This window comes from Triplophysa dalaica, chromosome 9, assembly GCF_015846415.1.
Source record: "Triplophysa dalaica isolate WHDGS20190420 chromosome 9, ASM1584641v1, whole genome shotgun sequence".
Classification (NCBI taxonomy): Eukaryota; Metazoa; Chordata; class Actinopteri; order Cypriniformes; family Nemacheilidae; genus Triplophysa; species Triplophysa dalaica.
This window is the reverse complement of record NC_079550.1, coordinates 8,896,491-8,968,579: the sequence shown is the minus strand read 5'-3', so window position 1 is coordinate 8,968,579 and position 72,089 is coordinate 8,896,491.

Here is a 72,089-nt window from a genome sequence, read left to right as displayed (position 1 = left end):
CTATCTATCTATCGTCTGTCTGTCTGTCTGTGTGTCTGTCTGTCTATCCGTGTTATTCTCTGAATTTGGGAGATGATTAAACCTCCGTCATTACTGTTTGTTTGCACTGTGTACTATTAGTATGCACGATGGTGTTGGAGAGGGAGGCTTTTGGTTTGACAATCTTAGTAGCTCCTTGTTATTTCTGTCTCGTTGCCATGCGCCTCACATGAAGTGTCAATTATAGCAAACAGGGCTAATTATTCACATTAGCACTGTGTGAACTCAGTCAAGGAGACCTTCATTTAAAGATGCACACAGACATCAATTGGGTCAGAGGTCAACACGCCGCTGCCATACTTCACTATCACCTCAATAAATAAAGTTAAAATGCTTGCTGTTTTTAGAAATCAATGACATGGAAGGAAGGTAGTGTGTGGTGTAAAAAATAGAAAGCAACATATAAAAAATGTAAATTGAAATTTGAAAGTAGTTTTCGATGGAATGTATGCCTGTATGAGGTTTAAAAATAAACATTATTGGATATGGAATAACACAGATGTAACGATGAGAATTATGATGTGAAAGAAATCGACACTAGTCAAATTTTAGCATCTTCTGTTAGTGTAGTTACCATTTGCAAGGACTGGCTGGATATATATTCTCTACATATCGTCAGTGTCCTTCCAAAACCTCAGATCTCTAAATGCGCCTTTTTTTTGTAAATCTTAAAACACAGTACTTGTTAAATTATTACATACTGTGCTGTCAAAGTCGACTAGCACTTTGTAATACTTTTTATTTGTTAAATATTTGCAAAAGCTAGTGACAAAAAATAAAAACCTCAAAATATGGAGAAACACGGTTTCAGAATGACATCAGCAATATTGCTGCTTGTAAAAAAAATAAAAGCAACTGCTGAATAGCACATGAAGGTAGTAGGTTCCACAACTACCAGCAGGGTTAACTTGAGCCAAAATAATTAGCCAAACTGCTTCTGTTCTGTCCAGTCCTAACTATTACTTGTACATGAGCCAAATGACCTTGAATGTTTTTAACATGGAATGAGGCTTGAATGAGTATAGCAATTTACACAGGCACTGTTACACCAAGGTATAACCAGTGATGAAGAGGTAAATAAATCAAGGCAAAGCTTTTCTTAGAGTTGTCAGGTTTGATGTACCATACCAGTTTTTCTCAGTCGCTTTGGTGCATTTCTCACATCACTATTTACATTTACACAACAGTTAATGCATTTCTTAAAACAATTAGTACAAACTGCAAAACCTAGTTGATAACATCCAAAAGCTTGTCACTTGCTCAAAATGGATAACTCATTCCTCAAAAGCAAGTATTCATGTCAATGAAAGTGTCAGTGTCATCAAGATGAAAAGTCCTGACACCACTGACTAAACAAGATAGTCAGATGGCTTTGTCATGTTTTCACTATGACAGTTTACTCTGTAAAGGTTTTCCAATGCAAAAAAGTCAGATTTTGGTGACACTTCCTGAAAATGCTCAAGACAGCACTATATACTATTTGCACAGCCATTTGAAAACTACATTAAGGTTAGACATACTGTATTTAGTGAGGTATCTGAGTACAAGACGCTGAATATGTATGTTTCACATTTTTACTGCATATGCTCTTTGCAATTCTAATTTGTTCACAGCATTGTGCAAAAGAATAAATACACCGTTATTTACAACAAACATAAACTCCCTTTGGGTAGAGCTGTGCACAAATGTAAACAATATTGCAGTACATATTGGAACTGAACATACAACATACATAGTATTGTAAATCATTCATGCACATCCAGACGTTCCTCTCTGTCTGGCCACATAGTTTCATCTTTATCACAGCGTATATCATCTCTTGCAAGCGAGGAAAGTATCTCCTCGAGTGGCGAATCCACCCTCTGCAGGACTCTGCTGTGATGTCATCACATGCTGCCATTTGGGTATGTGGATGCCGGTCGTATACCTTACACCTCCAGGAAGAGAAAAATTCCTCGATTGGATTTAGGAATGGTGAGTAGGGAGGGAGATATTCCATTAGCATCCTATCATGAGCTGCAAACCACTGTCTGACAACATCTGAGTGGTGAAAACGCACATTATCACAAACAACAACAAGCTTATTCAGATGGTCTCTATTTAGACCCCTCTCATTCTCAGGGATTATGTAGATTTTGACTACTAGTTCATCATTTTTGTATGTAATGACTCAAGCAATGAAATGAGGACTATTAGTTTTATATGGAATGACTATTCAGCATTCACAAGTTTAGTTAGATTCTTTTACTGACATGACATAAGCAAATGATAATGTTATAAAACAGCAGAGAGTTGTATGAAAGCAATTGTTGCATGTCCAAAAGCATTTGCAATTGGTTGGAAGGAATGAGAAACTTCTACTATGATGTGCACAAATGACTAAATGTTGTTGAGGTTGAACTAAATGTTGTGCAAATGTTAATAGTGATGTGAGAAATGCGCCAAAGCGTCTGAGAAAAACTGTAACATTCACCAAAGAATCAATCAATAATCAACTAATGGTATCAAATGCTTACAGTTTTTCTCGTTTCTTAAACACATTTTTAAAATGTTGGCTCCTTTTACAAATAACTCTTGGTGATTCAAGAATAGAGTAATTTGACAGTGCAGATAGAGTAAAATGCAAGAATGAGTTACAGTTTTTTCCAACTACTTACACACGTTTTCAAAACTATGTCACCTTTTCTCAAAACTCTACACACAATTCCCAAAACTGCACACACAAAATGCAAAATGCCTCATATCTCCTTCAAAATTTAACATTGCATTCAAAATTCCATAAACACATGTCAGGATGAAGCATTTGCAACAAATGGCAAATACTTCTTTCATAAAAGTGAATGTTTCGATATACCAAGTAAACACTGTTGTTCTAAATTTAAAGCTCTTTTGTCTTTCGTGTGCTCATATCTACATGTTCTACAGTGAAAGTTATCTGCTGAGGGGAAACAAGTACACTGTAAACACAAATGCAATCTAGATACAGAACATATATATTAGGCCAAACATTACTGTTTATTACAGTAGCATTCAACAAAATCAAAGACATATATAAACCAAAAGTATGTTCTTCAGAATTGTGTGTGTGGGGTCCCGGGGGACAGTCCAGAAATTGGTGGAGGTGCAGCCATCATTGTTGAGCTACGCTTCATCGCTTCTTTGGGCTGGGGCTGGCCACAATACTTTGTCCACATCACTAGAAACATTTTCTCTTGCCAAACATCGAGGGAAGTATCTCTTAGCATGGCGTATCCAACCTTGGACAGAGGCAAACTCTGTGTCCCCACATGCGTCCTCCATTGCCTGGAGAAGCGGCATGCGGGCATAGGGTTGGCGATCATAGACTTTCCAGCGCCTGGCTGAGAAGAATTCCTCTATGGGATTTAGAAAAGGTGAATTTGGGGGTACGTACAAAACTACAAATTGCTGATGGGTGGTAAACCAGTTTTGGACCAGAACAGCACGGTGAAAACTAACATTGTCCCATGTAACCACAAATCTAGCATGCTCCTGATCTGGATCAGGGACAAGCATTGTGTACAAACTGTAGTACAGCATGATAACCAACCTCATTCATTCAAGGCAGTGCAATAAATGGATGGTTTAGAGTTACAAATGTTTTTGCAATACTATGAAGTCATAGGTATTTACTGTACATTACTGTATAGCTAAAATAGTCATTAGATAGTTTCATACCTGTTCTCATTTCTGAAGGATTGAATTATTGATGCCACTGTAAATCGACTCAAATTGGGCTGGAGTCTCATTCCAGCCTATCTCATGCTCAAACCGTGGTTGATCACAAGATCAACAAGTGTTCCCCTAATCTTATCAGAGATGGCTCTCCTTCCTTCTCTTCTTTGCCCTCGTCCTCTTCTTCCTCTTCCTCCTCTTCCTCCTACTCCTCTTGCTCTCTGTCCATTGTTGGCATGCATTGTTCAAAACAGGTAATCTGACCTTTGATCTATTTATAGGCCAATACTACAGTAAAGCAGTGATTGGATAGTGATCAGTTAAGCAATTAGTGTTTCCACATGTGAGGAGAGTGTGTGTGACCTGGTGAATAAGTGTAGCATTTTGACTGGTTGTGTTTGGAAAAGGAAAGCAAGTCACTTCCTGTTAGATTTTTGTGTTTTAGGTAAATAATTGTGTGTAATGTTTTGAAAAAAGTGTTTTATGCAATGAACGCTGAGTCAAAGGCTGAGAAATAGCTTGTGGTTTTGGAGATTTTGTGTTTAGTTTTGCACTTTGGGTGAGAGGTTTCAAAAAGCATGTGACATGAAAAGATTTTGTGTGTAAGCAGTTGGAAAAAACTGTAAACTACTGTAAAGTAGATGAAGATGATCTTACAAGACAAGAAATGTAAAAAACAAAGAGCAGTATGAAATGGTCATGCAACACAATACAGTTTACAACTCCGCAAATGTGACTCTGGACGACAAATTGAGTCTGATGGGTCAAATTTTCAAACTGAGATTTTTACATCATCCGAAAGTTGGATAAACAAGCTTTCTAGTGATGTATGGGTTGTTAGGATAGGACAATAACAGGCAGAGATACAAATATTTTGAACTCAGGGATTTTAGGGTGCCAAAAAATCTAAATATTAAGAAAATTGCCTTTGAAGTTATTAATCAGAGGGACTGTAGCAGGCCATCCACTCCCAAAAATAACGTTTTATATATTTACAGTAAAAAAATTACAAAATATTTTCATGAAACATGATCCTTACTAACAGTTTTTTCGATTGCTTAAACACAGTTCTGGAAATTATGCCTCGTATTCAAAAGACAGTAACACAAATCCATAACATCTCACCCAATTCCCCAAACAGCCTTTCTCCAGGTCAAAATTGAGCTCTCTTCTCAAAACCATTCAAACTTGCTGGAAAATCAAACTTTTCCCCCACATATGACATACAAGCCCTCAAAAACACTCACACTATAACATAGTCTTAGACACAAGTGAGATCAATTCAAAACACTGTTAATAAATCCTCTTATTGGGATTCAAGAATAATTTGACAGCTTAGTGTTTATTAGAATATACAACAAAAAAGAGTGCAGTCAGAGCAAAATGCAAGAATGAGATTTAGGAAAAAAAGTAAAACATTACCCTGCTGTAAAGTTAATGAAGATGATCAAGTAACAGTTCAAACCAAAGAACAATATGAACACTTTAGTTCATTTAAGTGTGTGTTTGTGTTTTCTGAATAAGAACATGTCAAACCTTTGCAAAATGAGGCTGTTTTTGTACAGGGTTTGTACATGTTGGTGTAGTGTTCTGAGAATGTGTTTATAGTTGTCAGAAAATGATGAGTTGTTTCATGAATTGTGTGTAAGCCATCGAGAAAGTCTGTAATATAACAAATCATTCAATCTCAATGTCATGTAGGACTTCCACTTTAATGTTAACCATGTAAATCAATTGTTTTTTTTTTGTTTTTTTAGATTTAGTTATTTCATGTCATGCTTGACTGTTTCATATAATTTCTCGGGATAACATTTCTGCTGTGAGATGTTAAAACTACTTGTTACAAATATGGTAGAACAATAACTTCACCTTCAAGGAAAAATGTGTTTCTCGATAATCTGCCTGAATTGTCTCAAATCTCTAGCATGAAAAATAACGTTGAAGATCTTGACATTACCATTGAAAATTGTAACTCCACCTTCTCGGAAGTGCTAAATATAGTTGCTCCTCTGCGTTTAAATAAGATTGGAAATGGCAGCCCAGCACTGTGGTATAAAGAACACACTCAGGCACTAAAGAAAGCGGCCTGAAAAATGGAGCGCAACTTTAAGAAAACTAAATTAGAGGTATTTATCGTACAGCATGTAAGGACAGTACTTGAAAATACTGGAATGCCATAAAAACATCTAGATCTGCCTACTTTTCATCACTAATAGAAGAAAACCAGCACATCCCTAGCGCCTGACTGAGGTTGTATCTCGTTATTGGTGTTGCTAGACCTTAGTGCTGCATTCGACACCATTGACCACAGCTCACTCCTACATAGACTCTAAAATTAAGTTGGCATTAAGGGAATAACTTTGAAATGGTTAATGTCTTATTTATCTGACCGTTTTCAATTTGTAGCAATAAACAACGAGGAGTCACGCAAATCACAAGTCCAGTAAGGTGTACCACATAGCTCAGTCTTAGGGCTCTTCGCATTATACCTTCTACCTCCAGGAGATATAATAAAGCGACACAGTGTTAGCTGATGATCCTCAATCTTATATTTCCTCTGAGCATCATGAAACAGCAGTTCCATCAAATAATATAATGCATAGTCGATATAAAAAACTTGATGATTAACAACTTTTTATTACTGAACTCGGACAAAACAGAAGTGTTACTTATTGGACCGAAAACCCCCATATGTAACAACCAAGAATACTTCTTAATTATTGATGGATGTTCCATAAAATCCTCGTCGTCAGCTAAGAATTTTGGCGTTCTAATGGATAAAAATCCGTCATTAGAGAGCCATGTTGACAACACCTGTAAAAAAAAATTCTGTTGTATGAATATATCTAAACTACGTCATATGCTGTCACTATCAGATGCATAAAAGTTAATTCATGCATTCATGACATCAAGACTAGATTACTGTTATGCAGTGTTAGGTGTTTGTGTCACGGTGTGACAAATGGTATATGGAACTTATTCCCGTTGAAGCCGTGTTTCCGCTGGGACACTTTGAGTGTAACACCGGTCCCAGGCCTGTGTGTGCATCTGTTGCCATGACAACCCCAAATGACCGATTGGAAACAGGTGTGGGGAATTTACCTTGGGGGTTTGAGTGAGGTCCTGTCAGCACTTGAGAGAGTATAAAAAGCAAGAGAAAGAGACTGTTGGTGTGGTTCTCTCCCGTGAGAAGTCGTTTTATCGAGTGGTTGCAGTTATTGGAGTGCGGGTGAATGAAGAGGAGAGTGTGGACTTGATGAGGGACTCGAGGGCAACAGAGGGAAAGTGAAATATCCTGTTTGCATTGGAGAGGAGCTAGGTAGTCGAGAACTGAGTCTCGTAATTGCATGTATTCGACACTGAATTGGATGTGGTTTGGAGTGTGTGGATCACGATCATAAATGTCACCGAGTGGATTGTACTGATTCATCGCCGACCTCCTGTCTCTTTCTCCATCATAAATGGTGATGTGAACTCTGCCTGTGTTTGTGAAGAAAAACATCCCGAAATACCCTTTGCAGCATTGATGAACGCGGCCCCCTCGGACAGAGACCCAAGGGTGAGTGCGGGCTTTAAATTGCACGTCGTGAAGTGAGATTGCAGTGCCTAAGATTGACGTTTCCCCCACCTTATATGCTAGAAGTGGAATTGCTGTGTGTGTGGAAGGTACATTCCCTTTGCCGTGCACTCTCCCTGTGCTACGCTGGTCTACTGTCAATAGTGAGAGTTCTGTGTCATTGCTCTGTTCTAACTGAGTGGATGTTGAGGAATTATCATCTGGACTCTGAATTAGCCCCTCTGTTTGAGTGATTAAGAGACGAGATGCCTTGTTGAATTGTTCGTGGTCTGTCTCCGTAGAAGTCCCATTCATCCCGCTGACTTTGAGTCTGCTGTATTCCTGCAACGCAGCCGTATTGTGAGAAGTGCTCACTCCCTTCTATGCACATGAACTGTATACCTTGTGTGAAGCACCCTTTCTGTCTGCTCCAGTAGAGGTCCCGTTCAGCCCATCGACTTTGAGCCTGCTGCAACCTGGGAGCCCACCTGGGTGGGGAGAAGTGACTGTCCCTCTGCTGTGAACGTAAAGCCGGTCCGTTCTGTCTGGAATATCCACTTCATCTAGGCCAGAAGAGGCCTTGCTCAGCCTGTCGACTTGAGTCTATGGAATTCCCGCAATTCATCTGTATCGTGAGAAGTGTTCGTCCCCTTTCAACTCATGTGAACCGTATGCTTACTTGAAGTATCCCTTCTGTCTGTTTCAGTAGGAGCCCTGTGCAACCGGTTGACTTCGAGTCTACTGTATCCTTATAGTCACCTGTGCTGAGAGAAGTGGCTGTCCTTCTGTTACGAACGGGGTTGGTACACTTTGTCTGGAGTATTCCTCTGTTCCAGTTTCTGTGCCTGTGGAGAGAGGGAGGTTGAAATTATTCGCTTACCCTGTAAAGATTCCCTCGCCACCCCATCATCAGAGTGTGAATCTGCTGTATACGTACCTGACCGACGGCCATCTGCTCCGGATCTCGTACCTGTGAAGGAAGGGAGGTTGGAAATATTTACTTACCAGAGAGACTTACCGGGCCGTTCGCCTGTTTACTGCATCTCCACCTGGGAAAGACCTACCTGACAATTTACCTGTCCACCGCCCCATTCACTACAGGGCCCGCACTGAGGAAGAGAGCGGGAGAGACCCTGGTTGTTGTACTGTTCACCTTCGATTCCTGAGGGCAAGAAGGAAGAAGATTTTAGACTAGGATTTTCAAATTGCTTTTACTTCTAAATAAAACTTGTTGAAATTTTATTCTGTCTCCGATTTCTCCCTCTGATACGCTCCTCGAGGTGGTCCTGGTTCAGGGGTGGGCGTAGTCCGGCTTGACCCATCCCGACCTGTGACATTTGCCTTGCAGGCTTATTACAAAACTCCAACCGGTCCAAAATTCGGCAGCTTGAGTTCTTACACGCACCAAAAAGTGTGAGCATATTAGCCCGGTTCTGAAAACTTGCACTGGTTACCTATAAAGCATCGCATTAACTTTAAAATCTTGCTTACTACCTATAAAGCCCTACAAGGTTTAGCTCTGCAGTATTTGAGCAAACTTCTACTGTATTACAGTCCTTCACATGCATTACACTCTCAGGCGTACTGTCAGTTGGTAATACCTAGAATATCAAAAGTGCAGGTGGTAGATCCTTTTTCTATCTAGCGCCAAAACTTTGGAAGAGTCTTCCCTGCACTGTACGGGAGGCTGACACACTCTGTCAGTTTAAATCTAGACTAAAGACCCATCTTTTTAATCTTGCATACACTACACTTCCATAATATAAATCCTCTTAGGGTTTAGGCTGCATTAGTTAAATGAACCGGACTCGGGAACATTTCCAACATAACTGATGTACTTGTTGCATCAAAGAGTGCAGAACAGTACTCTACTCTCAGCCTGTCTTGTCTCATTGTTTCAAGGTTACCACAATGAGCAGGATAACGTTCATGCACAGACCCGATGGTAGAACAGTGAATGGGAAGTGGCAACCTGACAAGAGCTGAGATGATAGAGCTGGATATACACTCACCTAAAGGATTATTAGGAACACCTGTTCAATTTCTCATTATTGCAATTATGGTGGTGGTGTAATGGTGTGGGGGATGTTTTCTTGGCACACTTTAGGCCCCTTAGTGCCAATTGGGCATCGATTAAATTCCACGGCCTATCTGAGCATTGTATCTGACCATGTCCATCCCTTTATGAACACCATGTTCCCATCCTCTGATGGCTACTTCCAGCAGGATAATGCACCATGTCACAAAGCTCGAATCATTTCAAATTGGTTTCTTGAACATGACAATGAGTTAACTGTACTAAAAAGGCCCCCACAGTCACCAGATCTCAACCCAATAGAGCATCTTTGGGATGTGGTGGAACGGGAGCTTCGTTCATCCCACAAATCTCCATCAACTGCAAGATACTATCCTATCAATATGGGCCAACATTTCTAAAGAATGCTTTCAGCACCTTGTTGAATCAATGCCACGTAGAATTAAGGCAGTTCTGAAGGTGAAAGGGGGTCAAATTTAGTATGGGGTTTCTAATAATCCTTTAGGTGAGTGTAGAATGATGCGGCGACTTGACACGTCCTCACTAAAAAAATTCAAATGCTTTTAGATTATTAATGACAATTAAAATCTACAATTTACCTTATTAGTAAGTTTATTTAATTTATTAAGTCTCATTGTGCAAGCACTGTGAAGCTTGTGCAGGGGCAGCCACTTTTTGCCAGAGGGGAATTGGAATCCCCTTGTTGTGCCTGGGTTCTCCTGAGCATTTTTTTTCGATTGGAGTTTTGGGTTCCTCGTCGCCATATGTGTTAGTATGTCTGCATATTGTGTGTGTGGAGCGTTTGTTTGTGAGCATGTCTGTCTTCTGTATTTTCACACTTTTCATGTTTTTAGAGGTATTACTTAAGTTGTTTTGCTTACAGTCAATATGTCTCCGTTCATTTGTAAGTGTATGGAAGTCAAACAAGAATTTTCCACTTAATTCTCCATCTTCCAAGAACTTCACTCTGAACTCACAGAACTGCAATTTACAGGCTTATAGTTTAATAACAGAAGGATAATATGCTTGTTGGTAATACTTTCCTTGACTCTGTTTTTTCAACATAGTAGCTAAAGATAGTAGCAATTAATTTCATTTGTATGCAGTGATACATCTGGTTAAAAAAGTTCTTAAATTTAAAGAAACCAGGCCAATTCTCTCAACACAGGAATGTTTCCATGTATTTGGGGCGAACTATTTACATACTGTTTGTTTGTTTGATTATGGGTGTTTCTACCTGTGGGCATGACAGTAATAGTTTAGAAAAAAGTAAACTTTCATCTTCTTATTGATACACAACTCTCTCTTATGTTTGTAGCATGAAAGCGGCAGGAGGATTGACCTCCATGATCTTAGAAAATAGCACAGGCAAAATTTCCTCTGAGGAAATTGGTTTTCACCTTCACTCATCTTTAACCTCTGTAATTCTCCTAAAAGCACCGGGGTAAAGTTAATCTTCAAAATATTCCACTGTCATAGCAGGTAAATTTCTCACAATTCTGTACCAGTCACTTTTTATCATCCATTAATTCCATTTCGCAGAATATGAGGACTGGGGTGTTTCAATTATTGGGCCCTGAGGCTTGCATATTGAAATGACATCAAAGTCTCTTCCACTCTGTTCATGGTTTTTGATATTAGCATATTTTCAACTGAGATTCTGTGAACTTAGAGGAAGGTGCGGTGAACGTCTATGGAGTTTAATACATGATGTTATCTGTGTTCAGCTGTCCATGCTGGCAGAACAAGACTACAAAGTCAGAGGGTATTTCTTTGAAATCCCAGTAGTGAAGAAGTTATTTTTTGAGACCAGCTGTTCCTCCAAAGCCAATACAGTGGTACATGTATGTAGGATCATCTCGTATCAACACTTAAACTTATAGTTTTGCTAAAACACAATCATTGAAACCTTGCTCCATTTTCTGAAAACATTTAACACAAAACCTCATCTTCAAGCACTATTTTCGAAACCTCTGACTCCTCTGGCAAAATGAAACTTTCTCCTCAAAACCGTTTTACCTGAGTTCAAAACCAAACACTGCTCTCAAATCATAAACAAAGTGATCAAAATGATATACATTATCAAGCAGTCAGTAAACAATACATCCAAAAATAGTAAACACATTGTTCCAAACATATAGTTCTCAGGGAGAAGTACATTTTTAATCTCAAAACAAAATTTCTTATTTTTCCGTCATTGACTTTTGCTGAACGAAAACATGTTCTATCGTATTAGCTAAACATTGATCAGAATACTACTCTGCTATGCTCTTTGCAATTTTTTTTTCTTCCTCCTTGTACACCTATTTTTACAGTACAGTACCCTGCATCTCACAAACTTGTCCCTTGTCTCTGTGATACTGTAATTCTTGTTCTTCGTTGATATGAACCTGCAACCAGTAAAAATCTATTGAGCAGTCAGTACTGTTAACGAATGGAAAGCACATTGTTCAGGGCGAAACAATGTGTTCATTGTACAGTATACAATACTAAAAGGGAAAAAATCAAAGTAGTAAAAATGTGATCAATGTGCTTCTTCTTGTCTTTGGGCTGGATCAGGCCAGAGCACTTCGTCGACATCAGAAGCAATATTGTCCCTCCTGAGGCAACGGGGGAAGAAGTCTCTTGTGTGCCGTATCCAGCCCTGACATGATTCCTCACCTATATCACCACAGTCTTAATCCATGGCTTGCAGCAGATTTACTCTGGTGTAGGGTTGTCTGTCATATACTTTCCATCTCCAAGAGGATTAAAACTCCTCAATCGGATTCAGGAAAGGCAAGTATGGAGGGAGGTACAAGTTCATAAACTGCCCATTGATGTTAAACCATTCCCTTACCTGAGCAGCTCGGTGGAAACTGACATTGTCCCACACTATCACATAGGTGGGAATGGGATTCTCATTTAGCTCTTGTCCCTGCTGCTGTTGAACCTGCTAGTCAAATAAAATATATCTTAGATTGGCAATAAATCTTAGAAGGTGCTGGGTGTTATATGGCCCGAGGGTAACATGGTGATGTTGAACACCATGGTTGCTGATCGCAGCACAGATTGTGACATTCCCACCTCGTTGACAGGGACTTCAACAACGGCCCGGTGTCCTATCATGTTTCGGCCTCTCCTTCTACTCTTTGTTATATTGAAGCCTGCTTCATCGACAAAGATGCAGCACTATATATACAGTGATAAACTTTATAAATGCCTATTAAAATAACTGCATATAGTCTAGTAGAGTAAATTTGCAATTACTAAAATACAGCAGTATACTGTACCTGTTCTATCCTCTGAATGTCCTTGGTGGACTATGGTGGACACAGAAAACTGGCTCAGATTGGGTTGGACTCTAAGTTCTGCTTCCCTCATTGTCGACCCTTGGAAAAGAACATGGTCTATGACTGTTGCTCGAATTTCATCAGATATTTCCACTCTTTCTCTTCCTCTTCATCCTCCTCTTTCTCTTTCTTGCCCCCTCTTCCTCTTTCTTGCACTCCTTCTAGTCTTCCTCTTTCTTGCCCTCCTCCTCCTCCTCTTCACCTTTCTTGCCCTTCTCCTCTTCCTCTTTCTTGACCTCCTCTTCCTCCTCGTCGCCCACCTCTCATATGCTCTGTCCTCTCAAATTGTTTCTTCTATCCATTCTCAGATTTTCTCCTTCCCACCTTCAACAACCTGTTTGCTTTCTGAACTGGTTTATATTGGTTGTGTCACATCATTTGAAACGAGTTAAATCAATTTGAGTGGGTGTGTTCAATCAATGACATGTGTTCTCTATTTGTATTTGATTGTTGCCACTTGTGTTTACCAGTATGGATGACATGTGCATTAGAGTGCAAAATGTGTTTTGAGAATGAGATTGTGTTTAGAGTTTTTTCTGAAAAGTCTAAGTGAGATCTGCATATTGTGTTTTACCATGTGAAATGGTATAAAGTATTGATAACGGACTGCACAATTACCTAAATGAGTTCAGGCAACTGAAAATTGTGTTCAGCCAATGGGTTTAGTGTTTTAGCAATCAAGAAAAACTGTAATCAGAGTGGATGCTTTACTGTCACTAATTATCATGTTTGTGTTTATGGTCAAAACATTAAAGAAGCCATTCTTTTACTGTTTTGTAAGCTTTGATTATGTTTTGGGGGTGTTTAACATTGGATGTTCATGTTTCTAGTTTAAAAAAACACTTTATATTTCACATATTTTAAGTCTATTGTTCACTGCTGTCCCTCTTCTAACAAACACCTAGATTTTTTCCAGTATATATAAAGTCCCTCCTTCCGAAACGCTCTGATTGGTAAAGCTGACCAAGTCTATCGTGATTGGTTCCCCACATAGAGCGTGTGTCTGAAGATGTCCCACCCATACCATATCAGCGAGTTTAAGCTTTTCAGGCTGTGGTGATTGGTCGGTCCGCCTCTAAGAGCACGTGTATCTTTGGCTTTTAGCAATAAACAGTAACAATGGCATCAACTTCACTTCATCAGTTCAAAACATGCGGATTGATGTGTAACGGAGGTCTGCTAGTGCATTTGCAAACGTCAATCTTTGTTAGAGATTGCGATTTTTTCCCCTACTATGGCGAGGGGAATGGCACCGGACTGATTGGGTCAGACTGTTAACAGAAGTGTTTTTACCTTTTTATATTGGACCTAAGCTGGATAATAAAACAAGCAGATTGATTAGGAGGCATTTGCAAGCAGGACTTCAAAGGACCTTTCACAGAAGTGTTTTAGAGGTATGCGCACACACACAAAATATCAGTGTGTTACACAAACAGCTTTTACAGCCGATGTTAAAGTCATGGAAGCTGTTATTTGACCGTTGGTTATCTTAGAATATGTGTAGCTGTATTCTTATTACCAGCTGTAGAACTGTGATGAAAGTGAAAGTAATTAATTGAGCAGCTCAGTCAAATGTTTACAATCTCTGATAACCAAACACTACTCCAGCGGCTTTTCCTCTTCTCTAAGGAAGGCCTTGCCCCATTTTTGGCGTTTTCCTTTGGGCGATGGTTTTTCTAAAACTCAGAACAGTGATATCATCTATCCGGGAAGTAAAGGTCTGTAGTCCGATTCCAGCCATTCTGTGTAGTCTTTAAAAAGCAAATTCTGTCAAAGATAATATCTCGCTTGGTATTGAACTTTGAGCTTTATCATTTTGCAGAAATTGTTTATGGTCTAACAGCAACATTACACACTCACTAAAGTTTGAAAATTAGCATCTTGGGGAGTGGCCGATTTAAGTCAAATATTTTGTTGCAAATCACATTTTATCACTTTGTCAAGATGAAACAATTTCTTCAATATTTTTCTGTACTGATTTAGAAGTTATTTGTAGACTCTCAAAAATAAAAGGTGGTTAATGTATTATTAGTTCCACAAATAACCAATCAGCCAATCGTTCTTTGAAGAACCATCTCTATATTACTTTATTTACTTTTTCAGATGATATAGGTTCTTAATGGAACCAAAAGGTTCTTCTATGAGATGAACCTTGTTTTATCATCACGCACCGTTTCCAAATACGTGGCTGAGGAACAAGACAGGGTGTGACCGCCTCCTGGAGAATGGTCAGACGAGTGAGACGGGTTGGCTGACGGATTTAGGCTTACAGCAATCGCCATATCACCCTCACCGCTCGCCGCAGCGGACGGCAGGGCCGTAGCCACTGCTGTCACCGAAAAGGCAGCATATGAGGTGATGGCTGGATTCCGAAAGAACACACCCACCCATGACCACAATGTCTGGATTCCCGCCTCCCCGCAGTGATCGAAGTCGTTCATATGTGAAGGGTCCGAAGAGCAAAAGGTGAAAGAATGCAGCACCCCGTCTCCCTTTTATACCAGGATATCTGGGGGCGTAGTCCGGCATGCAAATTTCATTCGCCAATTTCTTTGGCCTTTTTTAAACTAGTCAGAAGTTAAAAGGATCTCAAGACGAACCCCATTTGTCGGTTCGACACAACATCGAGAGACCGACAGAAAGGGAACAGAATTCTGCAGCTGGAACCCTCTTGTTAAATTAACATTTTTGGCCTTTTTACATCATAAGACGAAACTCCACACCACAATGACGAAGATACATAAGAATATATGATATGATATTATTGGGATCACTTTCAGGACAAATTCTATTTCCACCTGATGAATGATAAGAAATTGGCCGACATTCAAAATCCAGTCAAATTACAGTGGCAGGTAGGATTAAGATGTCAATATGTTTTATCTTCTTTGCCGAATGGAAAGGATGTATTTATGAAACGTGCTGTTTGTCCATTTAGGGCTACTGTAGAAACAACATGGGGACCCGTGGGGTATGTCGATAGAAATAGCTCATTCTAAGATAATAAAAACATAACACTTCATTATGTAAGGTCTTCATATATTTACATTTATGCATTTGGCAGACACTTGTATCCAAAGCGACTTACATTGCAATGTATTATACATTTGTTTCTGACTATGCAATCCCCTGGGGTCAAACCCATGACCTTGGCATTGTTAGTGACATGCTCTTACCACTGAGCCACAGGAGATCCACAAAAGAAATTTCACACTGGACCTTTTAGATCAAAATGTTTTGTTTGATGCTGTCTACAGTTGTTGTTTGACCCAACACAATCGCACGGCAAAAACTATTTTGAGAGGTGGCTAATTTTGGCTAATTCATATGAACACATTTGATCTCATTCGTACATATTAGTAAGTTTTGCTTTTATACCAACAACATTAGATTTATTGGCGGGGCTTCAGTATTGCTTTTTTCTAGTAATCGTACCTTTATGTACAATTCACAATGTACCAATTCATACGAATAAGTCACCTAGTAAGATAGTTAAGAATTCCCATGAGATCAGGTTGGTTTGACTTCCGTTACATAGTATGTATGAAGAATGCAAATCTAAGCAAGTGGCACAAACATGACAAACTGACATGAGGAAATGTACACTACAGGCAACCTGCTCTGCTGGGTTCATTACAGGTAAAAATATTGTTTGTGACATTGTGCATATTAATGAACGACCTATCATGCGCCCAAAAAGTAATTGCGGTTTTATAGCATTGTGAAGTTTTAGGAAATGAGCCAAGAGTTCTCATAATTCAGGAACAATAGGCCTGGAGCTGTCTGACACAACAAATGTTAATCTGGGTAACATCGCTTGTAGAAAGAGTCTCATCTGAACAGTGATTGAACTGATGACCTTGAAAACAGTATATTCACTGAATAGTCTTCCATTGGTTTTGAATGCAGTGGTGGAGTGTTGTTTCCGTTCAAACACACCACCAGGGATTTTAAAGATCTCTCCCTTATTTAAGAATTCCAAATGCCTTTATTATTCATCCCACACATAGACACGCTCACCATTTCCTTTTTGCAGATAAGGTGTGATATTTGTGTGATTCCCCAAGCTTGCATCAATCAAAGATCCCTTACTACATCTCCAAATTTTTAAATCTTTTTGTCATTGAGCATTTTAAAGATAACATCTCAAGATAATATTCTAGAAACACGGAGTTCTTCGAGAATCATGTTGATATTCTGTTAAACGTTCAACCGAGGTCTCATCCGATTTAGATTTACCTCAGACGTCGCTCTGTCAGAATCTCAGGATCATATCAACAGGAGCACATGTAATTGTGCATTGAATCATCTACTGCGCTTTATACAACTTACAGTAAACATACAGTATAATCACAGTGCACAATTTATATGAGAGAAATTTCACTATTCTGTATTCAGTAAACTATATGTTCACACCCACACATTTGTAATTGTCAAGTTTACAAATGTGCATTTGTAGCCTTTTTTACCTGTTCTGTTTTTTTGTAGAAAATAGTATACTTTTACAAAATTGGGCCAAAGTAGGAGAGGATGCATACATTTTTTGCCTATTGCTTAAACACTTTTTGCAGAATTTGGCTCATTATGTCAAAACTCTAGACACAAGCCAATCAAACATAGCACTTGGAAACACTGCAATCAAACTTAACACTCCTTTCTAAAAATGAAATTCTTGCAACAAAATCAAACACACAAGCACCATTTGAATTACTCTTTCATATCACCAGCAACACACCGATGAGCTTTATTTACAACACTGCAGTCTTTGTGTTTCGACCTAAATGTCTCTGTATGCCTATTCCATTGCTTGCAGAAGAGCCGAATTATATGATCTGTCCTGTATTGTATTGGCATGGTGATGCAGGACTCCATGGACACATCTGTAATTGCAGCACATAAGGTGATATTTCCCCCAAGCTGCCGAGGGACATTTACAACAGCCCTTGTCCAACTACGTCCAGGTAGATGAACTCATGCGGCAGTTCGGCAGCATCAAAATCCAGAACTGTCTGTAACTGAAAAAATAGAATAGTGTTACCGAAAACACATACAGTAACTACAACGCCTATATTTTCACACAAGTAGGGACTGGGTTGGGTTGTTGTTGAGTGAAGAGCCGTTCTTTAACATTGAGGAGGTCGTCCAACCATTCTGTAGAAAATGCCACAACAAGATATCATTGGTTAAGTTATTTTTCACGTACTGTTCATTCAAACCTTACACAGAACTGTAACATTACAATGGTATTCCTTTACATACAGTTCACAGCACTACCCATTTTTGTATAGTACAGTTAGTACAGTAATACTGTAATATGATCAGAATCTGAATCATTTGACACATACAGTAGGTTCGGCCGGAGTAGAAACTTTAAAATATACCTGTTCTCGAGTCGGAATGACCTTATTGTCGATGCTACTGTGAAGCAACTGAGCATAGGGTGGACTCTTTGCCCAGCCTCCCTCATGGACAGGCCATGATTTATCACACGGTCCACCAGAGTATCCCTGATGTCATCTGATACATTCAGATACATAATAAGAAATTATTCTTGAATCCCAATAAGAGGATTTATTAACAGTGTTTTGAATTGATCTCACTTGTGTCTAAGACTATGTTATAGTGTGAGTGTATTTGGGGGCTTGTGTGTCATACGTTGGGGAAAAGTTTGTTTTTTTCAGCAAGTTTGAATGGTTTTGAGAAGAGAGCTTCATTTTGACCTGAAAATAGGATGTTTGGGGAATTGCGTGAGATGTTATGGATTTGTGTTTAGTGTTTTTTGAATACAAGGCATCATTTCAAGAAATGTGTTTAAGCAATCAAAAAAAACTTTAACACTAAAACTTTTTTGCATGGTGCAATCGTAAATCGTAAATGCTCCCCATTTGTACACGGATGCAAATTGACAGCTCTTCTCGCGGGAGGGCACTGGCACAACAATCACTTTTGAGGTCACCAGAATATTTCCATTGTCTGATCCCAATCCACATTCTGTTTTTATCTTTTGTCGCTTTAAGTATATTTAAAGCTCCAGTATGTAATAATTTTGTAATAAAATTTCAGAAAATAACTTGCACAGTGTGATATATTTCCTCCAGTTGCGTACTTACAATATTTCAAAAGTCTCTAAAGATTTTTTATTTCAGAGAAATTTCGATTTTAAATAACTGGCCGTCCCGGAAAAGAAATGTCGCCTCTCAGTGACGCAATGTCCGCTCTATACTTTGTTCCGGTGTAGACCAGAATATCACATGGTCAAATGCGGAAGTGGTTGTTATGGATCACGATTACTCTTTGGCGAGTATTGAAGTGCCAGTAAAACGGAAGCGTCAATATTAGGATACACGCAGACTGTGTCACAAACGGACGAATAAAACCAGGATAAATATCGGCCAGGCGTTTTCGAGATGGAGAGAGCTGCGCGACAATCTTGGACTTGACAGAGACTCTGCTCTCGCGAGTGTATTGATAGACAGGTAAGCAAATCAATTATTTATTTTAGAACGATTGGTTTGAGCACGTTAAACAACACGGCATTAACCATAAGCACCTAACACTGCACAACATTAACCCAACAAATCATTTAACAAATAGCTGTAAGTTGTAACGGGATAATATAGCATAACATTTCACGTTCCTTGCAGTTCATTAATTATGATGACATAAAATAATACGATCAGATATACAGGTAATACAAAAACAAATAAATTACCTCATCCGTGATCATGATTCGTTTATCCAATTTAGATACATCGCTATGGCGAAAACGCATTTAAAACGACATCTCCCATCGTCACCTGCTTCATAGCGTCATCAAGCTTCGCCTTTGTTATTGTTGGAAATGCGCCCTCTTGTGGTCAAATACCAAGGTTACATACTGCAGCTTTAAAGCTTTTTTTCTTCACACCCTTTGAAGTTCTGTCACAATTCTTATAAGTCTTTGTGCAAGCAGTGAGTAATCCACTTAGAGTTTCAAAATTCTGTCGGAAAGCGCAGTAGAAGTTTCCTTGTTAAAAGACTCCCCAGAACTCTCCTGTACCTGTCCAATCTCAGTTCTGACTTCCATGTTTAAATACCCAAGACATTAAATGGTGGATCGTGTTTAAACAAGGCTCCTTCAGAATTCTCAAGCGTTACTACTTCATAGAGGTTTTTAAAGGAGTGAAAGAACAGCCTATAAATTTGTGTTGCCATGCGGACAGACAGTTTTGAGAGTTTGAGTTCCTTATAACATACAACTCTTTTTTTGCCCTTGCCAAAGCCTTTAATTTTGTTATTTAGTTCTGCGTTTCACGCACCAGTTATGTAAACGTCTGCAGGCTTATGTTGAGAGTTTGAGACTCTAAGAATTGCATTTTCACATTTTCACAATCTCCTCAAATGACTACTGAATTAGAAATTAATACGATTGTGTGTTTCAGATTACCTTGACATTGAAGAACTGGGTTACTCCTGTTATGCAGTGCTATTGGAACTCTAGAACAAAAAGAAAATTAATAGTCCTGGGTTGTAGTTAACAAGATTTATACAAGCTCAGGAACTTGTACTTGATAAATTTATGATTTACATAATGGCAAGAACATTACCTGGACGTTTAACAGGATGGATCTACTGTATGTGCTGGTTTATATCAACTGCACTTCTATTTCTAATTTCTTTTGTTCTTATTCTATTTATACATATTCTCAAATCTTTTCTGAAAAGAATATCTGTTTTCATTTTTCTTAAAATCTAAAGTTTTATTTGTGATCTTCAAGCATTTGCATTTTAAAAATATGTCTTATTTCTCTTTGTCAATCATTTTATGTAAAGCACTTTGAATTGCCCTTGTGTATGAAATGTGCTTTATAAATAAACTTGCCTTGCCTCACCTTGACTATTACTAAAAACTGTAAGATTGGAAAGTGAAATTGAGGAGTATGTTAGAAACCTCCAGAATAAAGAATAATAATAATAATAAAAATAGCTGCAAGCAGCAATTACAGGGTCAAGCCCTACAAGGGCACAATGGTAAAAACATGTCATCGTGTCTGATAATGTATGGGCAAATAAAAATTTACTTCACAGTAAGAATGACCCAAACATGTTAATTATATAAATCTCTAAATTACTCTTCCTCTCATTATAATCAAGGACTCTTAAAGGGAAATTACACTTATTGTTGGATAATTCAAAATAATGTAAAGAATGTGATTAATGCTTGTTAAAACTCCCATAGTGCAACATTCACCATACACACATGCCTATGTTATTGTGTCCTCTTATGTCTTTAAATGTAAAGTCCAATCCTCAAACATATACCTCTCCTCTGAAAATGTTTTGGCCCTTTCCGTCACCACAGCAGCGACTTGACATCATCTGCATCCATGCACTCATCTTACAATAACTGATGTCACGGAGTGATTTATGGCCCTGTTGATTCAGGTTGACTTGAACATGATTGCTCTTTTTCTTCTTCCCAGCTGTTAATATCAATAAGCTTTAGGTTTACCCAGTATTATTCTTTTTTTATGTCTTTGACAAACAATCCAAATCAGCAATCTTTGGTTGGCGACCCATTTTTTAAATTGCACCCTCATTCCATCATCATCCACGTCACAGAATTAATAGTACGTTCACATCATGTTATAATTGCCCCAATTATGAGGATCTGACTTGTAAAAGCTGTTCACTTCAAACTCAAGTTAAATGGGCGGAATTTTATGACAGCTACTGTATGACTTGATATTATTTTAAAAGATCCTGAATGGCGATAGCCTCAACAGTTGAAAGTACTTGCTGTAGACACATATATACCTATTTTATCTAAAATATGCGATTCTGCAGCTCCTGTTAAGTTGGGTAACTGTTGGGTTTACCTCAGACGTTGGTCCGTTCGTGCTCATCTACTGTGCATTAAAACTAAAGAGATCTCTCCCCTTGTGCGCAAATATCACTGAAATGCTCCCCATTTCTCCACAGATGCAAATTGACATCTCTTATCGTACCAGAGCATGGACACAACAATCACTTTTGAGGTCACCAGAACATTTCCATTGTTGTTGTTTGATCCCCATCCACATTATTTATTTAACTGTTGTCCCTTTTAAGTATATGTAAAGTTTTTCTAAGTTCTGTCATGATTTTTATGCTAACACACAAATTTTGTATTTATGCTAACTAGCACAGATTTTTTTATTTGACCCAACAATTGGTTATAACAAGAACAATATCAAAAAAATACACACATCACTCACATTCAAGTTCTCATCAGCATGTGTACTATACTGTACTGTATATATGTACAGTAGCCTACATTTTGTATAGTGTGTCATAACCAACTATTTTTGCCTTATTCTGTAAGAGAAGCTTGTTTAATCTATGTTATCGACAACCATAAATAAATTTGAAACAACATTTCACAAATATATCTCAAATCAGCTCAAATCTGCTTTAACTCCCGATATGCGTCTCTGGGGAGCTCAAATTTGAGAACACTCGCTCTAAATAAAAACTCATTGTACACCTAGATGTCCTCTATATTGTCCCTCTGGCCAGTATGTGGATGTTCACTGCTATACTGACTTCAGAAATGCTGTCCTAGAACGACCAGGACGAAGCAATCTTACCGTTTCAAAATGTATTTCAGGCACCTTCTAAATACTTGAGCGCTTGAATCTGACATCTGTTGACTGCGCCAAATGGGCAATGGGCTCTGTCTTCATACATTCCCTCTCTAGCCCTACAGAACGCCTGAATACCAATCTGTCGCAACTACAAACACCCTGCAAAGGGGTCATAATCCTTCTTTGACGAGGCAAATAAAAATATGCAAATTAATTCAACAGCAGAAAGAAGCGAGTCAGCGCCAAGTGGCACCTGTGCCCATTATTCCTCATCGAATGAGAGTTCTAGACTCTTGAGCATTAATCCTTAGCCTCATGCCAGGCCTTTTTCAATGACTGGATTACATTTAAATAGTGAGCTGTTGTAGGGGAAACCGGGGAAACATGTACCTAAATACCCACCAGGAATTTCATTGAAACACCTAGTATTAGAATAGGGCTTAGGTCAGAACAAAAAAAAACATGACTCTTAGCAACCATCTCCAACATGTTGCCAATGAATTTGACACCTCACAGTTACACAAAATATTACAATGATTGCTGACTGCAACAAGATTAAAAGAAGAGCAAACTAAAACTTTTGCTAAAGTTGCATGCTTGTCAGAGATTAGACAAAATTAATCAATATGCAAACAAATCTGTAGCAACTTTGACTATCGTATTTTTTCCTACAACTGAAGTCAATGGTAGCCTATAACTGTTTGGTTACAAGCATTCTTCCAAATATCTTTCTCTGTGTTTATCAGAACAAAGAAATGTATGCAGATTTGGAACATCTAAATGGTGAGTAAATGATTACAGAGTTTTTGGGTGAACTGTCCCTTTATATGTTGAGCTAAGAATTGAACTCTTTCTTCAGGATAAAATGTAATGCTTTAAATCTGAAAAAAAAGAACAGCAAGCTCATTTGAATGTTGTTTGGGTGTAGCTGCTATATCCGGGCAAATTATGACTTTGAAAGACTTTTGAATACCAGCTGGGTTGTACAGTATAAATGAAGAAATATAAAAAAGAGCACATTTGTTCGGAACGTGCATAGGGGAAAAATGTTTGTCGTTTACGACATAGAACGTTTCACTGTCATGAGTCATTGACTTTCTCCTATTAATCTTTCCCTGAATTATGTCTGAAATTTGGCTCATAGAAACTCACGACACCCTCTCCCCCCACGAAATCTTAGTATGAGAAACGGAAATAAGTATTAATAATAACGTCATTCTTCCACGCATGAAAACCTAGAGGCATGTGTTCATTTCAACACAATGACAACATCTGTTCGATGTGCCAGTAGGCTCTCAGGATTAATCCAAAGCCTTTTTATCGGCATTTATGAGCTGTTAAACTGTCACATTTCAAAGTATAGAAGGTCTTATAGATCTTAAGTCTTTAGAAATTCCATCTAGCGTGCTTTAACGGAGCGTATCGGTTTCATTGTGCATTTACATAACTGTGTGGCCACATACCGTATACAAACCTCACTTTCAAATGCCTCCATGTAAGATCTTTCCAGTTCTTGCTTTTTCTGAAGATCATAAATATCCCTGTCTTATTCTAGCCACACAGCAAGCACCTTTCATTAATGACTTGTAAAGCCGTATAACAATTGGGCATCACCATTCAAAATGACACCTCAGCACAAGGTCATTATTCACCATGTAGTGCTGTTAGACTAATGAAGTCCTTCACAACGCTCTGTCAAAATGAGACTGTCCTCTGTAATGCGTGTGAGCAGGAACGCAGAATCAGAACGCAGCTATTAGTACCAAGTCCCGCTTAGACTGATAGGATCAAATGCGGCACAGAGAGCCAATTAGACACCCACTTCACTCTCCGCAGTACGTATTTATAGAGATGAAAGCACCTGAAATAAAAGCTGAGAACCTAATCTACCGATTTGACAGATTTTTGGTAAGTGGACATCACTCGGTCGCACATAAGCTTTGAACTTGATTTTAACCAACATGGTTTGTCCTGAACTCCAACACCAGCAGTTAAATTGATGATCACGTTACAGGATTTTGGAACTCAGATCCGTCCTCCATTGCGGATGGCTGAGTCTGCACAGGTGCAGCTGTGCCCATATGGCCTGATTTAAATAAGGCAATGAGTTCAGGGTTTCTGAATGATTTATAGTGTTTACTGGGATTTCTGCCACCATTGTCAGTGGGGATGTTGATGACAGAGATGATTTTAAGAATGATGACATTAGTAATAACTAACAGGCTCTAGTTAAATATAAACAAACCAAGGCGAAAATTTTATTAACGGTGAAGTGGGTAATTTTTTTAATTCTTTCTGTTATCCCAGTTTTAAGACACAGCTAAACTGTTTTTTCTGTGAACCACAAAAATGAGAAATGAAATGGACCAGTACTAATGTACTATAGACGGTTTCAGAGGCAACAACCCAAACAAACGTTATGTGGCGCATACTTAACTTCCTGTAAAACTCTGCAAAGATTTAATAACTGTTGAGTAGTTTATATATGATTTTATACAATTAATCTATAGTAAGAATGAATGATAATATGCAGATATAACTATACACAAACCATTTGTATGCTAACTCTTTGAAAACGAAAATAAATTAGACTGAATATATTATTAAAGTCAAAACAACCATTTTGATAGCTTTTCTTTTGAAATGTGTACCTTCACAAAATCTTTTCACAAATTGTATTGCTTAAGAATTCCCAAGAATATTATGGCACGCTGTGAGTTGCCAAACAGAACTGCAATACACACATTTTGGACCGCAGAGCAGCTGCTGCCATTTAAATAAGCTCATAATAGATAAATGTCATGGATAAACTGCTTCTGATTTGCTCACGACTCCCTGTCATGAACAAATTTAATCAGAAAAGCTCCAAATGTAATTTCTAAAATGAACGATACAGAATAATGAAATGTTACATAAATCAACATAAAACACTTCAACAAAAGATTTTGATTTAACTTCATCAACGTTACGGTAGGCTTTTTATCCAGAGGACATCAGGTAGGCCACAATTTGTTTGCCAAGTCCTTTTCATTGACGACAAACATTGCTTCTTTAACCCTCTCATTTAACAAGCCCCGTAGCTATTGCCACAAAAATACCAAAGTTAATTGAAAGCAATTCAGCCGCCCTGGTGAAAAGCAAATCTAAGATGCCGTGAAGGTCAGAACTTGGAAAAAAAACTAGCGCTGTCGTGTCCGTTTCTGCAGTCGCTGTACGGGAGAGATTGGCTTGTTTGTGTGCAACTGCCCAATTCACACGGCTCAAAATACGTTTCTTGTCATAAAAACTAACAAGTCATTCTCTCTTGTGTTTCGGTATATGTGACAACCTGTGCACAAAATAATGAATGGATGCTTTTTTATAATGTCATGACTGTAACGGGGTTGACTGTGTATGTATGAATGTGGCAGTTATTTTCAATTAGACAATATAAAACAAATACAAAAGACTCACTGTTATAATAAGCAGTCGAACCATAGATAAAAATGTCTATCCACCACATTAGCAACGGTTACTGTCTGTGAAACTGGGTTATCTGACAGATGCGAACTGCAGCAAGCAGCAACAGACCAATTTAAAGACTTTCCCATGATTTGTTTTGTCGAAAATGATATGCACAAGCCCAACTAAAAATAGTGATCATGATATTCTTATGACAGTGAAAGGACTATTGCACATTTTGAGAAATGCATATAGCAATGCCTAATGATAAATTATATTATATACTTGTAATGTTATATAATATTATATATATTTTAAAATCATATAACGATCAGAACAGGTAGGTTGAATCCCATCAGCTTGAAGGAGAGACCCGACTCATCTGTTAAACAGAATATCATACACTACTAAAGCAACCACATAACAATGCTATGCATTGACAAGAACACACTCACACACGTACACACGCGATCATAATTGCTAGAAGATCTACTAAAACAGGCGCACTAGCAATTGATGGTCATTGTTTTTGTGTTATTGAGCAAAACAATCACAAGTCACAGTTAAACGAAAGGATTGCAGACAAGGATTTCGGGTTAATAATAATCCTGCACTTTTAAATTCGACTTGAAGAAAAGCGCAGCAGAGATAATTATCAATGAGTTAAGAGCGTACCATCACACAATTAATTAAACTTACACTGAACTTACTGGAGGTAAACAAGTTTGAGTCTCATGACAGATTCATTAGAGAACCGAAGCAGAAGATCAGCATAGGATAAGACTGTAAATAAGTCGCTGGTAGTTATTGGATTCAAAGATTTCATAAAAGCAATGTCTGGATGTAATCCATTTGGCAGATGCTTGATGACAAGTTCTTGGCTAAACTTAGAATAAAATGACAAATAAAACGTCTCCTGGCCCAGTCCTCTAGACATCTCCAAACAGAGCTGAGCCATGCTATGATTTCATTACAAGGACATATTCAGTTTACTCGTAAGCACCTTGGTGAAGATTTATTGCCCCCGAATTTAGAAATAATATAGACTGCTGTAATGAGCAATGCCCTGGGGTTTATCTCTTAGCTAAACTACAACTGCAAGATGTTTTCTGTCTTATCTTCTAGGCTCATATCATGTTATGCTCCATATAGGTGATACCCGAGGGTGTTGTAACGTAAGACTAGTTGTAACGGCAACTGTTTAACCAATTGGAAATTGGCTTGGGATTGATATCATGTGGAACACGACTACGACAGCAGTTTTATTTCTTTATGTTAAAAATTCACATTAAACACTGTGTCAGATTTTGCTCTTTGCTTCTCTTTCTTGCAAACTCCATTAGTTTTTTTGTGATACATACTAGAATGAGTCAGAAGTGTTCAAGGTAGAAAATACCTATCCTGGTTTCTTGCTACAACAGGACTTTTAGCAAGAATATGACTAAATAGAGAAGTTGACGATCACCAGAAGATGGCAGTAGTGCAACACAATGGCTGCAAGCTGCCGGTAAAAACCAAGAAGAAGAACCAACAGCTTGTGTTCACCATATAAAATACAGAACACAATGGACATTGCGAAGCAACAACTTGAAGGACTTACTATAGAGTTATTTGTTCTGTTGCCACATTTCAACGCACTGCAACGCAGCAGCTGTTGCGGTTTAAATTTTTTAAGTTCTGTCAGTCACTCCGTCATCTTGCAGTCTTGTCTCTCATTGGTTGTTGTAAAAGTACCAACGTCATCATCCCAATTTGACATCCTAAAAATCAATTTGATCGATCAGGGCAGCCCCTATTGTTCACGGAGCAGATCGTGATGTGTAGGCTACGATTTTTTCTGTGAATGCCCCAAAAACATCACTACCTTTAAACATTTGTGTTGTCAACTTCTCCCCGTTAACGCTAAATGCGATTGAGAAATTGGTCAACTTTGGTCATCCAAGTGCACTTTTCATCTAGGCTTTTCAATGGGTTGTGCACTCTGAAACTCTGCATGAAGATGTACGATATGTCCAGGACGTTACAAATCAATGCGAAATCTCATACTAGCTGTTATAATAAATGTAAACATTAAAGAATAAGTTCATCCAAAAATTCCTTATTTACTCAACCTTATATCATTTGTTGTTAGCAACCAAACACACAGATTTAAAAATAGTTGCTTGGGACTTTCTGTTTACAGAAAAGTGGATTGTGATTGCCTCATCGCATACTTCAAAAGGAAGCTAAAGAGTTATAAAGTAACTCATGTGGCTCATGCCGTATATTTTTTGCATCCTGAAGACATAAGAAATAATCCATTGTTAGAATAACATGGGGGTGTGTAAATAACAAAATTAATTTTGGGCTCAAAAAGATGTAGGTTTTTTGTAAGTTTTAATAAATATGTGTTTTGTGACAGGAAACGTAAAATATGACAACATATGTTTTCAACAAATGTACTGTATATAGAGCCAGTATAGAGCCAAAAGTTTGGAAACACTTACTTTATTTATACTTTTTCTACCTTTTACAATAGTAGTATAATTATGAAAACTAGTACAACTGTAACTGTTGGAATTATATTGGCGAATTAAAGCATCTAAAGCATCTATGCTATATTTTAACATCTTTAAAGTATTTATCCTTTGACTAGAATTTTCAAAAATTGTTCTCTTGGCATGTTATCACTCAGCTTGTTGAGGTTTCAGCTGAGAAGCTTCTTAGGAATCAATGAATGGATTTCCATCTATTCAGGGCTCTAATTGGCCGGTGGTTCTTCATTATTTGGTCCATTTTCAATGCATTTCAAAAATATGTTTTTATTTGATTTTTTTCTATAGAAAGAAATGTATATGTTTACACAATTATATTTTGTCTACAAAAGATAATTTAAGATATTTTAAATATAATTAAAAACATTTTAGCCAAAATGAAGACATTTCCGCAATCCCAGAAAATGCCATTTTTAATGTTTATCTACCAGAAATTAAGTCGCCAGTGTTTGTGCAGAAACACCCTGTAATTATACAAATCCATCTATTCTTCTTTTTGTAATCTCTCTTAAACAACAACAATGACACAAAACAGGCTGTTGGCGATCCCCTATCAATCAGATGTCACATTGATTTACGCCTGCCCATGACCGCTCACAGACTCCGTGTTATGAGCGCTTACATCCACCTTCAGCCAGAGACACGTTGACAGCCATTTTCAGGCAAGAGCAGATGTAGCCACTACCCAGCGACAAAAATGTCTAAGAAACAACAAATGCATGCTGTTGTTGGATGTAAAATGGAACAAAAAAGGAGGCCGGGGGAGACCTTTCTGATGAGCGAGGGTTCATCCTGCTGTGACCACACGGGCCGGAGTTATAAACGATCGAAAGTCCCGGGCGGGACGATAATGACTTAGCGTTCGGGAAGAATTAACTTTTTTAGGATCGACAAACCAACATTCAGCGGTCCGTATCTCCTGTCCAAAAAGACTTAGAGAACAAGATGGGACTCATTGGAAAGTTCTCCGCCGGTGCATTCTAAAGATGCTAACCATGAGTCAATGCGACCGCTAGGTCGGGAGCTGGATCTCCCAGTTGCCGGAAAGGTTGAAAAATCTAAGCTTCGGGACCCGGTGGCCCGTCTGCATTGGTTTTGCCCCAAAAAATATTCTCAAGAGTAGACCAGTACCATCTGTTTGTGATCAAGCTTTATCTCCAGAATAAGGGAGGGGAGCAGAAGCTCATATGCATTTAAAGAGACACACAAAAATGGCGCGTTTCCATTGCAGCCACAAATGGCCATGTTCAACACATTGTAATGAAAGATATGTGGTGTATTTTAAGCTGAAACTTTACAGAGACATTCCAGGGATATCACTGACTATTTTTACATTGGAGAAAACCCCTGGATTTGCGGCCCTTTAAGTCTCCAACTTCTCAGATATTTTCCATAAGGAAACAAACAGTTCAACATTGTCTCATAACAAGCTTCATCAATCTTTCAGAGACCAAAAATCTCAGCTGTTCTATTAAATGAATTTCATAGCATCTGGCATTATTTTTTTCTGGGAAACTTTCTAGGAGAAACCTTTGAGCTAAAGTTGATTCTTAAATAAACCACAACCGAGACCTCCACCACGTCTCCCGGGGCATAAAAGAGCACCCGTGAGCAATAACATTCTCCCTGGGGGTGTATGACATGAAACAGCACTGGCTGCAAAGCTGCTGAACATCACAGTGTATGTGGAACAGCAGAAATGCTTTTTCAGCGTAGATCATGGTTATTCTCCACAGAAGATGAATGATCTTAGCCCAGCGTGAATCAGTTCTTATTTGTGTAGTTCGCCTCATATCACCATCAACAAAGCGCTGTTTGACCCTGTATGCATCTCTATCTGTCCCAAATATTTATGTAAGATATTACTCTTGAGTCTGTAATCAATATTAGCCCACTTATTTAACCTCTGCAAACAATTCAATCTCAGACAATTTAATGTTAGGTCATTTCTTGAGCTCTAGAACAAGAACGGATTTTTAAATTGCTTTCAGGAGGATATGAAGCATTGTTTGTTCTATTTCTCATGTGAATATCATCAAACAAAGTTTAAATTAGACTATGTTTGGAATTAAATATATTTCTCAAGGTTCATTAATTGCTTCTTGGTTGGAATGGATAAGATCATTCATTTAAGTGAATTTCAGTCTGCATTTTAATTTAGGCATATGTCAAATATGAAGGGTCACATTGTATTGAAAATGAATTTGAGCCCTCTTAAAAAAGGAAAAGATCCATACTTAATTTTCTGTGAATTTCTTCGTCCTTATTGAATGATAGTTGCTAATATCATCTTTTCCTGGTGTTGACCGAGTGGTCAGTAAAAAGTAATTAAAATGAGTACATCTTAAGCGTACTTCTTTTGGATAATAATCTGTAGAAATTATTCAAAATTGATACAATGAACATTTATGATTATGCACATATAAGCTTTGATGCAAACATTAACATTGCAAGTCATTAAATTTGCTTAAAGGTTCTTATGACCAGCTTAGTCCTCCAAATCATTTAAATAAATATCATGTATATTTACAAATATATGCAAAATTAAAATGAATTGAAGAAAACTCATTTTCTTGTTCTCAGCATGTTTATTCATCCGCATAAATAACTCAACATTAACATTTAAAACACTGTATTTATCTGTTGAAGTGCAATCTGCGCTTTCAGTTAGCCTATTTTTTCGGACACTCCGCCAAACGTGACAGACTATCAAACTGAGTCGCAGACGGCATCCAGGGAATACGTCTGAATTTAGATCGCCTAATTCTGCCGCAGTCTGTCGGCATCAGAGGTATGCAGTATAGTCTTCTATTAGCTCCTAAACGCTGGAAAGCTTCATGCTATCAAATGTTTAGCTTTTACTGATCATTCGTTTCAAATGCCTTTCTTCCAGCAGTCCCTGTGAATCCTCACTGGAAGTCAGAGTGATTTGTACTGTAATTAGAGGGGCTTTACTGACTGCATAATTGAGTGTTAAAACACGTGTTTGTCAGGGGCACCTGCCCTCAGATGCGAGAACTGAAATCTCCAACATAACAGCAAGAAAACAACTGAGCGTCTCAGCAGAGCCCGACAAAATACTGTCACACAGGGCACGTCAGCGTACTCTTGATAAATGCAGAACAGAGACTAAAACGGTCCCTAAAATGGCAGGGGAGAGAAATGCAGAAAAGGCATTTGCATGTTTCATAAATAATCTTTTAAGACAAAAGAGCTTTGGCTTTATGGTTCATTCAATCCATCTAAAAACAATGTTGCTTCAGAAATGAGTAAGTAGTGCTTTTTATAGATTATTGATTGAAGTAGGGTTGCGACACCTAGTTCTCTCACTATTGGACAGCTGCCCTCTGAGGCAACACGCTAACCTTCATTGACCTGCAAACATGACTAGATAGCAACTTATGCAACACGCAAATAACAACCCAGATAGCACAAGTATGTCTGTAAGGTGTCTGCTGAAGATCTGGAAAACCCCTGCTGTGTAAAATCATGCGCTTAATATCTTAAAAAGAGGAGTTTTACATCCATTCGAAATCATAAACATCTTACAGACATCTTCAAGATGTCTCAGAGACGTATTAAAAATGTAAATGCAGACAAGAAATAGATGTCTGCCAGATGTATGTGCAATCAGGGACTCCCCTCATAAAGCGTGTAATGGGATATTTCAAGCTTGATATAAAATTTCTCAATATTTTGCTTATCCTCAAGGTATTTTAAGTAAATGTGACTTTCTTCTTGAAGAATAATGCAGTCGGCGTTATAATGCCGTGTATACTTTAACTTCCTTGTATAGGATATAGATCTTGACAGGAGATCTTTTGTATGTCAATGATATTAATTAGACATTGTTAAAATACAAAAAACTAAATCTTCAAATTTTTACGGAAACCAGACCTCGTGAGGAAAACCTCTTTACTTTCGGATTCAATGTAAGACACAAACACCAGGAACAGGCAGTTTGGTTTAATCATATAGAAATAAAATGTGATATATGTTATTATTACAGGACATATTTATATTTATTTTTTGTGTAATATTAAACTGTGCCTGTCAAAATTATTTGCAGCATCTGTTACCATGTGATAATAGTTTTGAGTGGTTGTTATTGTGGAATATCAGGCATTGGAATGTAGCGATTGGCCAAACAGAATCAAGAATGTAGTAAAAAACAAATAGATCGACCACTACTTTAAAATAAATCTATCATAGCTAAAATGCTTTTAACTGTAGGGAGCTGAAATACTCAACTTTTCAATCAAAGCAGCAACTTATTTGGCTATGATTTTGGGGGTTAAAATACTCAAAATGAAAGGCCAAGTTCCGCGCGATCCCAATTTTCAACATTTTAGTTAGCGGGTAATGTTGCTGTTATAGTAGGCCTACAAATAATATCTGCACAATGATAAAGCTCAAAGTTCAGTGCCAAGCGAGATAGTGTCTTTAACAGAATTCGCTTTTCAAGGACTACAGAGAATAGCTGGACCGGACTACAGCCCTATACTTCCCCGAGTGCATGATGTCACCATTCTGAGGGCTTTTAATAACCTCTGCCCAAAGGAATAAACACAAACAGGGCGAGGTCTTCATTAGAGAAGAGGGAGAAGAGCCGCTGGAGTAGTGTTTGGTTATCAGAGATTGTAAACATTTGACTGAGCTGCGCCGCTAAACTACTTTCATATTCATCACAATCCTACAGCTGGTAATAAGAATTCATCTAAACACATTCTAAGATAACCGACAGTGATAAATCAGCCTCCATAACTTTAATATCGGCTGTGAAAGCTGTTCTGTGTAATACACTGATATTGTGTGTGTGTGCGCATATCTCTGTCTAAAACACTTCTATGAAACGTCCTCTGAAGTTCTGCTTGCAGTCTCCTATCAATCTGCTTGTTTTATTATCCAACTCTGTTATTAGTGACAACCAGTCTGACGCCATTTGGTCCGGTGTCATTTTCCTCGCCATTGTAGAAAAAAACACGATCTCTAACAAAGATTGACGTTTGCGTATGCACTAGCACAGTGCTTCTCAACCGGGGGTACGCTGACCCCTAGTGGTCAGGTAATTGCAGGAGGTCTGTAGAACCCTTTTAACATTTAAATGTTTGGAGTTATTATCTTGCATTCAGGGTTTGAAATTAACACACACCAGATGCAGATAAAAAATCAACCGATTAAATGCCAAATTGACTTGTTGCTTGTGTTCATAAATTGTTCATTCACTTTGCAGTGAAGGTTCATTTAAACCAAATCATGCAAACAGCAATCTTTGTCAGATCACTCTCCGAGACCGGACACCGGACCGATTGGGCTCTTTTTTTGGAGCGGTTTTGCTTCCGATCGTTTGTAATTACATTGCAATATTTACTTCTTCCGGAGATGAAGCTTGATCGCGAACAGCTGGTACTGATCCACTCTTGAGAATCCTCTTTTTTTGGCGAAACCCATGCTATACCGACAGGCCACCGGGTCATTGGAGATTCGTTTTTTCAACCTTTCCGTCTACCAGAGCTCTAGATCCCGACCTGGGGGCGCATCTGCGTAAATAATGTGACATCAGATTGTTAGGGGATCGCCAACAGCCTATTTTGTGTCAATGTTGTGGTTTAAAGGAGATTACAAAAAGAAGAATAGATGGATTTTTATAATTACAAGGTGTTTCTGCACACACGCTGGCACCTCAATTTCTGGAAGATAAACATTTTAAAGTACATTTTGGGGATTGTGGCCCTTTAAATTTGCAATTCAAAGTTGAATCCATTTTCAGAGTAAAACATTTCTTTATTCCCACTGTTATATTTGTGTGCTCTCTGAATAAAACTAGTCTTAATCTTTAAGCCATGTTAAATTGTGTCTTTGTTTAGTTTTCTCTATGCCTTGACAGTCTGCACTTTAACCATGTTTTGAACGTTAAATGTTAAGTATCGCATTCAGCACAGTGGCTTTAAATCTACCCCATTCTACATAATTATGTCTTTTAATTGTGTAGCCCACAATTATGAAAAATGTATTTCAAAACTCAAGAAATACTTCAAACTTCATCAATAACTGTTAAGAGAGTTTAAAACTCAATGCTTATAATGATGAAAGATTCTTTATCTTTTTAATGAACCTCATATTTTTCTACCTTATGTTTTTGTCTATTAGCTTGTTTGACTGAACTGGAACTGAATAACAAATTGTGTAATTTAACACATTTTCTACAGTATGATGCTATAATATTGTTTAGTGGATAAGCAGTTTAATAAAACTCTAATTCAATCCGTCTTCATAACACAAACCCACACTGAGCTTGACTCCAAAACCCGACGTCATTCACTGTATGCTCAGCTTTAGTAAGGTACCTGCAGAATGCCCCGCAAAATGAGGAAGACTTCAAGATGATGAACTTCACGAATGTCTATAAAAACAGCTTATGATGAAAAAACCATCATGCCTTTGTTTAATAAAGCAATATCACAAAAAACAAGATTGTGTAATGGTCATGAATCAGAAAGGATGTGTTTCGGCCATAGGCAGAGGCTGCAGGGAACCAACCAAGGTGTGGTTTAAAGCTAACTTCAATTTCTTTAAACTTAAACTTTATGTGGGAGAGAATTCCAAACAATCACAGGTTACAACTTCTATTTTGTCATCCTTAGTGTGTAGACACAGTGTACTGTAGATCGACAGTGGGTCGATGTTTTAATGATGCATTAAAGTTCACTATAGCTCAACAAATTCATACTTTTTAATTAGTTGAGACATTTTCTTTAACCTTAATATGCTACTTTGCGATGTCTCATTGAATCTGAGAAGACTGTTTTAATAATATATTTTATAGTTTTTCAATTATAAATTTTATTTAGTTATTTTATGGTTATTTAATTTATGGAAAACTAATTTAATTAATATTAATAATTTGTTAAAATGTTAAGCATATACATTTATATATATCAGGTGAAATTGTATCAATCATTATTTACTTATAGGCTCCTCAAAATACCTGACTGACAGACACAGTAACTTCTGTTCAGCAAGAAACACAACATCATATCCATACGTCATAAAAACAATGGATGTTTCATCAATTTAACAAAGCAAACAATGCATGATTTCAAAATGTGTCTTACACCCTGTTGCTGGTGCCCTGGTTCTGCAATATTGCTCTGAGTTTCTGTATGCGTTTTGTTAGGAATCCATTTCCCATGTTGTCTTGTGATTGTTAACTGGTTTCAGCTAAGCCCTTGTTTTCAGTTGTGTGTTGTCAATCGTTGTTGTATGTTACGCCCTCGATTTAATGCTACTCTGTTATAAATATTATGAAAAATGGAAATTGTATATTATCAAGACATGCACAATGACACATTGCTGAATTTATTCAGAAGAAGTATAGCTTTGGTAAAAGAGGGTTTTGGAGAGTTTTAATGCTTGACACCAGATTAATGAATCTGCTTCTAAAATAAGTGTATTATTACCGCAATTAAACTTTTATTTATTTATGGCTCTCATATTTCTGTAAAAATGTATTATTACTAAGAATTTATCATCCTATATCATCCCCCATTGTAGTTAGTTATGCTGCTACTGTTATCTGTTATGTTATTTCAGACCTATCATGGAGCATATGCTCATGCTTTTGTGTCATTTGTCTCTAATAAACTCTGATAAGCAGAAAGAGCAACATCAATCGTCTAATAGAATGGAATAGTTTGAAGTTTGCATTATTTTTTTGTACAGTTAGATAACAAGGCTTTCGGCAAACATGCTGGAGGGATTTTGAAAACAAAATGCTTTTCTGTTATGCTCAATGCTCTTTACTGTTATTGCTTTGCAGTTTTGTGCAAGTTGCTTCCAAACTGTAACACTTTACAGAATACTTGTTACTGTTAATTAAAAGTAATATATTAATAAATAAATCTGTCTCAGAATTAAAATACTTTACATGACTCCCGATAACTTTTGAGCTACTTTCCCCAAAATAACTACAGAAGTAGAACATAACATTCTAAAATGACAATATGTTTTTGTATTTTTGTGTTTTCGAAATACAAAATACTCTTTGCCAATCAACCTCTTAATTAGATTGCTGATTTCTTGAATTAAGATAAATACAAAAAATACTATGATTAAACCCATCCATGCAGTATAATAAGGAGGTTGACTGGCGAAAATTATTTTAGTTTGAAAATACAAAAATACTAAGATTAGGGTAAGGGATATATTTATTGCTATATTTACTTATTTGAATGGTTTCCTTGGTATTGTATATATGTTTTGTTCTGTTGAACTCAAAAGATGTTTTGGGAGATTTATGAAAGCAAGCAATTCTGGGTCACATTTGACTACCATTATAACCTTTTCTTCTATGTTAGTCAATGATGCATAATAATTTTCAGTTGCTAAACACTCTAAAAATTGTCTTTGTGTTCAATCGAACAAAGAAATGTTAACAGGTTTGGAACAACAAGAGGGTTTTTTGGTTGGAGTGTCCCTTTAAAAAAGATCCCATGTGTGCTCAAGGCCACGCACGGAAATGGATGAGAAACGTGTTTTCTCTTCGTAAGACATGCAAAAACTTGCTTAAGAAATAAGCATGGTGAATTGTATTGCATATGTATAATGTGTACAAGCATGTCAATGTTTTAGTTGTTCTACACTGCGTATAGCACTGCTCGAACGTGATATTTGGCAGCCGGAAGAATCAACCGTTGTACACTCATGCATGATTTATTTCATTGTGCAACGTGACATGCACCTTAGGACGAAACATTGGGAACAACATCATTCTGATGCATTGTCTAATACCACCGCTATATTTTCCTCTTTGGTTAAGCTGAGCTCCCGCGTCCCTCCCTGGTCTGTTGCCTGCCTGTCAGACGCTCGTTCCCCACACTTTTAAAAGCGGGTCCGGTTCTGGATTTGCCAGGTCATCCGAGTATATACACATTTAAAATCTAATCAATTAACATTTATCCTTAGAATATAAATAACATTTTGACAGCCACAGCACATTAGGAGAGTAGCCCAAAATCCCGCGGCTCCATGATTTTTCCCACAACTGCATTTTCAAAATAGCTCAATTGTACGGAAAACCGCTACAGTGGCAACACGGCACTAGAGCTTACAAAGTTCCAGCAGCCAGAGGGATTTCTACTGTACAGTAGGTTTCTATTTCTATCTATAGTTCATACACTGCGGTCCCCTTACATGGAATTCACCTTGTTTGTCCACAGTAGCCCTAAACAGACAAACTGCTCTACAGAGTGCGTTTTGTATAAACGTTGTCTCCTGCAAAGAAATGAAAAACTGGTGACATTTTAGTCCTGTGTCATCCACCGCAGTGCTTCGAAAGGGAGGGGTGGTGTGAGCCATTGGTTGCAGTTCGCAACCTCACCACTAGTTGATGATTGTTTGACACTTAGGGTAGCCTACCATTAATTGACTCTACATACTTCAGACTTCAGTCTCTCATACCTGAGGCATGTTCTGTGTCAGCAGCTTTCAGCTAAGGGTTACTCTATGTTCTCATCTCTACTACTGTCATCACATACCTGTGTTCATTACCATCAGCCAGTAGGTAACATGCCACCCCACTTGGAGTCCTGCGGTACAAACATCCAGACCAGATCGGCCGTGGCCTCGAGCATGGAACACATGGACGTGGGAGTCCGTGATGACGCTGAGCACCATCTGTGGAGGTGCCACGCTGAAAAGGAGCCCTCAATTCTGGCATTGTTAATGTACCAAAAGGGCTGTCCCTGGCAGATGGACCAAAAAAAGGGATTTGACATTGCCTTGGGAAGTTGCTTAACTCCCCATTGGGAGCTCCTGCTGTTCTCAGTGTCAAGGCTAGTGTGAAGCAGTAGGATGGTATTAATTTGCACTTAAGACTTACGGTGAGGTACATGACTTTTCCAGGATAAGCTCCTATGGGAAACACACTAGTGTCTTTACAGTGTAGAAAGTCTGAAAGTTCACACAAAACATGGACACCCAACATGCGTAAGAGAGAGAGAGAGAGCAGCCAGATTTGATTTTTGCTTCATTAGATAACACACCACAGCAGAGACTGTATCAACCCTCCTCAGATCAATGGTAAGCTATTTGCTCTCACGGAGTGAACAATCTGGAAATATTGTATTACGGCCAGAAGGAAAGATGAAGAATAAGATACATGCTTGTGGTTGGACTCAATATTGCATTATCATGTGTCACATGATGTATCCCACATTTACATCTATAGAAGGTAGAACTCTGGAAAAAAAACATGTTCTGATTCACTGTTGCTATGACCTTGCATGTTGCATTTTTAATAAAAATGCTTTTTCAGCAGACTGTCCTGCAGTATTTCCCCTATTCATTCTACAATACATTGCCAGTTAAAGGTCCATTGTGTAACTTCTACAATCATACACCACCAGGGGATCTGGTTACTATTTCCAGTCATCTAATGTTAGCAAACCACATTCTCCAATACATGAAGACGAATTGCCTTTGTTGCTTAAAGTAATACTGGCTGCTAGGGACAATGAGGCGACTTAAAACATGCACCCAGGGGTGCACAAGAACCATGATTTGACTCTACAGTACAGTAACTGCAACTGCATCATTATATATATTTTTGTCGACTCATATGGTTTAAGTATAAAAGTGCCATGCAGACAAAACAGAACTGGCCCACATCTGAGCATAGTCCATAATGCAAGAACCTAAACTGAAATGTAAAGACTGCATGCATCTGTCATGTTCCATAACAGGCTAATCAGACGTGATAAACACAAGTGTGAGGTCTGTCTTTGCAGTTCTTGCTAAGAAAAGACTGGAATCCGACACTGTGTGCCATCTTGTACTGACTAATGTATTCTCAGCTCTAATTAGACGAGTCTTGGGGGCGTGTGCGCGCTGCGGTACCATAATATGTAGTTTACAGTCATTCTCTAAGGCTTCTGCATTTCTGACTCATATCATTAGCTCTGCAGATGTTCTTTAGATAAGTCTGGAGAGTTTTTTGACCACACGTCACCTGTGGAAAGTCACAAGCGGGCACACAAAACTCTTTTGTAATGGCCTCAGAAATGGTTGTCTCATGTGAAGACTAGGTGGTTCGTTTCTGAATGCAGGTACATAATAATACATCGGGCTGTTAAACAATTATTCACGATTAATCGCATCCAGAAAAAAGTTGTTTAACATAATATATGTATGTGTGCTGTGCATATTTGTTTTGCATTTTTAAACACACACATCTATTTATACAATGTAAAAATAAATAAATGATTTTTTTCTATCAGTTAAATTATATATTACTATATGAATGCAGATATTTATATGTTATATGTATGTGTTTATAAAAACAAAATTAATATGTACAAAGCAGAAACTTTTATTCATGATGTGGTTAATTATTGAACAACCCTAAAAATAACCACAGCAATAATACTTTTAGGCTTCAATTAGTCTCATTCACTAGTTTGCATACTGTGTCCACATAAAAATCTGTATCTAAACAATATCTATTTTTTATAAATTTAGGTATAATTCCCGCTAAAAATCTGATATTCATTTCCTATTATGTTATTAGAAACCCATATGATTGTTTGGAACACATAGGCTATGGAGAATTGCTAAAGATTTTGTTGAGGACGTGGAGCTTTGAAGCTTTGAAAAACACACAGAAGCACCATAAAAATATCATAAATGTGGTCCATATGACTCATGGGCTATATACTTAGCCTTTTGAAGACATTAGAAAGAAACTGACAGAAGGAAAATCATAATGACAGATTTTTCTTTATAGGGTGTACAGTTCATAAGAAAAAATATTGTATTACTTGCATTTTTTTTACCTTTTGTGTGCACATTATTAAAACTATATTCTAACTAAATAAACACATTTTTTGGTGTTTGTTCAGTATTCTGTCTCTGTAGGGTTGTCGGCACATTTAGATTTCAAGCAGAAGGTTAGAATATTGACCTTTTATATGGAAGCAGGCATGATAGTCGATTAACTGGGTTTTTATATCCTCTTTGAATAATGTGTTCCGCAGTATATCAGTGCCATGCATGCAATTAGAATGCGATGGACTTGCTTGGCAGCTATTAATCTATTCCTAGGGAGGATGAGACAAATTAGTATACGTGAGCAAAAAGAAAAAGTGATGATTAATACCGAAAAATCACTTTGTAATTAAGAGATCTTTGAGAAAGAACTGGACACAACACATCAACAATACTCTATATACATTTTTTTCCCCTCTGAATCAATTTTTTTTCAAGAAAGGAAGACTTTGGTAAAAATAACACATAGGTAAAGCTTAACAGAGCACTGTTTAAATAGATAAATGTTACAAGCAGGGCTCAATTATCAACTTATGGAAATACAAACATTCAAAAGCAATTCAATAAATTACCCCCGGAAAGTCAAATTGTAGTATCTGAACGCACAAATTATAGGTTTAAAATGTAAAAATATCTGCTTACAAAAAAAAATCCGAGACCGAACTTTTCAAAAGTTTTGAACTGCAAGCCTTTAAACTACAGTCAGCAGAGCCTATGCTCTGTTGGGTGGTATATCGGCCACCCATATTTAACAAAGATTTTATTTAAGAATTTTTGTTTTTGATTGTGGGGGATTTTAATATTCATGTCTGCTGTCCAGCGGACCCCCTAGTGAAAGACTTTTTGAATATTATTGAATCTTGTCCAGTCTGTAAAGGATCCTACACATGAAAAAGGACACACATTGGACTTAATTTTATCTCATGGCATTTCTATGTGTTATGTGGATATTTGTGATGCAACATTCTCTGACCATAAACCAGTAACTCTTACAGCATCTTTTCCATGTCAGTTTACTAAATCACACCCTAGTGCACGCATGTGTCGTATGATAAATTACAAACGACTTTTCAGCGGCATTTGTGAATAATCATAATGTATCTGCTTTTGAAAGTCCCTCGTCTCATGTGAACCCAGAGTCTCTGTTTTGTTCTCTTGATTCTGTATGCACAAATATTTTAGATGCTATCGCACCCTTGAAGATGAGGCATGTAAAATCTAAGGCAGAAACCTGGTTTAATGATGATACACGAGCACTGAGACAAATCTGCAGAAGAGCTGAGCGTAAATGTCAGTAGTACAGGCTCCAGGTGTCATATGAAATGATAAGGGAGTCCTTGCATACATTTCTAAGTGCTGTTAAAGTTCCGAAGGCAAAATATTTATCTGACATTATTGAGAGAAACTGTCATAAACCTAAGCGTTTTATTTAATATTATTAACTCGATTATAAACCCACTTAAGGTTATTGGGCCTGTTATTTAAGTGGAAACTTGTATTTCAAAAATTGAATATATCTCAAATTCCTCCTGCTTCTATCAATCCATCTGTGCATTTTTATTGCCCTGTGATTTTTGATCATTTTAAGGTTCTACTCTCTGGCTTGGAAAAAAATAGTACAACAGTTAAAGCCATAAGACTCCCAACTATAAGTGATAATGGTCCGTCGAACGTAATCAAACAGGCTTTTGATACAGTTGGGCCTAGTGTTTTATCTATTATAAATTGTTGCCTCGTTTCAGAGGTTGTTCCGGCTTACATTAAACATGCTGTGGTCTGGCCTCTAATTAAAAACATTAAATTTGATTCTGCAGAGTATTGCAATTACAGACCTATTTCAAAATTACCTTTTCTCTCAAAAGGTTTGGAGAAAGCTGTTCTTAGTCAGTGTCACAATTGTGGTGGAAGAATCCAAGCACAGGCAGCAGGGAAGTGGTCAACAAAATCGAGACTTTAATAATTCTAAATAAAAGACCCACAATGGGGATAATGATGACAAAACACGAACTAGGAACTCGGTAAACAAAAAGAAAAAAAGAAAAACAAAACAAAACACTTCCCGTGAGGGGGAAAAAAATGAACTTAATACAAATAACAACACAACACTGAAGGGAACCTAATGAGGAAATGTGAGGGGCAGGGCCAAAGACGAGACCGGACAGAACACATATTATGTTGTGACCGACAATAATATGTTTCTCTCCACACAAAACCTAAGGCTTTGCCATGACTCTGCCACAAGATCAAGAAAGACATGACATGGAAAGGCACAACCACGATAGTCAGATGCAATCTTTCTTGAATAGTAATTCTCTTTTTGAAGTATTTGAGTCTGGGTTTAGGGAGCACCACAGTAAAGAATCTGCAATTTTAAAGGTTCTTAATGATGTTTTGTTATCTTTGGAATCTGGAAATGCTGCAGCTCTGGTGTTACTTCACCTTAGTGCAGCATTTGCCACTATAGACCATAAAATTTGTATTGCAGGTCTAGAGCGATTGGTAGGGTTTCAAGGTACTATTTTAAAATGGTTTAAGTCCTATTTAACAAATAGAAGTTTTTCAGTTGCCTTGGGAGAATAATACTAATAATTTACTTTATTGTCATAGTACAAGAGTACAACAAAATTCTGTCTGGTGAGTCTCAGTTACAAGCTACAACAGCTTGCAACGCCCAACAATAATATACAAACAACATTTACAACAAAAATAAATTACAGGTTTTGTCATTAGCTTGAGGTTGTGAGTGCAAAGGGTGTAATAGAGGACACAGCTCTTGGAGAGAAGCTCTCCAGCAATGTTTCTGTCCTTTATCTGGAGCCGTTCTTCATAAACCAATTCCAGGTCTGGAAGTGGATCCCCGACAATCCTCTCCGCAGTCTTGACCACACGGGCCAAGTCCTTCCTGTCCTGTGCTGTTCAGCCGGGATACCACACCTTAACACAGTAGCATAGGATGCTTTCTATTGCACTCCTATAGAAATGTATCAGTAGGCTAGAGGAGAGACCAGCCTGCTTCAACTTCCTGAGGAAGAAAAGTCTTTGGTGAACTTTCCTAACTTGGTAAGAGGTGTTCAGGGCCCAAGTGAGGTCAGCTGAGATGTGGATACCCAGGAATTTGATGTTTTCCACACACTCCTATTCTGCCCCCTGTTTGAGCAGTGGTGTATGTGTTGTCCTTCCGGACCTTCTGAAGTCCACAATAACCTCCTTGGTCTTGTTTGTATTCAAATCCAGGTTTTTTACAGTACACCACAGATCCAGGTGATGGAACTCCTCCCTGTAGAAAGTCTCATCATTGTTTGATATGAGACCCACTACAGTGGTATTATTGGCAAATATCACAATAGTTTTGGAGGCATGGACAGAGGTACAGTCGTGTGTGAAAAGATTAAAGAGTGCTGGACTGAGCACACATCCTTGAGGAGCTCCTGTGTTCAGATGATGTATTTTCCCCTATTCTTACTACTTGTGACCTGTTGGTTAGAAAGTCTCTGATCCATCAACACAGTGAGGTGGACAGGCCCAAATGCTACAGTTTCTGTACCAATTTGTGGGGGATTATTGTATTGAAGTCGGAGCTAAAGTCTACCAATAGCATCCTGACTTATGTATTCGACATCTACAGATGGGAAAGGGCTGTGTGGAGTGCTATGATGATTAAATCCTCCGTAGATTGATTTTCCTTTAAGCAAACTGGTAGCTGTCTAATTCTGGAGATGCAATGTTCTTAATGTGCCTCAGAATGACCCTCTCGAAGCATTTCATTATAACAGGGGTAAAAGCCACTGGCCGATAGACATTAAGGCAGGTAAAGCTGACTTTTTTGGCACAGGTAATAATGGAGGATTTAAAGCAAACAGGCAATGTACATCATCTTCAGCTCCTCTTACAAGTGGGATTCCCCAAGGATCCATTTTGGGTCCTATTTTATTCTCATTATATACTGTATGCTTCCAAATGGGTCTATAAAAAAAAAACACGGCATATCATTCCACTGTATTGCTGATGACACATAAATACATTTGCCATTTAAGAGGGAAAGTAGCTTACTAGGGCCGCTTCTTGCTTGTTTGAATCACCCGAAAAAGTGGTTAGATGTGACTTTTTTGAGATTATTGTGTTTGCACCTCCAAATACATCCCGTAAATTTGATTTAGGACCTTTATCTATTCACTGCAAATAAATGGTATAAAATTTGGGGGTGCTTTTTGATGAGTCGCTAAAATTTGACGAACAGATAAAAAGCCATTTTTGTTGTTTTATGATTTAGAGTCAGTGATGCATGCATTTGTGCCTTCACGTCTGGACTTTTGCAATTCCCTGTATGTGGGGATTAATCAGTCAACTTTATTTGGATTGCAAATTGTACAAAATGCTGCTTCAAGAATGCTGACAGTTTCTCTCAAACGAGACCATGTTACTCCTATTCTTTCTTCATTACATTGGCTGCCAGTCCGTCATAGGATTGATTTAAGATTCTGCTGTTTGTTTTTAAATCTTTAAATGGTATTGCAACATCATGTCTTTCGGATTTATTTCATTTATACTCGCCAGCTAAATCACTCAGGTCTGCTGACCAGAATCTTTTGACCCCACTGGGGTCTTTCAAATGTCTTTTGAAAACTCATCTTTTTTTGTTCTTTTTTTTGTCGGTGATATTTCATTTGTATCATGTATATTCTATGTGGTTAGATGTCTCTATGCTGTATAGTATTAGTGTAAAATGTTTATATTTATTTTCTTTTTTCATCTCTGTTTGAAAGCTGTACAGCACATTGGTCAATTAGCTGTTGTTTTAAATGGTGCTTTATAAATAAATTGCCTTGCCTTGGACAACTGACACATTTCTCAAACTATTTTGCTTTGTGGGTCACAGAAGCCTTTAACAGATTTTGAATGACATGATGGTGAATAAATGGTGACAGTATTTTTATTTTTGGGTGAACAAATCCTTTAATAACATGATTATCAGTCAGCTACTCTGCAGGAGGAATTTCTATAAATACCAATGGAAGCTGAATATTGAGAGGTGGATGGAAGGAAAGACTCATTTAAATGCCAAAACGGGATCACTGTAGAAGCAATGTTGGTCCCTGTTATCCAGGAATCTAATACCAAAACCAAAATATATCCAATAAATGATTCTGCTATCTAGATAACACACAAGTGTGCTTAATGAGAGGTATTCAGAAGAATTTCAGGTGTGGATAAACCGTCATGACTTTGGACGTTCCAGTATACGAGAAATAATCCCATTGAGAAACACTACTGACCCTGAGGCCTACGATTAATAATGAGCCACAATTACGAGACAAGATTGTGACAGCTGCTGCTAAATAATTTGGCAGGTGAGGATCTCTTGGAAATAGAAGATCTTCAGAGATTTGGCAAGTGGACTTTCATCTACTGTTCAGCACCGATCTGTTAGCGTCAGGCGAAGCATGACTTTCTTCGTAATTTCAGACACATGTGTTTATAGTCTTTATTTTGCATTGGACCGAAGAGGTTTAGTGTAAACTGTATAAAACTCATTGTTGCCTCTTTTGTTGTGGAAAATGCTAAACAGAAAATCTCACTCATGTTAAAGCTAAACCTCACTTTTGACCAATACACCCATTGAACTCCATTTGTGATCTGTTTGGTCTCTTAACATGTAGGTCTGATTGTTTGGTCGCTTTCTCTTCAAGAATGAGCAAAACTGTGAACCAAGCTTTAGTCAATGGCTACTTGAAACTACATCAAGTGGGTAGTGTGGTGACTGATGTTTGCAGCATATACCTGCAGTGTTCTTTCTGTGTCCATGATGGAGTGTGGGTGAATATTCCATGACCGAATGATGAAGGGGTGAAGCCTTTTTACTATCTCTGTGCTACTGCCAGTTATAGCCTGACTGGTCCAATTACTGCTGGATGATGCTCAGGCGGCTTGGTGGACAAATACAACCTCTTCTATGATAAGGCCTCTTCAGCAAGCTACAGGGACAAGACAGCAGACAGAAGAATCCATTGTGACACTTTTTGTAAATCAGCTTGGACTTGAACAGATTGGGATTTGGGAGGTGGGGAAATCCTAAAAGCTGGTGTTTCTAGTGCTGTAGGCAAGATGTGACATGGACTACAAATGAGTGGACTGGATTGCTTTGTGGACTATTAAAATGAGTCCTAAAGCTCTCAATTAAGAATACAAATTTAACCAATAATGTAAATTGACTTTTGTCATATGTTTCTCTAATATTTATTTATTTATTTGATTCGTCATTTTAATGTAATTTTCTACGTATAACAAGTGTGGCTTCATTCCCGCATAAATCATGTATGTGCCATTCTGGCAGAGTTAAAGAGAGAAATACTGTAGTTTTGTAAATTATGACAGACAAAACTTTATACCAGTCTCATAACCCCTCGGCAGCTGGGAGGGGTTTAGTTGTATGCAGTTTGTTCACTGGTTCGGGACTCATTTAAAAAGAAGGTTTCGCACGGGCAATCTGTTCTTGCACCTGTTGCAACCTTGTATCATTACAAAAATCAAAAAGCTTTCACATGTCACCCCTGTCCATCTCTCAATGTTTTCATCTTTACTTGCAGAGGAACTGTATTTGCCTCTAGGCAGTACCTTATCTGTGCCACGTTAGATATGCTTCTATATGTTTCAGTCAAACTGCATTTGGTCAAGATACAGAATATTTGGTGTTGACATTTCAAGTGTCTGTCAATGTATAGCTCTCAGTGGTCTCAATTATGTGGCAGATGACATTATGTCATTCACCATTGCACCTACACCTCATTATTTCATTGATATGGTGTGATGGTGTAAATTGACTTCTGAGCTGAAAAATGGTGAAACATTTACAAGTTTTTAAATATACAATACATAGGTATATTAAAGGAATAGTTCCCCCCAAAATGGAAATTCTATAATCATTTGTTCCCCCTCTTGTCATTTCAAAACTGTATGACTTTCTTTCTCCTTCAGAACACATAATACATTTTGAAGAATGTTGGTAACGGAACGGTGGTGGGACCCATTGACTTTGGTGTCCTTACAATAGAAGTGAATAGTACCACTGTTGTTCGGTTACCAACATTCTTCAAAATATATTCTTTTGTGTGGTGCAGAAGAAAAAAAATCATATAGGTTTGAAATGACAAGAGGGTGAGTAAATGATGACAGAATTTTAATTTTTGGGGTGAACTATCCCTTTAACTTTAACTTTCAATATTAAATAATTTGTAAGTGTATATAATTTGATTTACTCAATTCGTCTTTATGCCTTCACAGCCTGCTTTTGATTCAAAAGTCTAAATGTTGTCGAAACACATAATAGACAGTTTTCAGCAATATGTTGTAAAAATTCCCCTTAACTGATCACAATTTAAGCAATCGATACCTTCATAGATTAAAATGCAAGCAATTACAATTTATCCCATTTCACACTATTCTTGGACTTTTATTGTTTTGAAAACTTTACTTAGTGAGGACATTATCACTCTCCCCAAACTGCCATCTAACGCCAGCATTTTCTGCTAGGACCAGCAGGTTTTACGGCCTAAAATCTTCTTTTCTGCAGTTGAAATGAATGGAACGGTTCCAGATCAGGCCCGGCACCCTGCCGACGCAAATGAAGCAACAGTGCTTCAGATGCTTCTATCCTCCTCACATGAGTCCCCCCTCTATTCCAACCCACAGTTTTGTTTGTTCGAGGGCATAATCACACAGAAGCCGTTGAGCACCTGTGTGTTACGACGGCAAAACGACAGGGGCTTTGGATGTAAATTACCTGCAGTTTTCCAAATGCCACGACAATCTGCGCATTTACCGATGCTGCGGAAGAACCCTACGGAGTCTTTTACCCTGGTGAATGCGCTAATGCCTGGGTAATGGGAGCAATTTCATAACGTAAATGTCAGCAAATCACTCCACACGAGAAGATAAGAAGTTGAGTCCTACGCTTTACTTGTCTTCACACATTATGTGAAGTGTGTAACCGGTCAATACGTAAATCCTTCACTGAAATGATATTTGCATGCAATATTAAATCTTCCTGTTTGGAGGACAAATCTGTTGACCGTTCAAACACTTTACAGCAGTCAAAGCTTTGTGGTAAAGGAATGAAGATTATATGCCACATGTAAAGCAAGTGCCTGGCTTGGCTGTACAAAGCCAATCCGAGAGGCGGGAATGTCCGGTGCCCAAATCATCAATTACCCACAAGAACGCCTAGGTAACAACCACGTGTCACATCCTGTCGTTCCGGCCCACACTTGAACATGTTATGGAATTAATGAGGTGGCCAGGCACCCGGTATTAATATTTTATGGTGCGTCACGGAGTGAGTCCATCTCAGTGACAAATTCCAGAGGTCGAGTTAAATGACCCCTGCCCTTTCTATCACAGGCTGTCATGGGCCTTTTCCACCAACCCACTGTTAATTAAATTAAATCACTCTTGGTAGAAGAACACGCAAGTCGATGTTGATTCATTTTTGCATGGAATAAAGATATCGACTGACTCATGGATGTGCTGGTGAGCTTTAATGTAACGCTCCTACTGTTGTTGCATGATAAATGAACATTGTTGACTTAGGACCTGCGCTATACAGTATATAAGGGGAATAACAGAACAATTCTGCCCCTACAGTTTCTGCGTAATGGCTTTTTAATGTGTTTACCAAAATTACTATTGTGCTGTTATTAGCGTAACATGATTTACCTAGATAGACCATATTCCTGGATGAACATTCTTGTCGGTAGTAAAATAACACTGTTAATAACCAATCAGATTTCGGGGCACGAGGTTGGATTCACATTTGTGCGATATAAGTGCTGATACTCAATCATATCCTGCTTGGGTAAACAATGTTCATTTTGTTAGAAATAGCTATTAGCTTCTCACTTATGTTGTTCTACCACAAAAATATTTCCTTATGTTTGGTTTGACGTTCATCTTAAAGATACAACCCAGCTCTTTGAGAAATCCACTTAGCATACCAAGTGCTCTTTTTTAACTTTGCAAAATAAAATATGTCTCTATTTGAGCTATGGTGCTGCACATTATGTTCATGCAAATTGGCCTGAAAGTAAGTTTGTATTTGCATTTTGCATTTGTATTTCACAAGCAGCTGGCTGTACATTACAATCATTTGTGTTTAAGGCACAAAGAGCCATGAATTTTTAAAACAGTGTTTGCATTTCCTGTATTCTCGTAGATGCTCTTCATTTTTTTTGCCCATACATTTTAATTATTTTCTGTCTGCTGGGTTTTGTCTTTACAATTCAGATAATTACATTTAGGCATTTGTCAGTCTCTTTTGCCAAAGCGACTTATATTGCATTATATTATACGTTGTATCTGAGCTAATTGCACTGTTGTCCAATCTGAATATTGCAGTTTTTGTTAGACCAGATCCAATAGCTTTGTGTCATCTAGAAGCTGTTTATCATGCTGTGTTGAAACGTTCACTTTAGAAGACAGAATAGTGGATAGGTTTGGCTGAGTGTCAGACAGGAGCAGCTTTGTAAAAGCTTCTGCAAAGGGTGTATTTTGTCCACAGTGCTCATTTCTGCTTACATTTTCTGCAACCATAGTCATTGTTCTTCTAGTTTAGCACTATAGCTCTCAAGCTGCGTACACATCACCAACAACTCTGTTTGTCGTTAGTCTCTTTGCTACGAGGTCTTTGAAAGCCATTCCTAGATTTAGTTGTTCTAGTAGCAGTTATAAACAAACCCTGCAGTAATTGATGAGAGACGGATGGAGTGAGCTCCGCTGCTTTACTCCTGTTGGTAGTCGCTCCCGAAAGTCGCTCATCATTTGCATAAAGTTAAGCAATTCTCGACATTGTCTTGTCGCTTGACAAGCCCACTTCCTGTCGCCAATGGTCACTGTCGCTGGATGTCGCTAAGCTAACATTGAAATGAATGGTATTATTTTGCTCTGTCGCTGCCAGCCGCTGGTGGTGTGACCTGGCCCACATTTGAGAATTTTTTTGATAAAAACGTCTGAATTTTTTTGTTGTCTGCCTTAAATATGTCCTCAAGTGGCATAGTGCAAAGAAATTATGCTACATTTTCCTCTGAGGTATATTTTCACTTTTCTGAGCCAGTTATTATTTACTTTGTATAAAAACTGACATGCCAGTGAAGCCTGTTTCACATTTTTTTCGTCAGGTACAAATTCTTACACAGTATCATACAATCTTTCCCCAGTATGCCAAAAATATATACACAATAAGAGAAAAAAAATACATTTGAGAACCAGAAACGGTACAAAATACCAAATTTAAAACTGAATTTAATGTAATGCAAAAACAAATCATTACGTCTTCCATACAATGTTTTTTTCTCTTCCTTCATTGAATATATGTTCAAGCTGCCAGATTATTTTTCTTTGGAAGATTTTTAGCAGTTCTACGCAAAATATAATACTTGTTTCAAGCACATCTAGTCTGGATAAATTTCATTTAAACAGCCCTGTCCATAAACCTCCCAAAGAAAAACATATATTACATGGCTGTGATTCTAACAGCTGTCTGACTCCAGATTAAATTGTATGAAACGGAGTACACATCCTACCTGTTCCCCACCACTGTAGTGTTTGATAAAGCACCCAGGCAGTGAGCTAAATCTCATCTCTGCCGCATTTCCTGTTCTTCGGAAGTGGAGATGGAGAGGTGGGGAGAGGAAGTGACTGATCCTGCCTCATCCATCTCAAAAGATTCCTTAGAGTCATTCAGACTGCAGTGCCGTCACCGAGCGCGTTTATCTTCCGTGCACGAGACAATTATGAATGATCCCCCTCCGCCCACCTACTGATGCTAACCAAAGAAAATGTCAATGTGTGCTGGATAAAATGAGAGGAGGCCATCAATAACGTACTCAGTACAGACACATGCTAGGACCACTCCGTCATGTCAAGTGTATGTCAACAGCGATTAAAGTATAATACGACAAAATCTGTGGATAACTACAATAACTGATAGAGCACTTTGAATGGATTTCAAACAACAAGCTCACAATCTGATTGGCTGACAAGTGGCTCTTGAGTGCTGCAGCATTAAAAGGAAATAAATAGATCAGAATATATATATTTTTTAAATCGACTAGCTGTTTGATTGTCTGAATGAGCCCGGAAATCCTGTAAAATTAAATCATCTAAGGATGAGACTACTTTGACCCATTCTATGCTAACACTTTTGTTTCCATAATATAACGTTAAAATGTTGTGTGATGTGATTTCTTCTTCAGAAGAGAGTGTAGAGACCCTGAAACTACATTTACAAAATATTCCATTTTATTTCATTTCACTCGCTCATCTCTTTTGACACCGTCAATGTCATATTTTATCAAGAACAATGATTGCAAGGTCGTCTTCTATTACTTAAATGGAAAATATTTTTTTTGACAGAATTGGCTTCGACAACGTTCAGCCCTCCTAATTCATTCGCTTGCCATTCGGAACCGTGTTGTGTTGGCAGGGCAAGAAGTCACATCGTCTACACAAACCTCATTTACAATAAATGTGATTTCACACAAGACATCTGTTAAAGACAAACAATAAAAAGGATCTTGATATGAAATGTGGGGCCTCCCAGGCGGTGCTGAGCTGTACATTAGGAGAAGCCTGAATTTGCATTTTGCTCACATTATGAAGAGTCATTGTGTCGAGTTGATGACATATTTTACATATTAAACAACCCACTCCGAAACACAATATCTACTCATTTTACGATGCTCACAGGCCTGATAAATAAACACAAGTGGAAGGGTTACACAGAGGTTAACTGCATGTAAAACACAAACAGGCTCTGAGGCCTTTACTAATGTTAAGAAAGATGAGTCATTGCCTTTTAGCAACCATGTTATTTTCACTCATACTAGCCAAAGATTCATAATTATGTTTCAATTGACGACCAGGGAGACAAAAATGCAGCATGTTTCCTCAGGCTTCACTTTCGTGACTCGTATGAGCAGCGGAGAGATTTTTTTTCATTCACATAACGTGTTATGTCAGACAGAGCTCCTGCACAATTTGCAGCGGGAAATTTTCTTAGGTCAATGAGTCACATCAACCTCAACATGACTTCTGCGGCAGGATGAGAGGTTTCGCCTAGTCTCAATCTATCTCGCTGCGCTTTGAAATCACCGTTCCATTAAAGCAGGAGAAAATGAGGCCAAAACAAAATGGTGGCCCAGGTGGTACATTGAGACTCATTGAAACTCATTCAGGCGAGACTTTCTTGACAAGTTTTACAGCTATTTGCCATGTTGCCTGAGCGAATATATACATTTCGAAGCGACAGGTAAACATTCCGGATTCCGGGGGACGAAACTACAGCTATAGCAGTCCAAATATTTGCTTTGAGTAAGATAAAAGAACACCTGTCAAACTGTCCAGACATTAATTAATGCATGATAAGAGATTATTGTACAGAAAAGTGCTAGACGCATAGTAAAAGCCGAAAGGAGGGGTATTGAATTAAATCTTATAGCAAAGAGGTCCAGGTCTATATATTTCCTTCCCAGCAATGTTCCACAAAAAATATTTTTTATAAAAATAAACCCACTTGAATACTAAAAGATAAGATTTTTATTTTTCATGAAAAGATATGACTGTATGTATAGTGTATGACTTACAGAAATGTAAATGAGAAAAGATTCAGAAATTCATGGTTGTCCTTTTTATATTTAAAATAAGAAAAATGAACACACACAAATTTACAAAATCCAATGATCAAAATGCTCTCATCACAAGTCATTTTAAAATAGTTTGAACTATAATTGTCCTGTTTAGAACATTGTTCTGGTTAGGGATGCAAAATATTATCGTCAATATTGGTACCGTCAATAAACGGTCATTTTATGTTCTTTAAAGCCGATAACGCATTGCAAATGATTTCCTCTGACTGAATGCTTTCTTTCATGAGACCTTCTAGACTTTTGGATATTGAAAACACTTTTCTGAGTTGCACTTAAAGAACATATTTTATTTATTTAATAAATACTATAAAAAATAAGTTTAAAAGTTAAATAATCTTTAACTAGTGTAAAGTAGGCTTGGAACATGGATTTCGAAAAAAAAAAAATTGTTATGAATATGAAAAAAGCAGAGGTTAGCTAATTGGTGACCCTCAGGCCTGTAGTGTACTTTAGTGGCCTGTAGTGTACACTTTAACAGCTTTAAGGTATTCTGCAGATATAAATAAATGCTTCGAAAAATAAATTGTGCTTCGAAAGATAGTATGTGACAGAGGGAATTTCAGTGGTGAGATTATGGTCGCTATATGCAGCAGCAAGATTTAAATACGACCTTGTTGTTATCTTGGATGAGTAAAGCGCAATGGCCCTGGTGTATCTATGTATATCAACGCATTCGCATGCATTCCATTGTTATAAAGGTTTGTTCAGAGCAGCTTGGGATTTCTTGGGAATTAATCATTCCTGTGGCCCAGGTTGATTTGATTACAGACTCTTGATGTGTGGTTATGGAATCTAGCGCTGTGAGGATGCTGATTGTTACTATTGAAAGCGCAGCAAGAACGTCTTGTGTGCATCAGAGCATTCAGTTTTTGTGATGAGATGATCTCCCTAGCGTTAAAGATGTTGGATCAGCATGATTACTTCAAGTGCTGACAAAATCAGGCAGGAAACGTCTGATTTACAGTCGTCTATAATATCTCTGAAATCAGTGTTTAACATAAAGCTAAGACCGGAACGGGAAAGTAAAGTAAACAATTGTGGGACTTTTACGAACACGGCATTTCAACACAAAACAAACCGCAAACCACTCTAACCAGTCATAAAATCTGCTACGAAGTGCCATCAAAAATGTAATCAATAGTCTTTCCAACACACAGGCATGCATGTTTAATATGTAAATCAAACTAATTGGGCCTGAATTTGGCACTGTCACGGCCGTAGAAAGCATGTGGATTTCTATTTAGAAGAGAGGTTTACACATTTTCTGCTGATTGTGGCAGCAGCAATTCATCACATAATGGTCCGAGCAGTGATAAAACTAGGCTGATAACCAAACGTGTGGTTCACATGAGAACGCATTAAGTGCACAGATGACAGTGAAGACCCAGTAAAGTTTGCCACATCACTGTATTCTGCTGCATCATCCATAACTTAACACTGAAAACCGTGCTGCAAACAGGGGAATTGCGTTGTGCAAATCGCACTCAGCACAGATGTTTTGGGGAGTATGCTGTGTTATCGGATCTGCATAATTCCTTTAGTGATACGGGGGCTGAAACAACACATTGCATACAAATAAACGATGCTATCAGTGGACATGATTTGTTCTGAGTAATTTGGTATCAAGGCTGTGTAAAAACAAAAAACATATTGTTTTTAAAATATAGGACCGTCACAGTTCAGTTTGACATCATTTGTATTCACCTGTTTTCATTTACAGGATATTTTTATTCAGTAATTTATTGTCAGGATACGATCTTATGTTTGAGCATGAAAGGTTATGGATCAGTAGATTAACAGAACTGTAAATTTGCAGTAGTGAAATTTTAGTAGCAAAAGGTTAACCAAAGCTAAAATAATGACCATGGCCTTTGCTGAGCAAGGCACTGCCATATATGATCTCACAATAACAAATTAAAACGGTGGTTCTTGGTTTATTTTGGTCACACCCCTCAGGGGGAAACGCTATATTTACTTGTAAAATTACTGTCATTTTTTTATCACTTTTGTGATGAATAAAAAATAAAATAATTATCTAAAGAGATAATAAAAGCTGCATGTACTTATTCAGTACACGAAACTCATTAGAACTTACCAGGTTCACATTGTTCATTTTTTATATAATCAGTTAAAAAGAAATCATAGAATTGAAATTGATTTTTAAAAGTAATTGCTATTACTTTTGATTTTAGCTTCATTTAGTTTTATTAATATTTTAAACAAGTTTTTTATGTTAATTTTGGTTTTAGCTTATTTGTTTGTTTTTTATGTTGCTATAATTAATTCTCATTTTAGTTATTTTTTTGTCATATATTATTATAATTTTAATGCTTACATATTATACTTATTAATAAATGTGTTTTTTTAATTTTGAGGCAACAATTACATTTTTTTCTTTAATTAAGTTTTCCAATACACTTTTGTTCAATATTTATTTGATTTCAATGAACAAACACGTTTTTCAAGTTTAATTTTAGAAAACTAAAATAACCTTAATTGGCACAACAGACAGCATATACAGTATACAAAAACATTCCCAACAAAAGTGTACAAATGTACAAAAGTGTCATAAAAGTGGTCTAGACAAATCATTTCCTATATTGCAAGTGTTCTGAAGCCATATGACAGGTTTATGTATGTAACAGAACAAAACAAAAAAATCTAAGCGTCCACTCATTTAAATCTTACACATTAATGATACACGTGAGAGTGTCTGACATCCATAAGGAGAATGCGGGAGATTAAAATAAATTATGCACAAACTTAATTGGTTCTCGTGTGTACCATCACAGTGACAGATTTAAGTATGAGAATATGAATGAGGCTTGAGATCCACATCTTTAAACCACAACAGTAGAGCATTTATATATTTATATTTTGGGCATTTAATATACTGTATATATTATTTACACATTTTTTATAAGAGGGCTATCAAATTATTAATTGCATCCAGAATAAAAAAACATCTTACATATTCCTCTGCATATCATTTTTTTGTATTAATAAACACATACACATACTGTACATGCATATATTTTGGAAAATATATACAAAATAATAAACATTTATATATAATTTAAATTATTGTCAAATAAAAATAAATACATTTAAATATTTCCTGAATGTGTATGTGTTTATAAATAGAAAATTAACATGCACACTAGTAAACAGACACATTTTATGTAAACACAAATTTATTCAGAATTTGATTAACCGAGGTTAACTGTTTGACAGCCCTATTTTTCACATTTATTATGACATTAAAAACCTTGACTCTTTCTCCTTTGAAAAACTAAATAAGATATTTTGAGAAATGTCTCAGTGGTTTTGTGTCGATACAATGGAAGTCAGTGGGGGCCAGTGTTATTTGGTTACCAACATTCCTCAAAACAATTTTATTTAGATTTATTTATATGTTTATATAGCTTTATTTGTATGGGTATAAATTAGTCTATACGATTCACAATAAGAAATTCCATTGCCAAAATATATTCAAGACTTGGACAGGATGCCCTTTTACTGTATTTTAAACCTGCTTAAAACACAAAATAATGCAACCCTGTCACCTCCTCCCTCGCGATTCCCTGTTCATGCCAGAAATAAAGAATGAGTCTATGATAACTCTCAGTGGGACACTGACCCTCATTTTGGAGGTTGCATGGCAGGTTTTGTGTTTTGCAGAACTGCCTATCTGACTCGGCCAGACGTTTCCGGAGTATTCCACAGAGGAGAGGAATCTGAGCGAAAGACGTATCTGTTGTACGTTTGCTCATGTTAACACTTGCCACAAATGTGTCTGACACAACGGATAACAATGGAGAATTGGATAAACTGAGGTTGTCTTTACTAGAACTGACCAGAATTAAACAGATGCCTGCGTCAAAACATTCTCCTTATACCCTTTCTGGCTCTGAGAAGCCTTAGTAAAGTTAAGCATGTAAATTAGCGACTGGGTCTGTGGTGTCTCCCTCATATTTAAATATTTCTCACATTTTATACTACATTTATATTATTCTATGTTTGATAATAAAAAGAAAATTTTTAGCTTAGTATGAGAATACATTCTTCACTCTGGGAAGCACGATATGATGATTATTTAGCAATGAACTCTGTATATAATTTGACTTCATTTTGTTAATACTGACAGTTATATTTGCTCCAGACTTATAAACTAGACTACAGTATGTGCGTTGTGGAAAAACAGATTAGTCATACTAAAGCAAACTAACCCGCAGGTCTTAAAGAAAACAGGAACATATATAAACAGAATGCAGGCACATTATGATGGTTGAACTTTATAGTGAATAATGCAAGGACTATCGGCTATTGCTAAGCACATACAGCAGAAGATGAACAGGCAAAAAATATTTTTGGTGATGCTAGTAGCAAAACATGTCATTCCTCGACTTTAAAGATCAAAAGTATCAAAATAGGAACTAGAGAGTGTTTCATTTCCTACGACAGAATGCCCACTTTAACATAGATAAGATGTAACAAATGTCTATTCCACTGTGTATTCAAACTACAGCATTTACAAAGATTTGAAAACATTAGCTTGTTATCTTCCGATAGCCTTACGACTCCAATGGTGTGTCCTGTTCTGAAGGACTGTTGAGTAAAGACCATGCAGCCAGTGTTTTCATGAGGACAATCTGATTGAATTTACAACAAGTTCCGGCCACACTGGCCTCTATTCTTTAATCCTGTCTTTTTTTCATTTTGAACCTATTCCACAGGCACCCACTGGCCAGTGTTTAATCCCCTTTCCCACCTATGAGGTCACTCATAATAAATCTCCAAATCAGTTTCAAAGCTATATGGTGATAATAAATCTGTATTTGTCTGCGGGTCCCCAGCAAAGCTCAGTTACTGTTCTACAAATGGGCAATGACGAATATATATGACTATTCAATAACCCATACTGTACAGAGACTTTGTTGTTTTTTGTATCCTGTGCAGCTAATAAAATCAATAATACCTTGAAAAAGCTATTAGTTAGTAATCCTATTCTTTTTCATCGCATACCACTCAACCTGAAATCTATCTTTGTTCATGGGTGCTCGATTCTGCGTTGAACTCTTTTTGAGTTAATCACAAGGCCATACATGTCATGCTCATCCTGAGCCATGACATCAAAGGCAGCAGATAAGGGAAATGCCGTTTTCGCAATTTTCACAGTCCTCCAACGAAATATTTTAAGTATCATGGCCAGATATATATTTGATAAACAGGTCCACTATATGAAATTTAGCAGCATCTAACGGTGAGGTTGCAAATTGCAACCAATGCTCACTCCACCCCTCCTGCCTCCCTTTTGGAGCACTACGGTGGCTGACACAGGACTAAGATGTAGTCGCATTTTTGCTTCTTTACCAAAAAAGAGAACGTATTCACAAAACATGTTCTGTAGAGCAGTTTCTGTTTAGTTCTACTGTAGAAACAACATTGTGAATTCCATGCAATGGGAAATAGCTAGAAATATCTCATTCTTAGGTAATATAAACATAACTGTAGTAGAGTAGGCGGGGCGAGACCGTGGTTCGAGTCCGGTGAGTAATTGTGAATTAGCGCCAGCTGTGCGCACACCGGGCTCGAATCACGTAGGAGATTGGGAGCATATAAGAGAACGAGCGACCGGACCGTCGAAGAGAGAGGACCGGGCCCGAACTTATGTTATGTTTGTATTTATATTTATGTTCATGTTTTGTTCGCCGGCGGTCGTCCGTGAGGGGCTGCCGGCTGTTAAATTACTTTATTAAATGTTTTGAATGTTTGCCGGTTCCCGACTCCTTCCTTCCCTTTTATGGAGATGTATTACAATAACGCTTCGACATATTAAGTCTTTAAACACCTCTGAAGACATAGTTATGTGTATATTATATTAGATTTCTGTCAATAGATCCTTCCAAAAAGTTATACAATGGACCATTAATGCATTTTGAGGGAGCAAATATACTTACAGTTACCCTCTATGATCTTCTTCAAATGAATCATGGATGGATTCACATTGACTTCAATTCAGTATCAGACCTTTAGAGAGCCGATTTGAATGTCCAGGGATGGGAAGGAATAGACTCCCCTCAGTAACCTGCAGCCCCAATGATGAATTGCACATTGCCTGTCATACAGTATATTACGCTCTGCAATTGAATTTTACTCTGCATTCCTGTGAATGCACCACTGATGATTCGATCATGCTGTAAACAAAAAATCCATACGAGACGAGCGAGTCACTCAACTAAAGAAAGGGTCTCACAAACACTTCCTCCACCAACTCCACAGCGATCTGCAATACAATTACATTATTCATTGAACTTTTCAATCACACCTGTCTGAGCGCTGTAATAATTGCCGTACATCAATATGAAACGTTACACATCTGGATGACCCATTTTACGAATCACAGGTCTGCAGGAGCACACGCTCCCCAGTTCCGCAGATGTGGCCTATTCCACTGTCCTAGTTGTGGCTTGATTTTTAAATACACAGTCCTATAACATTCCCCCTAAGATTAAACTGATCCCACCCTTTTAAACAGTAATGAGGCTGTCACTCAAAGCCGTCCAATGAGAAAGAGGACGAGAAGGACCAGGGATACGAGCAGATAGAGAGGAAGATTGAGTCACAACTGACTCGAGTGGCAATTTTTCATTATTTGGGGCAGCAAGTGTCAGGGGAAAGAGTCGCTGGCGAGCTTTTCCCATGAAAAAAGTTCATGCCACCTTCTTGCCTTCCTGTCACTACCCCCCATCTGTTACTTCTGTTTTGGCAAGCTCTGACAGTGCACTCTCTCTAAAAACCTACATTTTGGTAGTGATGAATACAGTAATGCATAATCCACTAAAACACACAACAGCTTTCATGTCATAAAGTCAACAACAAAAGAGCATTCCTATAATCAGGAAGATCATGGTGATTTACATTCACGCATATGGAAGATGCATACAATGCATTTAAGGTAAATATTTTTGTCAGAAAGTGTGTGTTCACTAGGAATTTTCTCCAAAGCCAATTTAATGATTTTTTTAAAATAAACTAAGGTTTAAACCAATTTATAAATTGCATTGGAAGATTGTATATATTGCTACTATAGACCCTTTCATCGCGTGCCTGACCCCCAGTAAACTTCCGGTTTGTGTTCGGCTAGTGTCTAACAATAACTATTTATATTTGTTGGCAGACGGCAGAAAAGACTTGGTGGACACACCCTTAAATGCTGTAGAACTACTGTTCGTGGTAAATTATTTAGTTAATGAAAACTTATTGTTAATAAAATACTTATTGTCAAGTGTTACCTAAAATATATTTTAATATTAATCAAATAAACAAAATAATATAGTGTTAAAGCAGGAATGTACAGTATAAGCTAGGTTGTCTGCATAAGCTATCTGAGTTTTGTCTTGGCAAAAGAGAAAGAGAGAGAACAACGAATAATCAACCTTTCCTACTTCCTCACTGACTAATGATACTGTCAGTGCTAGCCTGTGCCTGGCCCCTGTGTGCTCAACCTCATTCAGGTTACGCACTATAGAACTCAGGGTTCTGCCCCTCTATCCTTCTCTCACCTGACTTGGCTAGAAAGAAAAAATGCACCTCGGCTCGCGAAGCGTCTGTTACAGTAGTTCTTCAACCTGATGCTCATCTGCTGGGCGTGTGGAGGCCCATCAACTCCTCATTACTGTAGACGACCTTCATCTTACCCTCTATGCACATCCTGTCTCACCAGTGCTGGAGGAAGCTATTTTCAAACCAGAGCTTTCAAACTGCAGAGGCGACTTGTAAGGGTAGATGACTGCTAAGTTACTAAATGTAAATGTAATAAAGCCCAGATAGCATTTTAAAAACGTAGAAACTGTTTTGAAAGGTAAGTTGCATGACAAGCTGGAAACAGAAACAACAGTAGAATATACTTAAGTAGATACTTTAGTAGAATAAATGAAGTACTCAATGAAATTGACATGTATATTTTTATTTTATGGCAAGCTGTGTCTTCTTATGATCTTATGATGCAGTAAAACAGCAGAGCAATATTTTATTATGGAAGGATCACGTAAACTTAGAAAGAATTTTGTCATGATCCTGCCTCTTCTTGTCTTGATATTCCAGCCTTGTGGCAGGGTCATGACAGCCCCACATGTTTTGTTTGAAAACGCATGGTCATTGTTTGTTGATGATGGCCATGTGTGCTGCCGTCTCGTCTCTTGGCCCCGCCCCCTTGTTTCCTCGTTTAGCTTCCAGCTAGTGTTTGATTCCCCACATATGCCTAGTGTAATTGTCCCTTGTAAGTTCCCTTATTTAATGCCTTCGTGTTTGCTGTCCTGTGCTGTTTCATTTTGCTATGTTTACTACGCTGTGTTATGTATCCTGGATTTCGCATAGTAACTTGCCTTGTTCCTGTGTGATTATCACATTATCATGTGACATATCAAGTTTTGTTTTTTACCTTGTTTATCGTTTATTTGTTCTGTTTTAGTTTTCCCCGTTGTGGGTCTTTATTTTGATATTAAAGTTTGATATTTTTGTATCGCTTCCTGCTCGTGGGTTCTCTCTCCTTGACTTCGTGACAGTTTCCTGACATATCGAAGCAGCCTTTCTGAACCCGGCTGGCAGCCATGGACTATGAGCAGTCTCCACTGCGATCGTGTCAGGCCCATGTCCTGTTCGGCCAGTGCCTGATGTGCTGGGGTCCGCCCGGGAGTTCTTGTCTGTGGCGGGGGGTGTCGCACTGCAACGAGGCGGAGCTGAAGGTGGGGTTCAATGGCTGCCTCAGCAAACCTCTCTCGCAGTCAGAAATGAAGATGCTTAGTCGCCCTGGCAAGATTCGCCATGCTCCGACCCGAGCCCAGGGCCTCAGCCCAACTCAACTTGACTGCGATCCAGAGGGTCCTGTCCTAGCCGTCGCAGCCTTGGACACCCCCGCCCTGTCCGCCTCAGACTACATTGCTCCTTCCCCACCGGGGGAAGCGTGTAAGGAGGTAGTCCTGGGGAACATCCTAGGACTCCTCCAGCGCAGAGGTAGCCACCCCCCCCATTTCATCTCTGCAGCGGACCATGGTTCCAGTGGTCCACTCGAGGAGGAATAAGTGGAGGAAGAGGTCGCTGGCTTTCCCAGTCTTCAGTTCCGGTGAGTTGCCGGCATCTCCCACAATGCCGGTCATGCTGGAACCTGCCTCAGCGCCGGCTCCACCAGCACCTGATTGGTCATTGTTTGTTTATGATGGCCATGCGTTCTCCCGTCTCGTCTCTTGGGGCCGCCCCCTAGTTTCCTCATTTAGCTTCCCGCCAGTGTTTGATTCCCCACACCTACCTAGTGTTATAATCCCATGTTAGTTCACCTATTTAATGTCCTATCCTGTGCTGTTTCTTTTGCTATGTTTACTACGTAGTGTTATGTATCCTGGATTTCATCTAGTACCTTGCCTTGTTCCTGTGTGATAATCGTGTTGCTCTGTTTCGCCCCCCTTGTGGGAATTTTTTTTGTTGTACCTTGTTTATCATTTGATTGTACTGTTCTAGTTTTTCCCATCTTGTGTCTTTATTTTGATATTAAAGTTTTTTGTATTTCGCTTTGGTTAAAAACATTTGTCAATTTCATTCTGTACAATGTAACAACTCTAATTGATTGTAGTTTTACTGTGCAATGGGGTAAAATATGCAATGCAAATTTACATGATTGGTGTAAAATAACATGAAAACACATAATTCTGAAATCTGAATGGTTTATTTAAATCTTGTCCCGGGGTCAACATTATGTTGTCCTAAGGATATCAACCACTTGGCAAAAACAGGAGAGCCTTTCGTCTAACAGCTAAGATACTATCAGGTCACTGAAAATCTTGTTTCACGTTAGTACCCTTGATACTTTTAGTCAGTCAAGCATACTCCTGGTTTTCAGGCTTTTCTGGCTGTGCCCCTATTGCACACACATCGACCACAGCTCAGGGTCCACTCAGCCAGCAATTAAGAGAGAAGAAGGAGATCTACCGCTGCTGTAATGTTTCTCCGAACCGATACAGCGCGTATGTGAAATGCTTGAGGTCGGAGTGACTGGGCCTTGAAGTTCTTGGCAGTTTCCCAGCACCAATTACTGACCTGCACTTCTCTTCAAAACAACAAAACACGCTGAAGAACAGAAGCTCTCGTACATCTCACCATCTGTACTGCCGCTTTAATGGGGCTTCAGATGCCTCTGACCAGAATGAACAACGCATGAGACGGACATTCAGAAGACATGAAATCTAAAGTGGGGCCGAGAGCTGTGAGAGCCGATGGATGATTCTGTGGCTCCTCAATAAAATATTGCAGTTTAGGTTAGGGCTGTGGAGGATCAGACTTGAATTTCATATCTCAATCCTTCATGTGCCATATGGCTCACATTGCAATTACTTCAGGTGTCGCAGCAATAAAAGATCCACTGAAAATAATAGAAAAATTCTTTCCCCACCATTTTCCGTCATTTATGAGACAACGCATCACGATTACTGATGAGTTTTCATAGTTATGTATTTTTGAAGAAACCTACACACATCTGGGATGCCAAGTCCATGGTTTTAACGCAGAATTGCTGTTCTAGTAAATAAATGTAAATAATGTTGCCACTGTCACTTTTGTTCAACGGGTTGAATGTCATTAGTGGGCATTCTTAAGCAGTGTTGGAAAGAGTACTGGAAATTTGTACTTAAGTAAAAGTACTGTTACATTCCAGAAATTGTACTCAATTACAAGTAAAAGTATGGTGTTCAAAGAGTAATTGAGTAAAAGTAAAACTTACACTTCTCAAAAACTACTCGGAGTTCTAGTTACTGGTTACTTTTTTCGGTTTTATTTAATGAATTAAGAATAATTATAAATAATAAAATTTGGAGATTTAAATAGAAAGTAGCTACTATTCACAAAACACATGTTTACTTACTGATAAAGCATAATACTGGATACAACTCAGACAAAATAACTATTCAATGTGTTGTTCTGTCTGTCTGTCTATCATGAGCTCAGTTTTCAAGTTAAAACCATTTATGCACTTCCAACACTTTCAATCATGTCTACTAGTCCACACAATGCAGAAATTAATAAATAAGAGCTCCAAATTATGCATGCAAAAATGCAAAAGATTTGTAACCTAAATTGCATTGGATTAGCTTGAACAGTCATATCTGTAGAAGAGCTGGCCGATCAATTACTCAACCAAAAGCCATCCAAGATATATGTGACATTGTTTCTTAGTAGAACAATAAAGATTTTTTTTCATGTTTTTTCATGGTTCGTCTCTTTAAAAGTTCAAAATACTGACAGAGGCAACATAAAAGTAATCCCTGATGCTTCTTTCGATGTAATGATGTTTTATTTAAGCGAATAGATCGAACTATGCAAGAAACTGAACGTTTTTTACAACATTATAAATGATCATGCACAGTTTGCGAAACAGCTTCGCCTGCGTTCCTATCTCATTTGTTCCCTACTCACTTGTAAGGGCAGAGCACTTGATGTAGAGACTTTGGAGAGAGATGGACAATTTGATCTCATGATATAACCGTTTGGATGAAACTTGGCAAAGAGTGATACAGTAACTCAATAGTGCCCTGCCTGTCGCATGTGGTCTTCCTCCTCCATGACTAAATCAAATTGCCGGCAGATGTCTTGAAATCTGAGTGACGCAAGTTTTCTATAAGTGATTTGAGTCGACAAGTCACGTGACGGGATTGATTATTTTCCATAGCCTTAACACATGAACATTAAACATATAAAGTAGCGACGACACTTTGAGGAAAAATAGCGCAGTGAAAGTCACGATACAGCGCCAAAAATGTCCTCAAGTAGAAGTAGACTGTTTTTAAACTTCTTCAAAAAGTATAATTCCGGAAAAAAATTGGGAGTATTTGTTATTCGTTACTTTCCACCACCGTTCTAAAGGCAAGCTAAGATTAATTTATTTATAAAAAGAGAATGTGTTTATTATTACTATAGTGGTGATTTTTCAAGAAGAAATTGTGTTACATGCAAAACAGTGAATGTAAAATATATATTTTATTAGAATGGCATGTTTTGAGATTTTGTATTTAGACTGGGGTCACTGGGCTAGTTTTGATTGTTGCTTGTACATTGGGCTGGTTTTATTATGCAAATCTGGCAACCCAATTAGCATTATGAATAATAATGCGTTAACAATTGTCACCTTGCAACTGTAAGGTTCTATCTGACATTTGTGTCAAAATTTAGCGATCAACATTTGTGAAAATGTATTTACATTATATGATGTTTGTTCTTTACGTTGTGCACATTTTTATCAAATGTAATAAAAAAACTTTGAAGCTCCTTATCTGAAAACTGCTCATAGAATATTTATGTTAAGTTATAAAGCGGAGGATCTGTTCTTTACTGGCTGTCATAAACTACAAAGAAAGAGTTAATAGATCCTATGAACTGCCTGGGCTGTCTTAATACTTTATGTTTCAAAGCATCTTCTTATGTAGGCCTAGTGAACAAACAATAGCATGTATTGTTACAGTCAAACAAGAACGTTTGTCAAATCCACTAGGCAAGGTGTCTGCAGGTAATTCTGCTAAACATATGGCTGTGTGCAGCAAAGAAAATGAGTCCCAGGATGGTGCCTTAAATTTAAGCAAAAATTTTAGAGAGGACGTACATTTAACAACTGCATTGCAGTATGTGTTTTTGTTATTGCACAACAGTTGCATGGAGCAATATTACCTCTGGCTTTAATTCCGAACTCTTTGATGCTTTTGACATGGTTCAACTTCACAAGCTGCATTGTTTAATGTATGCAAACATTTTAACTAGAAAATGTTTCCAGTTCAAAATGTATTTCAAAATAAACTTGGCCAGAAAGTGAACTGAGAACATCTAACATCTATAAATATTTCTTCAGAGCATAACTCCAACCGTAATAGAACTATATGACACCGTGACATGTACAAACCGGAAGCACTTGTCCAGTCAATGCTCTTGCTCCGTTCATTACACAGAACAGTTGCAGAGACCAGAAGAAGTTAGGCATGTAGCGCTCCCTTTATGTTGATTTGTCTAACTCATATCATATAAATTTATAAATATGTTCTTGAAATGTTTGTTTTCCCTATTTTTACATCTCTCAGTAAACCATGAATAAATCTGACAACATTTGCTACTTTTGTTTTTGGTAAATAAAATGAATGCCTGTGAGAAAACAAACTGAATGAATGAATGAATGGCTACGGCAGCAGTGCGGCCGGAAAAAGGCTTTCCCATACATCCAGTCTCTGTCGCCATTTTATGAAATAGGCGTATCAAAGGCACCTGATCCATCAAATGAATGTCTTGTCAATTGAAATTTGCATGCCGGTGTGTTTGATTAGAGTCAATTGACTAAACTCTACAGGACGCTGCCCTCCAGGGGGGTATTCCAGAAAGCAGGGTTAACTTACCTTCAACTAAACCCTGAACTCGGGGTTCATTAACCCAAATCTTGTTCACTCAGGGTATGTTTGATCCAGAACACGTTTGAAGTTAAATTTGATCAACCTCACGAAAGATGCCCAGAGTGAGAAACAACATGATGTCATTGTCGATGGATAACAGAGTTCACAAGTCACCATGTTTTTCACTGTAAAACAACATTATAACAAGTTTTTTTTCCACCGAAGGCTTAAATCTGCATCAGTGTATAAAGTGCAGGATTAAAACCCATAAAAATCATATTATTTCATTTATATGTTAAACACCTCAAATTAATTATTTAAGTAAATATATAAATATTTTATTTATACTCATCATGGCTATCTTTCTTACATAAAGTGTAGATTTCTTGAGATGTTTGTAACTGTTATTTTAACGTGTCTACCATGATAGTTTACTAAAATTGTGTTTTGTGTATTTTATTTCACTAATTTTATAGGCAGTATTACACCTCTTTTTTGTTTCTTTCATGTATGTTCGTAAAAATTTTATCTTTATTTGATTTTCTGAAAACTGACTTTGTATTGTATCAGATTTATACTCAACTGCTGATGTAGAAACTGCTACAGTTTTCATCATTTTGAAAAAACTTGTGGGAAGCTTTTCAGTACACTACACTATGAATCACAATTAATTTGGAGTAGAGGCTGAAGGTCTGCTGTGTTAGGCCCAGTCACATGTCCAATTTTTAATTTAGCCTAATATATACACCTTACAAATACACATACGTTTTCTTTTCTCTTTTGACTTTGTTTGCTAAAAGGCCATAGCTTTAAAAATGTTAAATGCTTTCCTCTAGCTCAGTGGTAAGACCATTCCGTTAACAACGCAAGGTTGTGGGTTTGATCACAGGGGATTGCACATACTTAGAAACAAATTTATAGAATACTGCAGTGTAAGTCTCTTTGCGCCTGCCAAATGCATAAATATAAATGTAAATGAGGTGAAAAAGGCCTACCTTCAAAGACCAATATCAAATAGTAATTTGGAGAAAGGCCTTTCAAAACCGTAGAGGAGTATGAGGATCAGAAAAAAATATTAGAAATACAGATAGTATGAAACCACTTAGAAGTCTTTTAGTGTAATATATTGTATCTGAATTAAAGCAATAAAGGAACATTCAATCTGTAAACACTATGCCTTAGGTGATAACCTATATTAAACTTATCCTGGGAATCAGACCTGACAGACTGGGAATCAAACGTGCAAGCTTTGGGCTCTCTAATCATTACACCACAACTGCCCGGAGATGTGTGAAATATTATAAAGTTAGTATTGTTAGTGGGTAAGAGTAATGAGATGCAAATTTTTAATAAATTGTTTTGAATTGAAAGGTTTACATACTTTTTGTGCATCCAATTATATTTGTAGATTGAATAATAAACCTATTTAAAAGTATGTACAGTATTCAATGTAAACAAATAAAGCCATACATTTAATAAGAACAGCTAACATTACGTTATTTAAAGATTATTTTATTTTAAAGAAGTATAAAAAATAGCATTTAATTAGTTGTGAATGCTCAATTGCAATGGGTTTGAATGGAAATGTAATTATAGTAATACTGTAAAGTTATCATATGTTATAGACTACATAATCTGTGTTTCCACGGCCACATGACGCTCATCAAAAGCATATTCGCAGACAACCCCCGAAGTTTAGTAATATTACTAACTAGCCCTGGAACATAACCTGCTCCGGAGCAGGTTATCTTTAGAGAGTGAGTTGCCAGGGTTACTTACATACCCAGAAAGTGACCTCCGTTTTTGGAACTGAGAGTTAAGGTTATCAGCCAACCAGCTTTCTGGAACCACCCCTAGGAGTGGAGGCTCCTGTAATGCAAGCAATCCTCCACATATGTGTGCATTCTAGGGGATAAAGAAAATGCCAAAACACCAGCTATGCAGATTAACAACCCTTGTTTGTTTTAGGGGAACATTTTAAGACACCGCTGATAATTTACCGTTTAACACAATTAAGTTGTAATTTGGTTTGCAACACTAACCTGGTTACAATGCGCAGTCCTCTGAGGATATCTAGAGAGGTTTATGAGCACATGGATCAGCGAGCAGAAGTCTCTCAGACACAATCTCATTGCAATTCATAATTATATTACGAGGTGGCTAATCCCCACAAATTTGTGTGGGAAATCGTGGTTGGGATGGGGCTTCGGTTTTGCTATTTTCTAATAATCGCATGCTTTTGTACGATTCACATACTGCAAATTCATTGAAATTATCCACCAGATCATGCTGGATTTAAAAAATTTTGGAAATATTTATTTTGGTTTGTGTGCCATATTACCTAGAATTTACAGGGGCTGGGATGTACTGAAGAACAAACTGTATCCAACCACGGGTCAACAGGAGGGGGACTTTATTCAACAATTTCACAACAGAGTGACAGCGCGGTCCCTAAACTGATCTCGATGTCCAAACCGATTGTGGTCCCGTTGACTCATTCGCCCACTTCTCTCAGACTATCATCATTTTAGAAGTTGGCATGTTGTATGTGAAAGGCAAATCACCCTGTCAGCGCTTTGACATTCTGTCTAAACATGTCTGTTCTCAGCGAGATTGGCTTATTTTTGCTTCGCAGAGGACTAAGAAGACTTTGGTCTTTGCAGGCCTCCATTTGCTGTTAGCTGTGACATAAACAGCAAGTGAGAGCCCTCTTCTCCACCACTCGGGGACGATGTGTTCCTTGAGGCGAATAGCTCATCTGAATGATCAAAGACGCAGCACTTTTGTTGCCGTCTTGGCAAGGTACATGAGTCAGCTCCACTCGTAACGCATATTCATCTGATAGAGTTGCTTTTCAATGCATGCTTACCCAAGGGCGAAATAAATGCTTTGTTTTGTGGATTTAAATAAACAGATAGTGTATACTCATGATTGTTGCCTCCGTGCTTGATGCTATCAAACACATGCTTGTTGTTTTGCATAATTGGAAGATATGTATTTTATATGGAATTAAAACACGGCAACTATTTATTGCTCAAAGATTGATCCTATCTCTCAGAAGATTTGAAGAGGTTTGACATGGTTTATTAAAATGCAACGTGGAGAAACATTAACAAAGTGCCAGAAGTTTAATTAAGTAAAAAAGTAGAAAAAGTTTATAATAGAAAAAATCTCAATATTGGTCTTGAAAGAAGACTATTGTGTAGATGTCCCCATTGTTGTGCACAGACATTTGTTAGTCCACTTTAGTTTTTTATTGTTTGCTAAAAGATACAGTTTGTGAAATTCAGTGGCGAGGTTACAAATTGCAACCAACGACGACTAACTCCACCCCTTCCCTTTGAAGCACTACGGTGGCTCTGTAGAGCAATTTGTCCATTTAGGACTACTGTAGAAACAACATGACGAATTCCATGTAAGGGGACCCGCGGTTTACGTAGATAGAAATTGTTTATTCTATTGTGCTAAAAACAAACGCTTTATAATGTCTTTAGGTCTTTATACACATCTGAAGACATTTTATATTGCTTTTCTGTCAGTAGGTCCTCCTTAATACGACACACTGCACCTTTAAACCAAAAAATATAAAAAAATATTGTCTTGCTTTCAGAATATATTTACAAAAGTTGGTTAGACAACTGCATACAAATTATAAAGCTCTAGTGCATATTAGCATTTTTTTACCGGATTTAAAAAGTGACCTAAACACAGACATTTGAGTAAATTTATAAGAATGTTGATAATTTCGATCAATAATTATGTATGTTACTTTAAAGCAGGGGTCTGCAAGAAAGTTTGGCATCGGGCCAAAATAACTAATTCGCCGCTAGATGGTGGGCCATGGTCAAAGGATAATTTAAGAAGTCAATTGTTGAAAAATGCAACTAAAATAGCCTATTTAAAAAAATGATTATATATATATATATATATATAATATATAATTATATATGATTACAGAAGAGTTATATAATTATTTAATGTAGCCTATTTTTTATACTCACGTATTAAACAGCTTTTTTGGGGCTGCTGGGGGTACACTATTACGTCGTGTGCACAGAGTGATGTTAACAGTTAAAGGGGTCATTTGCTACACGAGGTGTTTCAGGCATGTCTGGGTGTGCATTCGCTTTTAGATAGAATGTATCTTTTGTTCTCATACTTTCATTTTTGCAATTTACGTGTCTAACATGCATGGGCAACTTATAACACACCAAAGACACAGAAAAACACGTGTTCGCACCATTTGACCCCTTAAAGCGCTAGATGGTGAGAGAAAATGGCACTATCAAAAAGTCTAGAGGGGAAAGTTAACAGCGAAAATAGGGCATACAAAGAGGAATGGAAAGGCAACTATGCAATAATCCTACCTAGTTTTGTGAATGCAAAGCCAGCGTGTCTTATCTGCAATGAAGTTGTCACTGTTTGTAAAGAATATAATATAAGACGGCACCACGAGACAAAGCATGGCATCTTAAAAAAAGAAGGGAAGCTGAATTGGCTTTCAGTGTTAACGTGTTGGTGCTGAGGCTCCACGTTATAAGCAAACATGTCATACCCCATATTTTATGATAGCTTTCAGAAGTGTGTCTAGTAATCGACATCCTCTATAGAATATCTTTCAGAACTTTTCAAATTAAAAGCTCTCAATTCATTTCAAAATAAAACATTGCTGCAAAAACGTTCTCGTAATTTTATTTTGAAGTCAAATTCACAAAATACGTGATTGTGACAGATCTATTTCAGAACCAGTTGCGGGCAAAATAATCAGAATAATGCTGCTGGCGCTGGCCAGATATTATTGCTGGCGGGTCCGCCTGTTGCAGCCCATTGGTTTAAAGTGTTAGATCTGATAAGGTAAAATAAACTCAATGATTCAAAAAACAAACAGAAATTGGGTTTCACATAAAAAAAAACATAAGGCATAACAAGAACTCAGACATCTGATTTTATTTCGTTTTTCTTTATGCAAGATATACATTCTGTAATACACTGTAGACACACCTTAGGTTCTAACAGGTTGTCTGTTCTCATTGTTCTGGACTGGACTGGTCTCATGGGTCACTGTTGTACCAGACAGACTTCATTTAACTTCATTTGAAGCTAAGCTTATGATGTAGGAGTGACTTTCTACGACTTAATGATAATAATAATAATAATAACCTCATTTGCCAAACCTACAGAAAGACCTGGCCTTGACAGCAACATTCATTTCTTTATCCTCATTTATTTTTCCGTTGCTAAGAAACAGTCTATCTGATTGCTCATGATGGAATGGTGTCATTATGTTTGTTCTGAGGTCAGTCCCAAAGACTCAGGTTCTTGCTCACCGATGGGGATATTGTTCAACCATCACTTTGTTTGAGAAGTCGTATTTGTGTATAAAATATAAAGACAAAGGCTATTCTAATCTCTGGCATAAATAAACCAAACCTTGTGAATCAGACTTTAAATAGTTTGAATGGAACCAACAGACTGCAGTTTAAAAATAGGACTGAACTCAAATATGGTACTGCAGAAGGAAGACTACCAAGCATGTGGGAATTGCCTATATATATATATATATCTAGGGGAAGGGCGTGCATTTATCTACATATTTTTAGTATCTACTGGGAAAATTTATGAAATTATCAATATTGGATTGTATTTCCTCACGGAGGAAAACACGAGGTGATCAGCCTTACCTGTGTTTTTGTTCCTCTACACTGTTGAGAGTCTTTTGGCACAGGGCTGTACAAAGACAGATAATCTATTAAAAAAATCCTTCAATAATATTAACAAATCACATTTCTTAAATCTACACAATCATAAACTATAGCTGATAAATGTAGGACAAGAATTACAGAGCCACCAAATGAGAAATTACATAGTCTGGAACAGCCCAGGGATCCCTGCTTGAGATGAAGAGGTCCTGGAGGTCCTGA